The sequence below is a fragment of the Sceloporus occidentalis genome, unplaced genomic scaffold (genome assembly GCF_023333645.1).
Source record: "Sceloporus occidentalis isolate IW3139 unplaced genomic scaffold, rSceOcc1.0.p SCAF_16, whole genome shotgun sequence".
In the NCBI taxonomy this organism is placed as follows: domain Eukaryota; kingdom Metazoa; phylum Chordata; class Lepidosauria; order Squamata; family Phrynosomatidae; genus Sceloporus; species Sceloporus occidentalis.
This window is the reverse complement of record NW_028316996.1, coordinates 10,115,840-10,187,928: the sequence shown is the minus strand read 5'-3', so window position 1 is coordinate 10,187,928 and position 72,089 is coordinate 10,115,840. Positions and strand designations below refer to the sequence as shown.

The following is a 72,089-nucleotide window of genomic DNA, read 5'->3' as shown; positions in this document are numbered from 1 at the left end:
TCTGACAGCCGGGGAAGGTATCCGCGACGGACGCAGACAAACCCCCGCTGCCAACTCCACCTCCTTCTGGCTGCAGTGGAAGGAGACGTCAACCCGCTGCCTCGGCAATACAGCAGGAAATTGGAAGCACCGGTAAGTGTGTGTGTGTGTGTGTGTGTTAAATGGGGGCATAGGGCATTTCTGGAATGCCTTTTACCCCTATTTACCACTCTGGCACTTAGGGGTTTAAAAGGCATATTATGGGGCAGAGTGGCATATAGGGAGGTATAAGGCATTTCAGGAGGCAGAGTGGCGTTAAGGGGGCATTTAATAGAGCACTCTGCCTCCTGAAATGCCTTATACCTCCCTATATGCCACTCTGCCCTATAATATGCCTTTTAACCCCCTAAATGCCAGAGTGGCATATAGGGGTATAAGGCATTTCTGGAGGCAGAGTGCTCTATACAATGCCTTTTAACTCCCTTAATGCCACTCTGCCTCCTGGAATGCCTTATACCTCCCTATATGCCACTCTGCCCCATAATATGCATTTTAACCCCCTAAATGCCAGAATGGGATATAGGGGTAAAAGGCATTTCTGGAGGCAGAGTGGCGCATAGGGGGTCAAAAGGCATGCCATGGGGCACAGTGGCATATAGAGGGTTAAAAGGCATATCATGGGCCACAGTGCCATATTGGTGTGGCAAGCCTGGGGGCAGATGTGCGTAACTGGGGGACAGGTTGGAAAATACAAGGAAATAAAAACAAAAAAAATATTTTTCTCAATCATAGCTTTTATTTAATAAAATAGTTTACATGAATTAACATTTACTGGTAAAACTTTTTTCCTTTAGGTTCGTCTTATATTCAGGCTTTTTCTTTTTTTCCAAAGTTAATATTCAGATTTTGGGGGGTCGTCTTATAATCAGGGTCGTCTTATAATCGAGCAAATACGGTACTGCTAGCTACCTTGTTTTACATATTGCTTAATTATCATTGCTGCTTAGAAGCCTATATAAAATATTGTCAAAGTGGTTTTTATTACATGTTTTATAGTAATAAACAGTGCCGACCAGAGTAAGCTTTTTGACTTACTGTACCCATGTATTAAAATATGAGGTTTAAAGTTCATCATAAAATTCGGAAGCCATGATGGTTCTTAAGTTTAATTTCTCATATACATTTATATAGAGAGAAGAAATCTATATACAATCAATGTGTATTTAACAATTTATAAAGCCAACTCATTAAAAATTATACTGGCTGCATAGCACATTTGACATTATTGCCATTTCATTAAAGAAAGGAAAACAAACGGATTTACAGAATTTGGCCACTCTGGACACCAACTTGTGTGCAGTTATCGGACTTTTCAAAACATATCAAATACTTTTAAGATGAATAAAATTTGAAGGTATACATTTTTAGCACTGTTTCAATACAACACTGATATTTTAAAAATTAAAACAATTCTAATAAAGAATATTAATAAAGTGGAACACTATAGAGCATATGACTGGAATTAGTGTTCCCTTTCCCCATTTTTGTCATCCTGAACAGTCATTCCATCAAAATGTTTTTGTTTTTTTGTGTTAATGAACATACATATTTCTATACTTGAGAAGGCCTGAGTTGTGGGGAAAGGAACAGTCAAAGAAAGCCTGAGAAAGGAAAAAAAATGTTCATTTAATTAATTTACAATAATTTACAGCAGTGTAGTTTGTAAAAAAATTGCATGAAGCGAAAGCCCTATCTCTCCTTGAGAGCGGAAAAAATAATACATAAATTGTGTGGATACAATAAATAGCAAAAATGGAAATTGCGATTGGTAAAAAAAATTGCGCAAAAAGCTTTGGACAGTGGGGTGGGAAAAACCCTGGCCATGAAGGTCATAGAGTGCAGCAAAGTTGGTTAAGTTGAAGCATTCAACTTTTTTGCAGTTTTAGTGAGTTTGTGTACGCAGCTTAGTGCTGGGCGAGATCACCACTATGCATGGACATCAATAACTCACTATGACATCATAGTATCATAAGCTTCTACAGTCATCCCATTTGCTACTTGATTTTTGTGAGAGGGAGCTGTTGCGGTGGCAGACTTGATTAGTTGTGGAAGCTTTTCCCCAGTGCGATGGATTATATAGATCCTGAGTGCTTATCAGTTATTGATCCTGCTTGGGAGGTGCTGGACCCAAACCCCAACCTCCAGGAATTGTTCATGTCACTTAATCACAAGTTTTTCAAGGGAAAGTTGATGTGGGTGGAAGTAAAATGGAGCCACAGGATGACACAAAAAGCCGGGCTTTGTCGCTACAAGATAAATGAAGACCTGTGCACTATTTATATCAGCAAGCCACTACTAAGCTTGAGATCAAGGAAAGATCTTGTTGAGGTCCTTCTCCACGAAATGATTCACGCTTACCTGTGTGTGACACACAAATACAAAGATGAAGGAGACCACGGTCCGGAGTTCTGCAAACACATGGAGCGCATAAACAACATCACTGGCGCCAACATTTCCATCTACCACAATTTCCATGCAGAGGTTGCTAAATGCAGAAAGCACTGGTGGCTCTGTGATGGACCCTGCAGGGCTTGGGGGCCAAGGTTTGGCTTCATAAGGCGGGCAATGAATCGGGCACCCTCTGCTCGGGAACGTTGGTGGTCACACCATCAGCTTACCTGTGGGGGGACATTTATTAAAGTGAATGAGCCCAAAAAATACGTTCAAAAAGGGAGGAAGAGGAGTTTCAGTTCACCAACCGCCACTCCAAATGACAACAGTGGCCATGAACTGCCCAGCAAGAGGGCCAGAATGGACAAATAATTCATTGCTATGTGATAACATCTATACATACTGATCAGCACATGGTTCTCGTGCTACTTAGTTACTTGGAGTTCTTGATTGTATTATATACCAATAAAATTGTTTAAAACCCAAGTGAACATTTCTATTGAATTCCTTACTATAGATATATAGATATATAGATAAGTGCATAAAGACAGGCATCTTTAATAATTTTGGGCTCACCAAACATTCTCAGCGCTAAGGAAAGATGAACAGGTGGTATTGGGTCAATTTAGGTCCAAAAGAGAGACACTTGGGAGGTATGATTTATGTGATACGTTATTTGGCATAAATCATCACATTTCCAAAATTGCACAACATTTTATTTTCAGTTCTGCAAGGGAAACATCTATCTGACAAAATTATATCTACAGGAATAAAACACACTTTCATACCTAAAACCACAGCTCAAACGCAATTGAGCTCGCTGCAAGTCATCACAGCAATGCCGTCTGGGAAGTTCATGCATAGCTGTTTGGGTATCGTTAATTGACAAGCAGCTCTCGTAGCCCAGCAACAAAGTTAATTCGCGTTTCAAAGAAGTTTGTCCCAGCCGCCTTCCTTTAGCTCAAGCCCAGTTTACGGTGCTACATGACCAGAACGGCGCGGTGAGGCTATAAGCAAAGCTGCTGAAGCGAGTTTGCTGGTAAAGGTTGCTCGGTATAGAGCAAGAAGTGGCTGATGGGAATTAAATTAACTTGGCAGACCTCTTATGGCTTCTAGTACGTTGGACAAACTCGTCAATCAATAACCTGTTTTATAATAACGTCAGAATGTCATATCATACGATTAATTTAAGCTGTGTTTGGAGTTGTCATTGAGTCTCCACATACCTCTAAAGAAAAGAGCCATGAACTGTGAGGACCGTATTTACTCGATTATAAGATGACCCCCCAAATTTTAATATTAATTTAGGGGAGGGGGGAAGCCTGAATATAAGACTATCATATAAGAAAAACATTTTAATAGTAAATATTCACATGTAAACCATTTTTTCATATTTAATAAAAACTGATTGAGAAGAATGCATTTCTTGTTTTTCTTTCATTTTATTTGCCAACCTGCCCCCCAGTTATGCACATCTGACTTCAGGCTTGTCACTCTGCCCCCCCCCCCCGATATGCCTTATACCCCCTATATGTCACTCTGCCCCATATATGCATTATAACCACTCCAGATATGCCATAACCCCCCCACATGCCTTAAACCCCCTATATGCCACTCTGCCCTCAGATATGCCTTATACCCCCTATATGCATTATACCCCCCATTATGCCACTGTGACTCCAGATATGCTTTATGACCACCTTATATGCCACTCTGTCCCCAGATGTTCCTTATACCTCCTATATGTCACTCTGCCTCCATATATGTCTTATGCCCCCCCCAGATAACCTACTACCCCTAGATATGCCTTAAACCCCCTATATGCCACTCTGCCCTCAGATATGCCTGTTGACCCCTCAATATGACTTATATCCGCCAATATGTCACTGAGACCCCAGATATGGCTTGTCTGACCACCATGCTTTTAACCTTATGGTGTGAAGAGTGTATACTGAAGGAATAGTTTATTTTACATTCATTTTTATTTTAAACTTGGAAATATATTAATTTGATCATTTAGTGAAGCATGGCACCTTTGAAAATGGTTACGTGAACACAAATCAGTAAACTGTATTGTAGTTACTAGTCTTTGATATGTTTTCAGGGTCCGGGCAAGCCGAATCCCAGTTAGCTTTTATCCCTGTGTTAATAATCCCAAACTGAAAAAGTGAGCTCCATTACAGAAACACTGCACATGGGAGGCTTGTGTGCGGGGCCCTTTGGTAAATTTTGGATAATATGAAATTATCAAATGTTAACAATTCCATGTGTAAAAAAATAAATAAAAAAAAAATTGTAATTTTCAAATAAAGAAAACATTTCCCAATCTAAGATTCGCAGCCAAGTGTAATGAAATCAATAATGCAATCTCTATGCATTAACTGTATTAAAATATATCGGCAATAGTTTGTGGAAAATTCCTAAACTGGGTTAAGATAAAAGAAACAATTACCGGTAATACTATTTAGATTTACTCATTGACAACGTCGGTTTGTATACTCGCACAAATTTAAAACAAAACAGTTGAAAACACTCAGTCTAAAACAGCAGCTGAAAAATCCTGCCCGTTTACTCCATTTCTGTATCGCAAGGGTGTCCAACCTGCGGCCCTCCAGCTGCTGCAGGACTACATCTCCCATACTCCTCTGCCAGCCATTGAGCTGAAAGAGCATTATGGGAGATGTGGCCCTCCAGCTGCTGCAGGGCTACAGGTTAGTGATGGGAAGTTCGGATCATTAAAGTGAATCGGATCATTTCGATTCGTTCACTGAAATGATCCGATTCATGATCCGAATCTTCGGATCACTCAGTGTGACTCACAGGAGTTACCGTTTTCCAGTAACTCCGTGCAGGCACACTAATGATTGGCCCCGCCCCTTTCATTATGAATCCTCCCCCCTGCCTCCAGTGATGTCAATGAAGGCAGAGAGTCGTTCAAAGATTCGGATCTTACAGGGATCCGAATCTTACAGTGATCTTAAGATCCGGATCTTTGAACGACTCTCTGCCTTCATTGGGGTTCGAATCAGTCAGATAATATCACCATACTGTTATAAATAATACATTAATAATCACTGCCCCCAGGATTTACATTCCCCTTTACCTGCAACTGCACCTTAAGCTAACTTTATTAAATTAATTAAATTAACCCTCACCATTAAATTAACCCTAAACACCCCATCAACCATGTCTGCCCCTAAAATTAACCCTTAACACCCCATCAACCATGACTGCCCCGCACCGGTGCGGGGAACTCTGATCTCTGACAGCCGGGGAAGGTATCCGCGACGGACGCAGACAAACCCCCGCTGCCAACTCCACCTCCTTCTGGCTGCAGTGGAAGGAGACGTCAACCCGCTGCCTCGGCAATACAGCAGGAAATTGGAAGCACCGGTAAGTGTGTGTGTGTGTGTGTGTGTTAAATGGGGGCATAGGGCATTTCTGGAATGCCTTTTACCCCTATTTACCACTCTGGCACTTAGGGGTTTAAAAGGCATATTATGGGGCAGAGTGGCATATAGGGAGGTATAAGGCATTTCAGGAGGCAGAGTGGCGTTAAGGGGGCATTTAATAGAGCACTCTGCCTCCTGAAATGCCTTATACCTCCCTATATGCCACTCTGCCCTATAATATGCCTTTTAACCCCCTAAATGCCAGAGTGGCATATAGGGGTATAAGGCATTTCTGGAGGCAGAGTGCTCTATACAATGCCTTTTAACTCCCTTAATGCCACTCTGCCTCCTGGAATGCCTTATACCTCCCTATATGCCACTCTGCCCCATAATATGCATTTTAACCCCCTAAATGCCAGAATGGGATATAGGGGTAAAAGGCATTTCTGGAGGCAGAGTGGCGCATAGGGGGTCAAAAGGCATGCCATGGGGCACAGTGGCATATAGAGGGTTAAAAGGCATATCATGGGCCACAGTGCCATATTGGTGTGGCAAGCCTGGGGGCAGATGTGCGTAACTGGGGGACAGGTTGGAAAATACAAGGAAATAAAAACAAAAAAAATATTTTTCTCAATCATAGCTTTTATTTAATAAAATAGTTTACATGAATTAACATTTACTGGTAAAACTTTTTTCCTTTAGGTTCGTCTTATATTCAGGCTTTTTCTTTTTTTCCAAAGTTAATATTCAGATTTTGGGGGGTCGTCTTATAATCAGGGTCGTCTTATAATCGAGCAAATACGGTACTGCTAGCTACCTTGTTTTACATATTGCTTAATTATCATTGCTGCTTAGAAGCCTATATAAAATATTGTCAAAGTGGTTTTTATTACATGTTTTATAGTAATAAACAGTGCCGACCAGAGTAAGCTTTTTGACTTACTGTACCCATGTATTAAAATATGAGGTTTAAAGTTCATCATAAAATTCGGAAGCCATGATGGTTCTTAAGTTTAATTTCTCATATACATTTATATAGAGAGAAGAAATCTATATACAATCAATGTGTATTTAACAATTTATAAAGCCAACTCATTAAAAATTATACTGGCTGCATAGCACATTTGACATTATTGCCATTTCATTAAAGAAAGGAAAACAAACGGATTTACAGAATTTGGCCACTCTGGACACCAACTTGTGTGCAGTTATCGGACTTTTCAAAACATATCAAATACTTTTAAGATGAATAAAATTTGAAGGTATACATTTTTAGCACTGTTTCAATACAACACTGATATTTTAAAAATTAAAACAATTCTAATAAAGAATATTAATAAAGTGGAACACTATAGAGCATATGACTGGAATTAGTGTTCCCTTTCCCCATTTTTGTCATCCTGAACAGTCATTCCATCAAAATGTTTTTGTTTTTTTGTGTTAATGAACATACATATTTCTATACTTGAGAAGGCCTGAGTTGTGGGGAAAGGAACAGTCAAAGAAAGCCTGAGAAAGGAAAAAAAATGTTCATTTAATTAATTTACAATAATTTACAGCAGTGTAGTTTGTAAAAAAATTGCATGAAGCGAAAGCCCTATCTCTCCTTGAGAGCGGAAAAAATAATATATAAATTGTGTGGATACAATAAATAGCAAAAATGGAAATTGCGATTGGTAAAAAAAATTGCGCAAAAAGCTTTGGACAGTAGGGTGGGAAAAACCCTGGCCATGAAGGTCATAGAGTGCAGCAAAGTTGGTTAAGTTGAAGCATTCAACTTTTTTGCAGTTTTAGTGAGTTTGTGTACGCAGCTTAGTGCTGGGCGAGATCACCACTATGCATGGACATCAATAACTCACTATGACATCATAGTATCATAAGCTTCTACAGTCATCCCATTTGCTACTTGATTTTTGTGAGAGGGAGCTGTTGCGGTGGCAGACTTGATTAGTTGTGGAAGCTTTTCCCCAGTGCGATGGATTATATAGATCCTGAGTGCTTATCAGTTATTGATCCTGCTTGGGAGGTGCTGGACCCAAACCCCAACCTCCAGGAATTGTTCATGTCACTTAATCACAAGTTTTTCAAGGGAAAGTTGATGTGGGTGGAAGTAAAATGGAGCCACAGGATGACACAAAAAGCCGGGCTTTGTCGCTACAAGATAAATGAAGACCTGTGCACTATTTATATCAGCAAGCCACTACTAAGCTTGAGATCAAGGAAAGATCTTGTTGAGGTCCTTCTCCACGAAATGATTCACGCTTACCTGTGTGTGACACACAAATACAAAGATGAAGGAGACCACGGTCCGGAGTTCTGCAAACACATGGAGCGCATAAACAACATCACTGGCGCCAACATTTCCATCTACCACAATTTCCATGCAGAGGTTGCTAAATGCAGAAAGCACTGGTGGCTCTGTGATGGACCCTGCAGGGCTTGGGGGCCAAGGTTTGGCTTCATAAGGCGGGCAATGAATCGGGCACCCTCTGCTCGGGAACGTTGGTGGTCACACCATCAGCTTACCTGTGGGGGGACATTTATTAAAGTGAATGAGCCCAAAAAATACGTTCAAAAAGGGAGGAAGAGGAGTTTCAGTTCACCAACCGCCACTCCAAATGACAACAGTGGCCATGAACTGCCCAGCAAGAGGGCCAGAATGGACAAATAATTCATTGCTATGTGATAACATCTATACATACTGATCAGCACATGGTTCTCGTGCTACTTAGTTACTTGGAGTTCTTGATTGTATTATATACCAATAAAATTGTTTAAAACCCAAGTGAACATTTCTATTGAATTCCTTACTATAGATATATAGATATATAGATAAGTGCATAAAGACAGGCATCTTTAATAATTTTGGGCTCACCAAACATTCTCAGCGCTAAGGAAAGATGAACAGGTGGTATTGGGTCAATTTAGGTCCAAAAGAGAGACACTTGGGAGGTATGATTTATGTGATACGTTATTTGGCATAAATCATCACATTTCCAAAATTGCACAACATTTTATTTTCAGTTCTGCAAGGGAAACATCTATCTGACAAAATTATATCTACAGGAATAAAACACACTTTCATACCTAAAACCACAACTCAAACGCAATTGAGCTCGCTGCAAGTCATCACAGCAATGCCGTCTGGGAAGTTCATGCATAGCTGTTTGGGTATCGTTAATTGACAAGCAGCTCTCGTAGCCCAGCAACAAAGTTAATTCGCGTTTCAAAGAAGTTTGTCCCAGCCGCCTTCCTTTAGCTCAAGCCCAGTTTACGGTGCTACATGACCAGAACGGCGCGGTGAGGCTATAAGCAAAGCTGCTGAAGCGAGTTTGCTGGTAAAGGTTGCTCGGTATAGAGCAAGAAGTGGCTGATGGGAATTAAATTAACTTGGCAGACCTCTTATGGCTTCTAGTACGTTGGACAAACTCGTCAATCAATAACCTGTTTTATAATAACGTCAGAATGTCATATCATACGATTAATTTAAGCTGTGTTTGGAGTTGTCATTGAGTCTCCACATACCTCTAAAGAAAAGAGCCATGAACTGTGAGGACCGTATTTACTCGATTATAAGATGACCCCCCAAATTTTAATATTAATTTAGGGGAGGGGGGAAGCCTGAATATAAGACTATCATATAAGAAAAACATTTTAATAGTAAATATTCACATGTAAACCATTTTTTCATATTTAATAAAAACTGATTGAGAAGAATGCATTTCTTGTTTTTCTTTCATTTTATTTGCCAACCTGCCCCCCAGTTATGCACATCTGACTTCAGGCTTGTCACTCTGCCCCCCCCCCCGATATGCCTTATACCCCCTATATGTCACTCTGCCCCATATATGCATTATAACCACTCCAGATATGCCATAACCCCCCCACATGCCTTAAACCCCCTATATGCATTATACCCCCCATTATGCCACTGTGACTCCAGATATGCTTTATGACCACCTTATATGCCACTCTGTCCCCAGATGTTCCTTATACCTCCTATATGTCACTCTGCCTCCATATATGTCTTATGCCCCCCCCAGATAACCTACTACCCCTAGATATGCCTTAAACCCCCTATATGCCACTCTGCCCTCAGATATGCCTGTTGACCCCTCAATATGACTTATATCCGCCAATATGTCACTGAGACCCCAGATATGGCTTGTCTGACCACCATGCTTTTAACCTTATGGTGTGAACAGTGTATACTGAAGGAATAGTTTATTTTACATTCATTTTTATTTTAAACTTGGAAATATATTAATTTGATCATTTAGTGAAGCATGGCACCTTTGAAAATGGTTACGTGAACACAAATCAGTAAACTGTATTGTAGTTACTAGTCTTTGATATGTTTTCAGGGTCCGGGCAAGCCGAATCCCAGTTAGCTTTTATCCCTGTGTTAATAATCCCAAACTGAAAAAGTGAGCTCCATTACAGAAACACTGCACATGGGAGGCTTGTGTGCGGGGCCCTTTGGTAAATTTTGGATAATATGAAATTATCAAATGTTAACAATTCCATGTGTAAAAAAATAAATAAAAAAAAAATTGTAATTTTCAAATAAAGAAAACATTTCCCAATCTAAGATTCGCAGCCAAGTGTAATGAAATCAATAATGCAATCTCTATGCATTAACTGTATTAAAATATATCGGCAATAGTTTGTGGAAAATTCCTAAACTGGGTCTGGGTTAAGATAAAAGAAACAATTACCGGTAATACTATTTAGATTTACTCATTGACAACGTCGGTTTGTATACTCGCACAAATTTAAAACAAAACAGTTGAAAACACTCAGTCTAAAACAGCAGCTGAAAAATCCTGCCCGTTTACTCCATTTCTGTATCGCAAGGGTGTCCAACCTGCGGCCCTCCAGCTGCTGCAGGACTACATCTCCCATACCCCTCTGCCAGCCATTGAGCTGAAAGAGCATTATGGGAGATGTGGCCCTCCAGCTGCTGCAGGGCTACAGGTTAGTGATGGGAAGTTCGGATCATTAAAGTGAATCGGATCATTTCGATTCGTTCACTGAAATGATCCGATTCATGATCCGAATCTTCGGATCACTCAGTGTGACTCACAGGAGTTACCGTTTTCCAGTAACTCCGTGCAGGCACACTAATGATTGGCCCCGCCCCTTTCATTATGAATCCTCCCCCCTGCCTCCAGTGATGTCAATGAAGGCAGAGAGTCGTTCAAAGATTCGGATCTTACAGGGATCCGAATCTTACAGTGATCTTAAGATCCGGATCTTTGAACGACTCTCTGCCTTCATTGGGGTTCGAATCAGTCAGATAATATCACCATACTGTTATAAATAATATATTAATAATCACTGCCCCCAGGATTTACATTCCCCTTTACCTGCAACTGCACCTTAAGCTAACTTTATTAAATTAATTAAATTAACCCTCACCATTAAATTAACCCTAAACACCCCATCAACCATGTCTGCCCCTAAAATTAACCCTTAACACCCCATCAACCATGACTGCCCCGCACCGGTGCGGGGAACTCTGATCTCTGACAGCCGGGGAAGGTATCCGCGACGGACGCAGACAAACCCCCGCTGCCAACTCCACCTCCTTCTGGCTGCAGTGGAAGGAGACGTCAACCCGCTGCCTCGGCAATACAGCAGGAAATTGGAAGCACCGGTAAGTGTGTGTGTGTGTGTGTGTGTTAAATGGGGGCATAGGGCATTTCTGGAATGCCTTTTACCCCTATTTACCACTCTGGCACTTAGGGGTTTAAAAGGCATATTATGGGGCAGAGTGGCATATAGGGAGGTATAAGGCATTTCAGGAGGCAGAGTGGCGTTAAGGGGGCATTTAATAGAGCACTCTGCCTCCTGAAATGCCTTATACCTCCCTATATGCCACTCTGCCCTATAATATGCCTTTTAACCCCCTAAATGCCAGAGTGGCATATAGGGGTATAAGGCATTTCTGGAGGCAGAGTGCTCTATACAATGCCTTTTAACTCCCTTAATGCCACTCTGCCTCCTGGAATGCCTTATACCTCCCTATATGCCACTCTGCCCCATAATATGCATTTTAACCCCCTAAATGCCAGAATGGGATATAGGGGTAAAAGGCATTTCTGGAGGCAGAGTGGCGCATAGGGGGTCAAAAGGCATGCCATGGGGCACAGTGGCATATAGAGGGTTAAAAGGCATATCATGGGCCACAGTGCCATATTGGTGTGGCAAGCCTGGGGGCAGATGTGCGTAACTGGGGGACAGGTTGGAAAATACAAGGAAATAAAAACAAAAAAAATATTTTTCTCAATCATAGCTTTTATTTAATAAAATAGTTTACATGAATTAACATTTACTGGTAAAACTTTTTTCCTTTAGGTTCGTCTTATATTCAGGCTTTTTCTTTTTTTCCAAAGTTAATATTCAGATTTTGGGGGGTCGTCTTATAATCAGGGTCGTCTTATAATCGAGCAAATACGGTACTGCTAGCTACCTTGTTTTACATATTGCTTAATTATCATTGCTGCTTAGAAGCCTATATAAAATATTGTCAAAGTGGTTTTTATTACATGTTTTATAGTAATAAACAGTGCCGACCAGAGTAAGCTTTTTGACTTACTGTACCCATGTATTAAAATATGAGGTTTAAAGTTCATCATAAAATTCGGAAGCCATGATGGTTCTTAAGTTTAATTTCTCATATACATTTATATAGAGAGAAGAAATCTATATACAATCAATGTGTATTTAACAATTTATAAAGCCAACTCATTAAAAATTATACTGGCTGCATAGCACATTTGACATTATTGCCATTTCATTAAAGAAAGGAAAACAAACGGATTTACAGAATTTGGCCACTCTGGACACCAACTTGTGTGCAGTTATCGGACTTTTCAAAACATATCAAATACTTTTAAGATGAATAAAATTTGAAGGTATACATTTTTAGCACTGTTTCAATACAACACTGATATTTTAAAAATTAAAACAATTCTAATAAAGAATATTAATAAAGTGGAACACTATAGAGCATATGACTGGAATTAGTGTTCCCTTTCCCCATTTTTGTCATCCTGAACAGTCATTCCATCAAAATGTTTTTGTTTTTTTGTGTTAATGAACATACATATTTCTATACTTGAGAAGGCCTGAGTTGTGGGGAAAGGAACAGTCAAAGAAAGCCTGAGAAAGGAAAAAAAATGTTCATTTAATTAATTTACAATAATTTACAGCAGTGTAGTTTGTAAAAAAATTGCATGAAGCGAAAGCCCTATCTCTCCTTGAGAGCGGAAAAAATAATATATAAATTGTGTGGATACAATAAATAGCAAAAATGGAAATTGCGATTGGTAAAAAAAATTGCGCAAAAAGCTTTGGACAGTAGGGTGGGAAAAACCCTGGCCATGAAGGTCATAGAGTGCAGCAAAGTTGGTTAAGTTGAAGCATTCAACTTTTTTGCAGTTTTAGTGAGTTTGTGTACGCAGCTTAGTGCTGGGCGAGATCACCACTATGCATGGACATCAATAACTCACTATGACATCATAGTATCATAAGCTTCTACAGTCATCCCATTTGCTACTTGATTTTTGTGAGAGGGAGCTGTTGCGGTGGCAGACTTGATTAGTTGTGGAAGCTTTTCCCCAGTGCGATGGATTATATAGATCCTGAGTGCTTATCAGTTATTGATCCTGCTTGGGAGGTGCTGGACCCAAACCCCAACCTCCAGGAATTGTTCATGTCACTTAATCACAAGTTTTTCAAGGGAAAGTTGATGTGGGTGGAAGTAAAATGGAGCCACAGGATGACACAAAAAGCCGGGCTTTGTCGCTACAAGATAAATGAAGACCTGTGCACTATTTATATCAGCAAGCCACTACTAAGCTTGAGATCAAGGAAAGATCTTGTTGAGGTCCTTCTCCACGAAATGATTCACGCTTACCTGTGTGTGACACACAAATACAAAGATGAAGGAGACCACGGTCCGGAGTTCTGCAAACACATGGAGCGCATAAACAACATCACTGGCGCCAACATTTCCATCTACCACAATTTCCATGCAGAGGTTGCTAAATGCAGAAAGCACTGGTGGCTCTGTGATGGACCCTGCAGGGCTTGGGGGCCAAGGTTTGGCTTCATAAGGCGGGCAATGAATCGGGCACCCTCTGCTCGGGAACGTTGGTGGTCACACCATCAGCTTACCTGTGGGGGGACATTTATTAAAGTGAATGAGCCCAAAAAATACGTTCAAAAAGGGAGGAAGAGGAGTTTCAGTTCACCAACCGCCACTCCAAATGACAACAGTGGCCATGAACTGCCCAGCAAGAGGGCCAGAATGGACAAATAATTCATTGCTATGTGATAACATCTATACATACTGATCAGCACATGGTTCTCGTGCTACTTAGTTACTTGGAGTTCTTGATTGTATTATATACCAATAAAATTGTTTAAAACCCAAGTGAACATTTCTATTGAATTCCTTACTATAGATATATAGATATATAGATAAGTGCATAAAGACAGGCATCTTTAATAATTTTGGGCTCACCAAACATTCTCAGCGCTAAGGAAAGATGAACAGGTGGTATTGGGTCAATTTAGGTCCAAAAGAGAGACACTTGGGAGGTATGATTTATGTGATACGTTATTTGGCATAAATCATCACATTTCCAAAATTGCACAACATTTTATTTTCAGTTCTGCAAGGGAAACATCTATCTGACAAAATTATATCTACAGGAATAAAACACACTTTCATACCTAAAACCACAACTCAAACGCAATTGAGCTCGCTGCAAGTCATCACAGCAATGCCGTCTGGGAAGTTCATGCATAGCTGTTTGGGTATCGTTAATTGACAAGCAGCTCTCGTAGCCCAGCAACAAAGTTAATTCGCGTTTCAAAGAAGTTTGTCCCAGCCGCCTTCCTTTAGCTCAAGCCCAGTTTACGGTGCTACATGACCAGAACGGCGCGGTGAGGCTATAAGCAAAGCTGCTGAAGCGAGTTTGCTGGTAAAGGTTGCTCGGTATAGAGCAAGAAGTGGCTGATGGGAATTAAATTAACTTGGCAGACCTCTTATGGCTTCTAGTACGTTGGACAAACTCGTCAATCAATAACCTGTTTTATAATAACGTCAGAATGTCATATCATACGATTAATTTAAGCTGTGTTTGGAGTTGTCATTGAGTCTCCACATACCTCTAAAGAAAAGAGCCATGAACTGTGAGGACCGTATTTACTCGATTATAAGATGACCCCCCAAATTTTAATATTAATTTAGGGGAGGGGGGAAGCCTGAATATAAGACTATCATATAAGAAAAACATTTTAATAGTAAATATTCACATGTAAACCATTTTTTCATATTTAATAAAAACTGATTGAGAAGAATGCATTTCTTGTTTTTCTTTCATTTTATTTGCCAACCTGCCCCCCAGTTATGCACATCTGACTTCAGGCTTGTCACTCTGCCCCCCCCCCGATATGCCTTATACCCCCTATATGTCACTCTGCCCCATATATGCATTATAACCACTCCAGATATGCCATAACCCCCCCACATGCCTTAAACCCCCTATATGCCACTCTGCCCTCAGATATGCCTTATACCCCCTATATGCATTATACCCCCCATTATGCCACTGTGACTCCAGATATGCTTTATGACCACCTTATATGCCACTCTGTCCCCAGATGTTCCTTATACCTCCTATATGTCACTCTGCCTCCATATATGTCTTATGCCCCCCCCAGATAACCTACTACCCCTAGATATGCCTTAAACCCCCTATATGCCACTCTGCCCTCAGATATGCCTGTTGACCCCTCAATATGACTTATATCCGCCAATATGTCACTGAGACCCCAGATATGGCTTGTCTGACCACCATGCTTTTAACCTTATGGTGTGAACAGTGTATACTGAAGGAATAGTTTATTTTACATTCATTTTTATTTTAAACTTGGAAATATATTAATTTGATCATTTAGTGAAGCATGGCACCTTTGAAAATGGTTACGTGAACACAAATCAGTAAACTGTATTGTAGTTACTAGTCTTTGATATGTTTTCAGGGTCCGGGCAAGCCGAATCCCAGTTAGCTTTTATCCCTGTGTTAATAATCCCAAACTGAAAAAGTGAGCTCCATTACAGAAACACTGCACATGGGAGGCTTGTGTGCGGGGCCCTTTGGTAAATTTTGGATAATATGAAATTATCAAATGTTAACAATTCCATGTGTAAAAAAATAAATAAAAAAAAAATTGTAATTTTCAAATAAAGAAAACATTTCCCAATCTAAGATTCGCAGCCAAGTGTAATGAAATCAATAATGCAATCTCTATGCATTAACTGTATTAAAATATATCGGCAATAGTTTGTGGAAAATTCCTAAACTGGGTCTGGGTTAAGATAAAAGAAACAATTACCGGTAATACTATTTAGATTTACTCATTGACAACGTCGGTTTGTATACTCGCACAAATTTAAAACAAAACAGTTGAAAACACTCAGTCTAAAACAGCAGCTGAAAAATCCTGCCCGTTTACTCCATTTCTGTATCGCAAGGGTGTCCAACCTGCGGCCCTCCAGCTGCTGCAGGACTACATCTCCCATACTCCTCTGCCAGCCATTGAGCTGAAAGAGCATTATGGGAGATGTGGCCCTCCAGCTGCTGCAGGGCTACAGGTTAGTGATGGGAAGTTCGGATCATTAAAGTGAATCGGATCATTTCGATTCGTTCACTGAAATGATCCGATTCATGATCCGAATCTTCGGATCACTCAGTGTGACTCACAGGAGTTACCGTTTTCCAGTAACTCCGTGCAGGCACACTAATGATTGGCCCCGCCCCTTTCATTATGAATCCTCCCCCCTGCCTCCAGTGATGTCAATGAAGGCAGAGAGTCGTTCAAAGATTCGGATCTTACAGGGATCCGAATCTTACAGTGATCTTAAGATCCGGATCTTTGAACGACTCTCTGCCTTCATTGGGGTTCGAATCAGTCAGATAATATCACCATACTGTTATAAATAATATATTAATAATCACTGCCCCCAGGATTTACATTCCCCTTTACCTGCAACTGCACCTTAAGCTAACTTTATTAAATTAATTAAATTAACCCTCACCATTAAATTAACCCTAAACACCCCATCAACCATGTCTGCCCCTAAAATTAACCCTTAACACCCCATCAACCATGACTGCCCCGCACCGGTGCGGGGAACTCTGATCTCTGACAGCCGGGGAAGGTATCCGCGACGGACGCAGACAAACCCCCGCTGCCAACTCCACCTCCTTCTGGCTGCAGTGGAAGGAGACGTCAACCCGCTGCCTCGGCAATACAGCAGGAAATTGGAAGCACCGGTAAGTGTGTGTGTGTGTGTGTGTGTTAAATGGGGGCATAGGGCATTTCTGGAATGCCTTTTACCCCTATTTACCACTCTGGCACTTAGGGGTTTAAAAGGCATATTATGGGGCAGAGTGGCATATAGGGAGGTATAAGGCATTTCAGGAGGCAGAGTGGCGTTAAGGGGGCATTTAATAGAGCACTCTGCCTCCTGAAATGCCTTATACCTCCCTATATGCCACTCTGCCCTATAATATGCCTTTTAACCCCCTAAATGCCAGAGTGGCATATAGGGGTATAAGGCATTTCTGGAGGCAGAGTGCTCTATACAATGCCTTTTAACTCCCTTAATGCCACTCTGCCTCCTGGAATGCCTTATACCTCCCTATATGCCACTCTGCCCCATAATATGCATTTTAACCCCCTAAATGCCAGAATGGGATATAGGGGTAAAAGGCATTTCTGGAGGCAGAGTGGCGCATAGGGGGTCAAAAGGCATGCCATGGGGCACAGTGGCATATAGAGGGTTAAAAGGCATATCATGGGCCACAGTGCCATATTGGTGTGGCAAGCCTGGGGGCAGATGTGCGTAACTGGGGGACAGGTTGGAAAATACAAGGAAATAAAAACAAAAAAAATATTTTTCTCAATCATAGCTTTTATTTAATAAAATAGTTTACATGAATTAACATTTACTGGTAAAACTTTTTTCCTTTAGGTTCGTCTTATATTCAGGCTTTTTCTTTTTTTCCAAAGTTAATATTCAGATTTTGGGGGGTCGTCTTATAATCAGGGTCGTCTTATAATCGAGCAAATACGGTACTGCTAGCTACCTTGTTTTACATATTGCTTAATTATCATTGCTGCTTAGAAGCCTATATAAAATATTGTCAAAGTGGTTTTTATTACATGTTTTATAGTAATAAACAGTGCCGACCAGAGTAAGCTTTTTGACTTACTGTACCCATGTATTAAAATATGAGGTTTAAAGTTCATCATAAAATTCGGAAGCCATGATGGTTCTTAAGTTTAATTTCTCATATACATTTATATAGAGAGAAGAAATCTATATACAATCAATGTGTATTTAACAATTTATAAAGCCAACTCATTAAAAATTATACTGGCTGCATAGCACATTTGACATTATTGCCATTTCATTAAAGAAAGGAAAACAAACGGATTTACAGAATTTGGCCACTCTGGACACCAACTTGTGTGCAGTTATCGGACTTTTCAAAACATATCAAATACTTTTAAGATGAATAAAATTTGAAGGTATACATTTTTAGCACTGTTTCAATACAACACTGATATTTTAAAAATTAAAACAATTCTAATAAAGAATATTAATAAAGTGGAACACTATAGAGCATATGACTGGAATTAGTGTTCCCTTTCCCCATTTTTGTCATCCTGAACAGTCATTCCATCAAAATGTTTTTGTTTTTTTGTGTTAATGAACATACATATTTCTATACTTGAGAAGGCCTGAGTTGTGGGGAAAGGAACAGTCAAAGAAAGCCTGAGAAAGGAAAAAAAATGTTCATTTAATTAATTTACAATAATTTACAGCAGTGTAGTTTGTAAAAAAATTGCATGAAGCGAAAGCCCTATCTCTCCTTGAGAGCGGAAAAAATAATATATAAATTGTGTGGATACAATAAATAGCAAAAATGGAAATTGCGATTGGTAAAAAAAATTGCGCAAAAAGCTTTGGACAGTAGGGTGGGAAAAACCCTGGCCATGAAGGTCATAGAGTGCAGCAAAGTTGGTTAAGTTGAAGCATTCAACTTTTTTGCAGTTTTAGTGAGTTTGTGTACGCAGCTTAGTGCTGGGCGAGATCACCACTATGCATGGACATCAATAACTCACTATGACATCATAGTATCATAAGCTTCTACAGTCATCCCATTTGCTACTTGATTTTTGTGAGAGGGAGCTGTTGCGGTGGCAGACTTGATTAGTTGTGGAAGCTTTTCCCCAGTGCGATGGATTATATAGATCCTGAGTGCTTATCAGTTATTGATCCTGCTTGGGAGGTGCTGGACCCAAACCCCAACCTCCAGGAATTGTTCATGTCACTTAATCACAAGTTTTTCAAGGGAAAGTTGATGTGGGTGGAAGTAAAATGGAGCCACAGGATGACACAAAAAGCCGGGCTTTGTCGCTACAAGATAAATGAAGACCTGTGCACTATTTATATCAGCAAGCCACTACTAAGCTTGAGATCAAGGAAAGATCTTGTTGAGGTCCTTCTCCACGAAATGATTCACGCTTACCTGTGTGTGACACACAAATACAAAGATGAAGGAGACCACGGTCCGGAGTTCTGCAAACACATGGAGCGCATAAACAACATCACTGGCGCCAACATTTCCATCTACCACAATTTCCATGCAGAGGTTGCTAAATGCAGAAAGCACTGGTGGCTCTGTGATGGACCCTGCAGGGCTTGGGGGCCAAGGTTTGGCTTCATAAGGCGGGCAATGAATCGGGCACCCTCTGCTCGGGAACGTTGGTGGTCACACCATCAGCTTACCTGTGGGGGGACATTTATTAAAGTGAATGAGCCCAAAAAATACGTTCAAAAAGGGAGGAAGAGGAGTTTCAGTTCACCAACCGCCACTCCAAATGACAACAGTGGCCATGAACTGCCCAGCAAGAGGGCCAGAATGGACAAATAATTCATTGCTATGTGATAACATCTATACATACTGATCAGCACATGGTTCTCGTGCTACTTAGTTACTTGGAGTTCTTGATTGTATTATATACCAATAAAATTGTTTAAAACCCAAGTGAACATTTCTATTGAATTCCTTACTATAGATATATAGATATATAGATAAGTGCATAAAGACAGGCATCTTTAATAATTTTGGGCTCACCAAACATTCTCAGCGCTAAGGAAAGATGAACAGGTGGTATTGGGTCAATTTAGGTCCAAAAGAGAGACACTTGGGAGGTATGATTTATGTGATACGTTATTTGGCATAAATCATCACATTTCCAAAATTGCACAACATTTTATTTTCAGTTCTGCAAGGGAAACATCTATCTGACAAAATTATATCTACAGGAATAAAACACACTTTCATACCTAAAACCACAACTCAAACGCAATTGAGCTCGCTGCAAGTCATCACAGCAATGCCGTCTGGGAAGTTCATGCATAGCTGTTGGGGTATCGTTAATTGACAAGCAGCTCTCGTAGCCCAGCAACAAAGTTAATTCGCGTTTCAAAGAAGTTTGTCCCAGCCGCCTTCCTTTAGCTCAAGCCCAGTTTACGGTGCTACATGACCAGAACGGCGCGGTGAGGCTATAAGCAAAGCTGCTGAAGCGAGTTTGCTGGTAAAGGTTGCTCGGTATAGAGCAAGAAGTGGCTGATGGGAATTAAATTAACTTGGCAGACCTCTTATGGCTTCTAGTACGTTGGACAAACTCGTCAATCAATAACCTGTTTTATAATAACGTCAGAATGTCATATCATACGATTAATTTAAGCTGTGTTTGGAGTTGTCATTGAGTCTCCACATACCTCTAAAGAAAAGAGCCATGAACTGTGAGGACCGTATTTACTCGATTATAAGATGACCCCCCAAATTTTAATATTAATTTAGGGGAGGGGGGAAGCCTGAATATAAGACTATCATATAAGAAAAACATTTTAATAGTAAATATTCACATGTAAACCATTTTTTCATATTTAATAAAAACTGATTGAGAAGAATGCATTTCTTGTTTTTCTTTCATTTTATTTGCCAACCTGCCCCCCAGTTATGCACATCTGACTTCAGGCTTGTCACTCTGCCCCCCCCCCCCCCGATATGCCTTATACCCCCTATATGTCACTCTGCCCCATATATGCATTATAACCACTCCAGATATGCCATAACCCCCCCACATGCCTTAAACCCCCTATATGCCACTCTGCCCTCAGATATGCCTTATACCCCCTATATGCATTATACCCCCCATTATGCCACTGTGACTCCAGATATGCTTTATGACCACCTTATATGCCACTCTGTCCCCAGATGTTCCTTATACCTCCTATATGTCACTCTGCCTCCATATATGTCTTATGCCCCCCCAGATAACCTACTACCCCTAGATATGCCTTAAACCCCCTATATGCCACTCTGCCCTCAGATATGCCTGTTGACCCCTCAATATGACTTATATCCGCCAATATGTCACTGAGACCCCAGATATGGCTTGTCTGACCACCATGCTTTTAACCTTATGGTGTGAACAGTGTATACTGAAGGAATAGTTTATTTTACATTCATTTTTATTTTAAACTTGGAAATATATTAATTTGATCATTTAGTGAAGCATGGCACCTTTGAAAATGGTTACGTGAACACAAATCAGTAAACTGTATTGTAGTTACTAGTCTTTGATATGTTTTCAGGGTCCGGGCAAGCCGAATCCCAGTTAGCTTTTATCCCTGTGTTAATAATCCCAAACTGAAAAAGTGAGCTCCATTACAGAAACACTGCACATGGGAGGCTTGTGTGCGGGGCCCTTTGGTAAATTTTGGATAATATGAAATTATCAAATGTTAACAATTCCATGTGTAAAAAAATAAATTAAAAAAAAATTGTAATTTTCAAATAAAGAAAACATTTCCCAATCTAAGATTCGCAGCCAAGTGTAATGAAATCAATAATGCAATCTCTATGCATTAACTGTATTAAAATATATCGGCAATAGTTTGTGGAAAATTCCTAAACTGGGTCTGGGTTAAGATAAAAGAAACAATTACCGGTAATACTATTTAGATTTACTCATTGACAACGTCGGTTTGTATACTCGCACAAATTTAAAACAAAACAGTTGAAAACACTCAGTCTAAAACAGCAGCTGAAAAATCCTGCCCGTTTACTCCATTTCTGTATCGCAAGGGTGTCCAACCTGCGGCCCTCCAGCTGCTGCAGGACTACATCTCCCATACTCCTCTGCCAGCCATTGAGCTGAAAGAGCATTATGGGAGATGTGGCCCTCCAGCTGCTGCAGGGCTACAGGTTAGTGATGGGAAGTTCGGATCATTAAAGTGAATCGGATCATTTCGATTCGTTCACTGAAATGATCCGATTCATGATCCGAATCTTCGGATCACTCAGTGTGACTCACAGGAGTTACCGTTTTCCAGTAACTCCGTGCAGGCACACTAATGATTGGCCCCGCCCCTTTCATTATGAATCCTCCCCCCTGCCTCCAGTGATGTCAATGAAGGCAGAGAGTCGTTCAAAGATTCGGATCTTACAGGGATCCGAATCTTACAGTGATCTTAAGATCCGGATCTTTGAACGACTCTCTGCCTTCATTGGGGTTCGAATCAGTCAGATAATATCACCATACTGTTATAAATAATACATTAATAATCACTGCCCCCAGGATTTACATTCCCCTTTACCTGCAACTGCACCTTAAGCTAACTTTATTAAATTAATTAAATTAACCCTCACCATTAAATTAACCCTAAACACCCCATCAACCATGTCTGCCCCTAAAATTAACCCTTAACACCCCATCAACCATGACTGCCCCGCACCGGTGCGGGGAACTCTGATCTCTGACAGCCGGGGAAGGTATCCGCGACGGACGCAGACAAACCCCCGCTGCCAACTCCACCTCCTTCTGGCTGCAGTGGAAGGAGACGTCAACCCGCTGCCTCGGCAATACAGCAGGAAATTGGAAGCACCGGTAAGTGTGTGTGTGTGTGTGTGTGTTAAATGGGGGCATAGGGCATTTCTGGAATGCCTTTTACCCCTATTTACCACTCTGGCACTTAGGGGTTTAAAAGGCATATTATGGGGCAGAGTGGCATATAGGGAGGTATAAGGCATTTCAGGAGGCAGAGTGGCGTTAAGGGGGCATTTAATAGAGCACTCTGCCTCCTGAAATGCCTTATACCTCCCTATATGCCACTCTGCCCTATAATATGCCTTTTAACCCCCTAAATGCCAGAGTGGCATATAGGGGTATAAGGCATTTCTGGAGGCAGAGTGCTCTATACAATGCCTTTTAACTCCCTTAATGCCACTCTGCCTCCTGGAATGCCTTATACCTCCCTATATGCCACTCTGCCCCATAATATGCATTTTAACCCCCTAAATGCCAGAATGGGATATAGGGGTAAAAGGCATTTCTGGAGGCAGAGTGGCGCATAGGGGGTCAAAAGGCATGCCATGGGGCACAGTGGCATATAGAGGGTTAAAAGGCATATCATGGGCCACAGTGCCATATTGGTGTGGCAAGCCTGGGGGCAGATGTGCGTAACTGGGGGACAGGTTGGAAAATACAAGGAAATAAAAACAAAAAAAATATTTTTCTCAATCATAGCTTTTATTTAATAAAATAGTTTACATGAATTAACATTTACTGGTAAAACTTTTTTCCTTTAGGTTCGTCTTATATTCAGGCTTTTTCTTTTTTTCCAAAGTTAATATTCAGATTTTGGGGGGTCGTCTTATAATCAGGGTCGTCTTATAATCGAGCAAATACGGTACTGCTAGCTACCTTGTTTTACATATTGCTTAATTATCATTGCTGCTTAGAAGCCTATATAAAATATTGTCAAAGTGGTTTTTATTACATGTTTTATAGTAATAAACAGTGCCGACCAGAGTAAGCTTTTTGACTTACTGTACCCATGTATTAAAATATGAGGTTTAAAGTTCATCATAAAATTCGGAAGCCATGATGGTTCTTAAGTTTAATTTCTCATATACATTTATATAGAGAGAAGAAATCTATATACAATCAATGTGTATTTAACAATTTATAAAGCCAACTCATTAAAAATTATACTGGCTGCATAGCACATTTGACATTATTGCCATTTCATTAAAGAAAGGAAAACAAACGGATTTACAGAATTTGGCCACTCTGGACACCAACTTGTGTGCAGTTATCGGACTTTTCAAAACATATCAAATACTTTTAAGATGAATAAAATTTGAAGGTATACATTTTTAGCACTGTTTCAATACAACACTGATATTTTAAAAATTAAAACAATTCTAATAAAGAATATTAATAAAGTGGAACACTATAGAGCATATGACTGGAATTAGTGTTCCCTTTCCCCATTTTTGTCATCCTGAACAGTCATTCCATCAAAATGTTTTTGTTTTTTTGTGTTAATGAACATACATATTTCTATACTTGAGAAGGCCTGAGTTGTGGGGAAAGGAACAGTCAAAGAAAGCCTGAGAAAGGAAAAAAAATGTTCATTTAATTAATTTACAATAATTTACAGCAGTGTAGTTTGTAAAAAAATTGCATGAAGCGAAAGCCCTATCTCTCCTTGAGAGCGGAAAAAATAATATATAAATTGTGTGGATACAATAAATAGCAAAAATGGAAATTGCGATTGGTAAAAAAAATTGCGCAAAAAGCTTTGGACAGTAGGGTGGGAAAAACCCTGGCCGTGAAGGTCATAGAGTGCAGCAAAGTTGGTTAAGTTGAAGCATTCAACTTTTTTGCAGTTTTAGTGAGTTTGTGTACGCAGCTTAGTGCTGGGCGAGATCACCACTATGCATGGACATCAATAACTCACTATGACATCATAGTATCATAAGCTTCTACAGTCATCCCATTTGCTACTTGATTTTTGTGAGAGGGAGCTGTTGCGGTGGCAGACTTGATTAGTTGTGGAAGCTTTTCCCCAGTGCGATGGATTATATAGATCCTGAGTGCTTATCAGTTATTGATCCTGCTTGGGAGGTGCTGGACCCAAACCCCAACCTCCAGGAATTGTTCATGTCACTTAATCACAAGTTTTTCAAGGGAAAGTTGATGTGGGTGGAAGTAAAATGGAGCCACAGGATGACACAAAAAGCCGGGCTTTGTCGCTACAAGATAAATGAAGACCTGTGCACTATTTATATCAGCAAGCCACTACTAAGCTTGAGATCAAGGAAAGATCTTGTTGAGGTCCTTCTCCACGAAATGATTCACGCTTACCTGTGTGTGACACACAAATACAAAGATGAAGGAGACCACGGTCCGGAGTTCTGCAAACACATGGAGCGCATAAACAACATCACTGGCGCCAACATTTCCATCTACCACAATTTCCATGCAGAGGTTGCTAAATGCAGAAAGCACTGGTGGCTCTGTGATGGACCCTGCAGGGCTTGGGGGCCAAGGTTTGGCTTCATAAGGCGGGCAATGAATCGGGCACCCTCTGCTCGGGAACGTTGGTGGTCACACCATCAGCTTACCTGTGGGGGGACATTTATTAAAGTGAATGAGCCCAAAAAATACGTTCAAAAAGGGAGGAAGAGGAGTTTCAGTTCACCAACCGCCACTCCAAATGACAACAGTGGCCATGAACTGCCCAGCAAGAGGGCCAGAATGGACAAATAATTCATTGCTATGTGATAACATCTATACATACTGATCAGCACATGGTTCTCGTGCTACTTAGTTACTTGGAGTTCTTGATTGTATTATATACCAATAAAATTGTTTAAAACCCAAGTGAACATTTCTATTGAATTCCTTACTATAGATATATAGATATATAGATAAGTGCATAAAGACAGGCATCTTTAATAATTTTGGGCTCACCAAACATTCTCAGCGCTAAGGAAAGATGAACAGGTGGTATTGGGTCAATTTAGGTCCAAAAGAGAGACACTTGGGAGGTATGATTTATGTGATACGTTATTTGGCATAAATCATCACATTTCCAAAATTGCACAACATTTTATTTTCAGTTCTGCAAGGGAAACATCTATCTGACAAAATTATATCTACAGGAATAAAACACACTTTCATACCTAAAACCACAACTCAAACGCAATTGAGCTCGCTGCAAGTCATCACAGCAATGCCGTCTGGGAAGTTCATGCATAGCTGTTTGGGTATCGTTAATTGACAAGCAGCTCTCGTAGCCCAGCAACAAAGTTAATTCGCGTTTCAAAGAAGTTTGTCCCAGCCGCCTTCCTTTAGCTCAAGCCCAGTTTACGGTGCTACATGACCAGAACGGCGCGGTGAGGCTATAAGCAAAGCTGCTGAAGCGAGTTTGCTGGTAAAGGTTGCTCGGTATAGAGCAAGAAGTGGCTGATGGGAATTAAATTAACTTGGCAGACCTCTTATGGCTTCTAGTACGTTGGACAAACTCGTCAATCAATAACCTGTTTTATAATAACGTCAGAATGTCATATCATACGATTAATTTAAGCTGTGTTTGGAGTTGTCATTGAGTCTCCACATACCTCTAAAGAAAAGAGCCATGAACTGTGAGGACCGTATTTACTCGATTATAAGATGACCCCCCAAATTTTAATATTAATTTAGGGGAGGGGGGAAGCCTGAATATAAGACTATCATATAAGAAAAACATTTTAATAGTAAATATTCACATGTAAACCATTTTTTCATATTTAATAAAAACTGATTGAGAAGAATGCATTTCTTGTTTTTCTTTCATTTTATTTGCCAACCTGCCCCCCAGTTATGCACATCTGACTTCAGGCTTGTCACTCTGCCCCCCCCCCGATATGCCTTATACCCCCTATATGTCACTCTGCCCCATATATGCATTATAACCACTCCAGATATGCCATAACCCCCCCACATGCCTTAAACCCCCTATATGCCACTCTGCCCTCAGATATGCCTTATACCCCCTATATGCATTATACCCCCCATTATGCCACTGTGACTCCAGATATGCTTTATGACCACCTTATATGCCACTCTGTCCCCAGATGTTCCTTATACCTCCTATATGTCACTCTGCCTCCATATATGTCTTATGCCCCCCCCCAGATAACCTACTACCCCTAGATATGCCTTAAACCCCCTATATGCCACTCTGCCCTCAGATATGCCTGTTGACCCCTCAATATGACTTATATCCGCCAATATGTCACTGAGACCCCAGATATGGCTTGTCTGACCACCATGCTTTTAACCTTATGGTGTGAACAGTGTATACTGAAGGAATAGTTTATTTTACATTCATTTTTATTTTAAACTTGGAAATATATTAATTTGATCATTTAGTGAAGCATGGCACCTTTGAAAATGGTTACGTGAACACAAATCAGTAAACTGTATTGTAGTTACTAGTCTTTGATATGTTTTCAGGGTCCGGGCAAGCCGAATCCCAGTTAGCTTTTATCCCTGTGTTAATAATCCCAAACTGAAAAAGTGAGCTCCATTACAGAAACACTGCACATGGGAGGCTTGTGTGCGGGGCCCTTTGGTAAATTTTGGATAATATGAAATTATCAAATGTTAACAATTCCATGTGTAAAAAAAAAAATAAAAAAAAAATTGTAATTTTCAAATAAAGAAAACATTTCCCAATCTAAGATTCGCAGCCAAGTGTAATGAAATCAATAATGCAATCTCTATGCATTAACTGTATTAAAATATATCGGCAATAGTTTGTGGAAAATTCCTAAACTGGGTTAAGATAAAAGAAACAATTACCGGTAATACTATTTAGATTTACTCATTGACAACGTCGGTTTGTATACTCGCACAAATTTAAAACAAAACAGTTGAAAACACTCAGTCTAAAACAGCAGCTGAAAAATCCTGCCCGTTTACTCCATTTCTGTATCGCAAGGGTGTCCAACCTGCGGCCCTCCAGCTGCTGCAGGACTACATCTCCCATACTCCTCTGCCAGCCATTGAGCTGAAAGAGCATTATGGGAGATGTGGCCCTCCAGCTGCTGCAGGGCTACAGGTTAGTGATGGGAAGTTCGGATCATTAAAGTGAATCGGATCATTTCGATTCGTTCACTGAAATGATCCGATTCATGATCCGAATCTTCGGATCACTCAGTGTGACTCACAGGAGTTACCGTTTTCCAGTAACTCCGTGCAGGCACACTAATGATTGGCCCCGCCCCTTTCATTATGAATCCTCCCCCCTGCCTCCAGTGATGTCAATGAAGGCAGAGAGTCGTTCAAAGATTCGGATCTTACAGGGATCCGAATCTTACAGTGATCTTAAGATCCGGATCTTTGAACGACTCTCTGCCTTCATTGGGGTTCGAATCAGTCAGATAATATCACCATACTGTTATAAATAATACATTAATAATCACTGCCCCCAGGATTTACATTCCCCTTTACCTGCAACTGCACCTTAAGCTAACTTTATTAAATTAATTAAATTAACCCTCACCATTAAATTAACCCTAAACACCCCATCAACCATGTCTGCCCCTAAAATTAACCCTTAACACCCCATCAACCATGACTGCCCCGCACCGGTGCGGGGAACTCTGATCTCTGACAGCCGGGGAAGGTATCCGCGACGGACGCAGACAAACCCCCGCTGCCAACTCCACCTCCTTCTGGCTGCAGTGGAAGGAGACGTCAACCCGCTGCCTCGGCAATACAGCAGGAAATTGGAAGCACCGGTAAGTGTGTGTGTGTGTGTGTGTGTTAAATGGGGGCATAGGGCATTTCTGGAATGCCTTTTACCCCTATTTACCACTCTGGCACTTAGGGGTTTAAAAGGCATATTATGGGGCAGAGTGGCATATAGGGAGGTATAAGGCATTTCAGGAGGCAGAGTGGCGTTAAGGGGGCATTTAATAGAGCACTCTGCCTCCTGAAATGCCTTATACCTCCCTATATGCCACTCTGCCCTATAATATGCCTTTTAACCCCCTAAATGCCAGAGTGGCATATAGGGGTATAAGGCATTTCTGGAGGCAGAGTGCTCTATACAATGCCTTTTAACTCCCTTAATGCCACTCTGCCTCCTGGAATGCCTTATACCTCCCTATATGCCACTCTGCCCCATAATATGCATTTTAACCCCCTAAATGCCAGAATGGGATATAGGGGTAAAAGGCATTTCTGGAGGCAGAGTGGCGCATAGGGGGTCAAAAGGCATGCCATGGGGCACAGTGGCATATAGAGGGTTAAAAGGCATATCATGGGCCACAGTGCCATATTGGTGTGGCAAGCCTGGGGGCAGATGTGCGTAACTGGGGGACAGGTTGGAAAATACAAGGAAATAAAAACAAAAAAAATATTTTTCTCAATCATAGCTTTTATTTAATAAAATAGTTTACATGAATTAACATTTACTGGTAAAACTTTTTTCCTTTAGGTTCGTCTTATATTCAGGCTTTTTCTTTTTTTCCAAAGTTAATATTCAGATTTTGGGGGGTCGTCTTATAATCAGGGTCGTCTTATAATCGAGCAAATACGGTACTGCTAGCTACCTTGTTTTACATATTGCTTAATTATCATTGCTGCTTAGAAGCCTATATAAAATATTGTCAAAGTGGTTTTTATTACATGTTTTATAGTAATAAACAGTGCCGACCAGAGTAAGCTTTTTGACTTACTGTACCCATGTATTAAAATATGAGGTTTAAAGTTCATCATAAAATTCGGAAGCCATGATGGTTCTTAAGTTTAATTTCTCATATACATTTATATAGAGAGAAGAAATCTATATACAATCAATGTGTATTTAACAATTTATAAAGCCAACTCATTAAAAATTATACTGGCTGCATAGCACATTTGACATTATTGCCATTTCATTAAAGAAAGGAAAACAAACGGATTTACAGAATTTGGCCACTCTGGACACCAACTTGTGTGCAGTTATCGGACTTTTCAAAACATATCAAATACTTTTAAGATGAATAAAATTTGAAGGTATACATTTTTAGCACTGTTTCAATACAACACTGATATTTTAAAAATTAAAACAATTCTAATAAAGAATATTAATAAAGTGGAACACTATAGAGCATATGACTGGAATTAGTGTTCCCTTTCCCCATTTTTGTCATCCTGAACAGTCATTCCATCAAAATGTTTTTGTTTTTTTGTGTTAATGAACATACATATTTCTATACTTGAGAAGGCCTGAGTTGTGGGGAAAGGAACAGTCAAAGAAAGCCTGAGAAAGGAAAAAAAATGTTCATTTAATTAATTTACAATAATTTACAGCAGTGTAGTTTGTAAAAAAATTGCATGAAGCGAAAGCCCTATCTCTCCTTGAGAGCGGAAAAAATAATATATAAATTGTGTGGATACAATAAATAGCAAAAATGGAAATTGCGATTGGTAAAAAAAATTGCGCAAAAAGCTTTGGACAGTAGGGTGGGAAAAACCCTGGCCGTGAAGGTCATAGAGTGCAGCAAAGTTGGTTAAGTTGAAGCATTCAACTTTTTTGCAGTTTTAGTGAGTTTGTGTACGCAGCTTAGTGCTGGGCGAGATCACCACTATGCATGGACATCAATAACTCACTATGACATCATAGTATCATAAGCTTCTACAGTCATCCCATTTGCTACTTGATTTTTGTGAGAGGGAGCTGTTGCGGTGGCAGACTTGATTAGTTGTGGAAGCTTTTCCCCAGTGCGATGGATTATATAGATCCTGAGTGCTTATCAGTTATTGATCCTGCTTGGGAGGTGCTGGACCCAAACCCCAACCTCCAGGAATTGTTCATGTCACTTAATCACAAGTTTTTCAAGGGAAAGTTGATGTGGGTGGAAGTAAAATGGAGCCACAGGATGACACAAAAAGCCGGGCTTTGTCGCTACAAGATAAATGAAGACCTGTGCACTATTTATATCAGCAAGCCACTACTAAGCTTGAGATCAAGGAAAGATCTTGTTGAGGTCCTTCTCCACGAAATGATTCACGCTTACCTGTGTGTGACACACAAATACAAAGATGAAGGAGACCACGGTCCGGAGTTCTGCAAACACATGGAGCGCATAAACAACATCACTGGCGCCAACATTTCCATCTACCACAATTTCCATGCAGAGGTTGCTAAATGCAGAAAGCACTGGTGGCTCTGTGATGGACCCTGCAGGGCTTGGGGGCCAAGGTTTGGCTTCATAAGGCGGGCAATGAATCGGGCACCCTCTGCTCGGGAACGTTGGTGGTCACACCATCAGCTTACCTGTGGGGGGACATTTATTAAAGTGAATGAGCCCAAAAAATACGTTCAAAAAGGGAGGAAGAGGAGTTTCAGTTCACCAACCGCCACTCTAAATGACAACAGTGGCCATGAACTGCCCAGCAAGAGGGCCAGAATGGACAAATAATTCATTGCTATGTGATAACATCTATACATACTGATCAGCACATGGTTCTCGTGCTACTTAGTTACTTGGAGTTCTTGATTGTATTATATACCAATAAAATTGTTTAAAACCCAAGTGAACATTTCTATTGAATTCCTTACTATAGATATATAGATATATAGATAAGTGCATAAAGACAGGCATCTTTAATAATTTTGGGCTCACCAAACATTCTCAGCGCTAAGGAAAGATGAACAGGTGGTATTGGGTCAATTTAGGTCCAAAAGAGAGACACTTGGGAGGTATGATTTATGTGATACGTTATTTGGCATAAATCATCACATTTCCAAAATTGCACAACATTTTATTTTCAGTTCTGCAAGGGAAACATCTATCTGACAAAATTATATCTACAGGAATAAAACACACTTTCATACCTAAAACCACAACTCAAACGCAATTGAGCTCGCTGCAAGTCATCACAGCAATGCCGTCTGGGAAGTTCATGCATAGCTGTTTGGGTATCGTTAATTGACAAGCAGCTCTCGTAGCCCAGCAACAAAGTTAATTCGCGTTTCAAAGAAGTTTGTCCCAGCCGCCTTCCTTTAGCTCAAGCCCAGTTTACGGTGCTACATGACCAGAACGGCGCGGTGAGGCTATAAGCAAAGCTGCTGAAGCGAGTTTGCTGGTAAAGGTTGCTCGGTATAGAGCAAGAAGTGGCTGATGGGAATTAAATTAACTTGGCAGACCTCTTATGGCTTCTAGTACGTTGGACAAACTCGTCAATCAATAACCTGTTTTATAATAACGTCAGAATGTCATATCATACGATTAATTTAAGCTGTGTTTGGAGTTGTCATTGAGTCTCCACATACCTCTAAAGAAAAGAGCCATGAACTGTGAGGACCGTATTTACTCGATTATAAGATGACCCCCCAAATTTTAATATTAATTTAGGGGAGGGGGGAAGCCTGAATATAAGACTATCATATAAGAAAAACATTTTAATAGTAAATATTCACATGTAAACCATTTTTTCATATTTAATAAAAACTGATTGAGAAGAATGCATTTCTTGTTTTTCTTTCATTTTATTTGCCAACCTGCCCCCCAGTTATGCACATCTGACTTCAGGCTTGTCACTCTGCCCCCCCCCCCCCGATATGCCTTATACCCCCTATATGTCACTCTGCCCCATATATGCATTATAACCACTCCAGATATGCCATAACCCCCCCACATGCCTTAAACCCCCTATATGCCACTCTGCCCTCAGATATGCCTTATACCCCCTATATGCATTATACCCCCCATTATGCCACTGTGACTCCAGATATGCTTTATGACCACCTTATATGCCACTCTGTCCCCAGATGTTCCTTATACCTCCTATATGTCACTCTGCCTCCATATATGTCTTATGCCCCCCCCAGATAACCTACTACCCCTAGATATGCCTTAAACCCCCTATATGCCACTCTGCCCTCAGATATGCCTGTTGACCCCTCAATATGACTTATATCCGCCAATATGTCACTGAGACCCCAGATATGGCTTGTCTGACCACCATGCTTTTAACCTTATGGTGTGAACAGTGTATACTGAAGGAATAGTTTATTTTACATTCATTTTTATTTTAAACTTGGAAATATATTAATTTGATCATTTAGTGAAGCATGGCACCTTTGAAAATGGTTACGTGAACACAAATCAGTAAACTGTATTGTAGTTACTAGTCTTTGATATGTTTTCAGGGTCCGGGCAAGCCGAATCCCAGTTAGCTTTTACCCCTGTGTTAATAATCCCAAACTGAAAAAGTGAGCTCCATTACAGAAACACTGCACATGGGAGGCTTGTGTGCGGGGCCCTTTGGTAAATTTTGGATAATATGAAATTATCAAATGTTAACAATTCCATGTGTAAAAAAATAAATAAAAAAAAAATTGTAATTTTCAAATAAAGAAAACATTTCCCAATCTAAGATTCGCAGCCAAGTGTAATGAAATCAATAATGCAATCTCTATGCATTAACTGTATTAAAATATATCGGCAATAGTTTGTGGAAAATTCCTAAACTGGGTTAAGATAAAAGAAACAATTACCGGTAATACTATTTAGATTTACTCATTGACAACGTCGGTTTGTATACTCGCACAAATTTAAAACAAAACAGTTGAAAACACTCAGTCTAAAACAGCAGCTGAAAAATCCTGCCCGTTTACTCCATTTCTGTATCGCAAGGGTGTCCAACCTGCGGCCCTCCAGCTGCTGCAGGACTACATCTCCCATACTCCTCTGCCAGCCATTGAGCTGAAAGAGCATTATGGGAGATGTGGCCCTCCAGCTGCTGCAGGGCTACAGGTTAGTGATGGGAAGTTCGGATCATTAAAGTGAATCGGATCATTTCGATTCGTTCACTGAAATGATCCGATTCATGATCCGAATCTTCGGATCACTCAGTGTGACTCACAGGAGTTACCGTTTTCCAGTAACTCCGTGCAGGCACACTAATGATTGGCCCCGCCCCTTTCATTATGAATCCTCCCCCCTGCCTCCAGTGATGTCAATGAAGGCAGAGAGTCGTTCAAAGATTCGGATCTTACAGGGATCCGAATCTTACAGTGATCTTAAGATCCGGATCTTTGAACGACTCTCTGCCTTCATTGGGGTTCGAATCAGTCAGATAATATCACCATACTGTTATAAATAATACATTAATAATCACTGCCCCCAGGATTTACATTCCCCTTTACCTGCAACTGCACCTTAAGCTAACTTTATTAAATTAATTAAATTAACCCTCACCATTAAATTAACCCTAAACACCCCATCAACCATGTCTGCCCCTAAAATTAACCCTTAACACCCCATCAACCATGACTGCCCCGCACCGGTGCGGGGAACTCTGATCTCTGACAGCCGGGGAAGGTATCCGCGACGGACGCAGACAAACCCCCGCTGCCAACTCCACCTCCTTCTGGCTGCAGTGGAAGGAGACGTCAACCCGCTGCCTCGGCAATACAGCAGGAAATTGGAAGCACCGGTAAGTGTGTGTGTGTGTGTGTGTGTTAAATGGGGGCATAGGGCATTTCTGGAATGCCTTTTACCCCTATTTACCACTCTGGCACTTAGGGGTTTAAAAGGCATATTATGGGGCAGAGTGGCATATAGGGAGGTATAAGGCATTTCAGGAGGCAGAGTGGCGTTAAGGGGGCATTTAATAGAGCACTCTGCCTCCTGAAATGCCTTATACCTCCCTATATGCCACTCTGCCCTATAATATGCCTTTTAACCCCCTAAATGCCAGAGTGGCATATAGGGGTATAAGGCATTTCTGGAGGCAGAGTGCTCTATACAATGCCTTTTAACTCCCTTAATGCCACTCTGCCTCCTGGAATGCCTTATACCTCCCTATATGCCACTCTGCCCCATAATATGCATTTTAACCCCCTAAATGCCAGAATGGGATATAGGGGTAAAAGGCATTTCTGGAGGCAGAGTGGCGCATAGGGGGTCAAAAGGCATGCCATGGGGCACAGTGGCATATAGAGGGTTAAAAGGCATATCATGGGCCACAGTGCCATATTGGTGTGGCAAGCCTGGGGGCAGATGTGCGTAACTGGGGGACAGGTTGGAAAATACAAGGAAATAAAAACAAAAAAAATATTTTTCTCAATCATAGCTTTTATTTAATAAAATAGTTTACATGAATTAACATTTACTGGTAAAACTTTTTTCCTTTAGGTTCGTCTTATATTCAGGCTTTTTCTTTTTTTCCAAAGTTAATATTCAGATTTTGGGGGGTCGTCTTATAATCAGGGTCGTCTTATAATCGAGCAAATACGGTACTGCTAGCTACCTTGTTTTACATATTGCTTAATTATCATTGCTGCTTAGAAGCCTATATAAAATATTGTCAAAGTGGTTTTTATTACATGTTTTATAGTAATAAACAGTGCCGACCAGAGTAAGCTTTTTGACTTACTGTACCCATGTATTAAAATATGAGGTTTAAAGTTCATCATAAAATTCGGAAGCCATGATGGTTCTTAAGTTTAATTTCTCATATACATTTATATAGAGAGAAGAAATCTATATACAATCAATGTGTATTTAACAATTTATAAAGCCAACTCATTAAAAATTATACTGGCTGCATAGCACATTTGACATTATTGCCATTTCATTAAAGAAAGGAAAACAAACGGATTTACAGAATTTGGCCACTCTGGACACCAACTTGTGTGCAGTTATCGGACTTTTCAAAACATATCAAATACTTTTAAGATGAATAAAATTTGAAGGTATACATTTTTAGCACTGTTTCAATACAACACTGATATTTTAAAAATTAAAACAATTCTAATAAAGAATATTAATAAAGTGGAACACTATAGAGCATATGACTGGAATTAGTGTTCCCTTTCCCCATTTTTGTCATCCTGAACAGTCATTCCATCAAAATGTTTTTGTTTTTTTGTGTTAATGAACATACATATTTCTATACTTGAGAAGGCCTGAGTTGTGGGGAAAGGAACAGTCAAAGAAAGCCTGAGAAAGGAAAAAAAATGTTCATTTAATTAATTTACAATAATTTACAGCAGTGTAGTTTGTAAAAAAATTGCATGAAGCGAAAGCCCTATCTCTCCTTGAGAGCGGAAAAAATAATATATAAATTGTGTGGATACAATAAATAGCAAAAATGGAAATTGCGATTGGTAAAAAAAATTGCGCAAAAAGCTTTGGACAGTAGGGTGGGAAAAACCCTGGCCGTGAAGGTCATAGAGTGCAGCAAAGTTGGTTAAGTTGAAGCATTCAACTTTTTTGCAGTTTTAGTGAGTTTGTGTACGCAGCTTAGTGCTGGGCGAGATCACCACTATGCATGGACATCAATAACTCACTATGACATCATAGTATCATAAGCTTCTACAGTCATCCCATTTGCTACTTGATTTTTGTGAGAGGGAGCTGTTGCGGTGGCAGACTTGATTAGTTGTGGAAGCTTTTCCCCAGTGCGATGGATTATATAGATCCTGAGTGCTTATCAGTTATTGATCCTGCTTGGGAGGTGCTGGACCCAAACCCCAACCTCCAGGAATTGTTCATGTCACTTAATCACAAGTTTTTCAAGGGAAAGTTGATGTGGGTGGAAGTAAAATGGAGCCACAGGATGACACAAAAAGCCGGGCTTTGTCGCTACAAGATAAATGAAGACCTGTGCACTATTTATATCAGCAAGCCACTACTAAGCTTGAGATCAAGGAAAGATCTTGTTGAGGTCCTTCTCCACGAAATGATTCACGCTTACCTGTGTGTGACACACAAATACAAAGATGAAGGAGACCACGGTCCGGAGTTCTGCAAACACATGGAGCGCATAAACAACATCACTGGCGCCAACATTTCCATCTACCACAATTTCCATGCAGAGGTTGCTAAATGCAGAAAGCACTGGTGGCTCTGTGATGGACCCTGCAGGGCTTGGGGGCCAAGGTTTGGCTTCATAAGGCGGGCAATGAATCGGGCACCCTCTGCTCGGGAACGTTGGTGGTCACACCATCAGCTTACCTGTGGGGGGACATTTATTAAAGTGAATGAGCCCAAAAAATACGTTCAAAAAGGGAGGAAGAGGAGTTTCAGTTCACCAACCGCCACTCCAAATGACAACAGTGGCCATGAACTGCCCAGCAAGAGGGCCAGAATGGACAAATAATTCATTGCTATGTGATAACATCTATACATACTGATCAGCACATGGTTCTCGTGCTACTTAGTTACTTGGAGTTCTTGATTGTATTATATACCAATAAAATTGTTTAAAACCCAAGTGAACATTTCTATTGAATTCCTTACTATAGATATATAGATATATAGATAAGTGCATAAAGACAGGCATCTTTAATAATTTTGGGCTCACCAAACATTCTCAGCGCTAAGGAAAGATGAACAGGTGGTATTGGGTCAATTTAGGTCCAAAAGAGAGACACTTGGGAGGTATGATTTATGTGATACGTTATTTGGCATAAATCATCACATTTCCAAAATTGCACAACATTTTATTTTCAGTTCTGCAAGGGAAACATCTATCTGACAAAATTATATCTACAGGAATAAAACACACTTTCATACCTAAAACCACAACTCAAACGCAATTGAGCTCGCTGCAAGTCATCACAGCAATGCCGTCTGGGAAGTTCATGCATAGCTGTTTGGGTATCGTTAATTGACAAGCAGCTCTCGTAGCCCAGCAACAAAGTTAATTCGCGTTTCAAAGAAGTTTGTCCCAGCCGCCTTCCTTTAGCTCAAGCCCAGTTTACGGTGCTACATGACCAGAACGGCGCGGTGAGGCTATAAGCAAAGCTGCTGAAGCGAGTTTGCTGGTAAAGGTTGCTCGGTATAGAGCAAGAAGTGGCTGATGGGAATTAAATTAACTTGGCAGACCTCTTATGGCTTCTAGTACGTTGGACAAACTCGTCAATCAATAACCTGTTTTATAATAACGTCAGAATGTCATATCATACGATTAATTTAAGCTGTGTTTGGAGTTGTCATTGAGTCTCCACATACCTCTAAAGAAAAGAGCCATGAACTGTGAGGACCGTATTTACTCGATTATAAGATGACCCCCCAAATTTTAATATTAATTTAGGGGAGGGGGGAAGCCTGAATATAAGACTATCATATAAGAAAAACATTTTAATAGTAAATATTCACATGTAAACCATTTTTTCATATTTAATAAAAACTGATTGAGAAGAATGCATTTCTTGTTTTTCTTTCATTTTATTTGCCAACCTGCCCCCCAGTTATGCACATCTGACTTCAGGCTTGTCACTCTGCCCCCCCCCCCCCCCCCGATATGCCTTATACCCCCTATATGTCACTCTGCCCCATATATGCATTATAACCACTCCAGATATGCCATAACCCCCCCACATGCCTTAAACCCCCTATATGCCACTCTGCCCTCAGATATGCCTTATACCCCCTATATGCATTATACCCCCCATTATGCCACTGTGACTCCAGATATGCTTTATGACCACCTTATATGCCACTCTGTCCCCAGATGTTCCTTATACCTCCTATATGTCACTCTGCCTCCATATATGTCTTATGCCCCCCCCAGATAACCTACTACCCCTAGATATGCCTTAAACCCCCTATATGCCACTCTGCCCTCAGATATGCCTGTTGACCCCTCAATATGACTTATATCCGCCAATATGTCACTGAGACCCCAGATATGGCTTGTCTGACCACCATGCTTTTAACCTTATGGTGTGAACAGTGTATACTGAAGGAATAGTTTATTTTACATTCATTTTTATTTTAAACTTGGAAATATATTAATTTGATCATTTAGTGAAGCATGGCACCTTTGAAAATGGTTACGTGAACACAAATCAGTAAACTGTATTGTAGTTACTAGTCTTTGATATGTTTTCAGGGTCCGGGCAAGCCGAATCCCAGTTAGCTTTTACCCCTGTGTTAATAATCCCAAACTGAAAAAGTGAGCTCCATTACAGAAACACTGCACATGGGAGGCTTGTGTGCGGGGCCCTTTGGTAAATTTTGGATAATATGAAATTATCAAATGTTAACAATTCCATGTGTAAAAAAAAAAATAAAAAAAAAATTGTAATTTTCAAATAAAGAAAACATTTCCCAATCTAAGATTCGCAGCCAAGTGTAATGAAATCAATAATGCAATCTCTATGCATTAACTGTATTAAAATATATCGGCAATAGTTTGTGGAAAATTCCTAAACTGGGTCTGGGTTAAGATAAAAGAAACAATTACCGGTAATACTATTTAGATTTACTCATTGACAACGTCGGTTTGTATACTCGCACAAATTTAAAACAAAACAGTTGAAAACACTCAGTCTAAAACAGCAGCTGAAAAATCCTGCCCGTTTACTCCATTTCTGTATCGCAAGGGTGTCCAACCTGCGGCCCTCCAGCTGCTGCAGGACTACATCTCCCATACTCCTCTGCCAGCCATTGAGCTGAAAGAGCATTATGGGAGATGTGGCCCTCCAGCTGCTGCAGGGCTACAGGTTAGTGATGGGAAGTTCGGATCATTAAAGTGAATCGGATCATTTCGATTCGTTCACTGAAATGATCCGATTCATGATCCGAATCTTCGGATCACTCAGTGTGACTCACAGGAGTTACCGTTTTCCAGTAACTCCGTGCAGGCACACTAATGATTGGCCCCGCCCCTTTCATTATGAATCCTCCCCCCTGCCTCCAGTGATGTCAATGAAGGCAGAGAGTCGTTCAAAGATTCGGATCTTACAGGGATCCGAATCTTACAGTGATCTTAAGATCCGGATCTTTGAACGACTCTCTGCCTTCATTGGGGTTCGAATCAGTCAGATAATATCACCATACTGTTATAAATAATATATTAATAATCACTGCCCCCAGGATTTACATTCCCCTTTACCTGCAACTGCACCTTAAGCTAACTTTATTAAATTAATTAAATTAACCCTCACCATTAAATTAACCCTAAACACCCCATCAACCATGTCTGCCCCTAAAATTAACCCTTAACACCCCATCAACCATGACTGCCCCGCACCGGTGCGGGGAACTCTGATCTCTGACAGCCGGGGAAGGTATCCGCGACGGACGCAGACAAACCCCCGCTGCCAACTCCACCTCCTTCTGGCTGCAGTGGAAGGAGACGTCAACCCGCTGCCTCGGCAATACAGCAGGAAATTGGAAGCACCGGTAAGTGTGTGTGTGTGTGTGTGTGTTAAATGGGGGCATAGGGCATTTCTGGAATGCCTTTTACCCCTATTTACCACTCTGGCACTTAGGGGTTTAAAAGGCATATTATGGGGCAGAGTGGCATATAGGGAGGTATAAGGCATTTCAGGAGGCAGAGTGGCGTTAAGGGGGCATTTAATAGAGCACTCTGCCTCCTGAAATGCCTTATACCTCCCTATATGCCACTCTGCCCTATAATATGCCTTTTAACCCCCTAAATGCCAGAGTGGCATATAGGGGTATAAGGCATTTCTGGAGGCAGAGTGCTCTATACAATGCCTTTTAACTCCCTTAATGCCACTCTGCCTCCTGGAATGCCTTATACCTCCCTATATGCCACTCTGCCCCATAATATGCATTTTAACCCCCTAAATGCCAGAATGGGATATAGGGGTAAAAGGCATTTCTGGAGGCAGAGTGGCGCATAGGGGGTCAAAAGGCATGCCATGGGGCACAGTGGCATATAGAGGGTTAAAAGGCATATCATGGGCCACAGTGCCATATTGGTGTGGCAAGCCTGGGGGCAGATGTGCGTAACTGGGGGACAGGTTGGAAAATACAAGGAAATAAAAACAAAAAAAATATTTTTCTCAATCATAGCTTTTATTTAATAAAATAGTTTACATGAATTAACATTTACTGGTAAAACTTTTTTCCTTTAGGTTCGTCTTATATTCAGGCTTTTTCTTTTTTTCCAAAGTTAATATTCAGATTTTGGGGGGTCGTCTTATAATCAGGGTCGTCTTATAATCGAGCAAATACGGTACTGCTAGCTACCTTGTTTTACATATTGCTTAATTATCATTGCTGCTTAGAAGCCTATATAAAATATTGTCAAAGTGGTTTTTATTACATGTTTTATAGTAATAAACAGTGCCGACCAGAGTAAGCTTTTTGACTTACTGTACCCATGTATTAAAATATGAGGTTTAAAGTTCATCATAAAATTCGGAAGCCATGATGGTTCTTAAGTTTAATTTCTCATATACATTTATATAGAGAGAAGAAATCTATATACAATCAATGTGTATTTAACAATTTATAAAGCCAACTCATTAAAAATTATACTGGCTGCATAGCACATTTGACATTATTGCCATTTCATTAAAGAAAGGAAAACAAACGGATTTACAGAATTTGGCCACTCTGGACACCAACTTGTGTGCAGTTATCGGACTTTTCAAAACATATCAAATACTTTTAAGATGAATAAAATTTGAAGGTATACATTTTTAGCACTGTTTCAATACAACACTGATATTTTAAAAATTAAAACAATTCTAATAAAGAATATTAATAAAGTGGAACACTATAGAGCATATGACTGGAATTAGTGTTCCCTTTCCCCATTTTTGTCATCCTGAACAGTCATTCCATCAAAATGTTTTTGTTTTTTTGTGTTAATGAACATACATATTTCTATACTTGAGAAGGCCTGAGTTGTGGGGAAAGGAACAGTCAAAGAAAGCCTGAGAAAGGAAAAAAAATGTTCATTTAATTAATTTACAATAATTTACAGCAGTGTAGTTTGTAAAAAAATTGCATGAAGCGAAAGCCCTATCTCTCCTTGAGAGCGGAAAAAATAATATATAAATTGTGTGGATACAATAAATAGCAAAAATGGAAATTGCGATTGGTAAAAAAAATTGCGCAAAAAGCTTTGGACAGTAGGGTGGGAAAAACCCTGGCCGTGAAGGTCATAGAGTGCAGCAAAGTTGGTTAAGTTGAAGCATTCAACTTTTTTGCAGTTTTAGTGAGTTTGTGTACGCAGCTTAGTGCTGGGCGAGATCACCACTATGCATGGACATCAATAACTCACTATGACATCATAGTATCATAAGCTTCTACAGTCATCCCATTTGCTACTTGATTTTTGTGAGAGGGAGCTGTTGCGGTGGCAGACTTGATTAGTTGTGGAAGCTTTTCCCCAGTGCGATGGATTATATAGATCCTGAGTGCTTATCAGTTATTGATCCTGCTTGGGAGGTGCTGGACCCAAACCCCAACCTCCAGGAATTGTTCATGTCACTTAATCACAAGTTTTTCAAGGGAAAGTTGATGTGGGTGGAAGTAAAATGGAGCCACAGGATGACACAAAAAGCCGGGCTTTGTCGCTACAAGATAAATGAAGACCTGTGCACTATTTATATCAGCAAGCCACTACTAAGCTTGAGATCAAGGAAAGATCTTGTTGAGGTCCTTCTCCACGAAATGATTCACGCTTACCTGTGTGTGACACACAAATACAAAGATGAAGGAGACCACGGTCCGGAGTTCTGCAAACACATGGAGCGCATAAACAACATCACTGGCGCCAACATTTCCATCTACCACAATTTCCATGCAGAGGTTGCTAAATGCAGAAAGCACTGGTGGCTCTGTGATGGACCCTGCAGGGCTTGGGGGCCAAGGTTTGGCTTCATAAGGCGGGCAATGAATCGGGCACCCTCTGCTCGGGAACGTTGGTGGTCACACCATCAGCTTACCTGTGGGGGGACATTTATTAAAGTGAATGAGCCCAAAAAATACGTTCAAAAAGGGAGGAAGAGGAGTTTCAGTTCACCAACCGCCACTCCAAATGACAACAGTGGCCATGAACTGCCCAGCAAGAGGGCCAGAATGGACAAATAATTCATTGCTATGTGATAACATCTATACATACTGATCAGCACATGGTTCTCGTGCTACTTAGTTACTTGGAGTTCTTGATTGTATTATATACCAATAAAATTGTTTAAAACCCAAGTGAACATTTCTATTGAATTCCTTACTATAGATATATAGATATATAGATAAGTGCATAAAGACAGGCATCTTTAATAATTTTGGGCTCACCAAACATTCTCAGCGCTAAGGAAAGATGAACAGGTGGTATTGGGTCAATTTAGGTCCAAAAGAGAGACACTTGGGAGGTATGATTTATGTGATACGTTATTTGGCATAAATCATCACATTTCCAAAATTGCACAACATTTTATTTTCAGTTCTGCAAGGGAAACATCTATCTGACAAAATTATATCTACAGGAATAAAACACACTTTCATACCTAAAACCACAACTCAAACGCAATTGAGCTCGCTGCAAGTCATCACAGCAATGCCGTCTGGGAAGTTCATGCATAGCTGTTGGGGTATCGTTAATTGACAAGCAGCTCTCGTAGCCCAGCAACAAAGTTAATTCGCGTTTCAAAGAAGTTTGTCCCAGCCGCCTTCCTTTAGCTCAAGCCCAGTTTACGGTGCTACATGACCAGAACGGCGCGGTGAGGCTATAAGCAAAGCTGCTGAAGCGAGTTTGCTGGTAAAGGTTGCTCGGTATAGAGCAAGAAGTGGCTGATGGGAATTAAATTAACTTGGCAGACCTCTTATGGCTTCTAGTACGTTGGACAAACTCGTCAATCAATAACCTGTTTTATAATAACGTCAGAATGTCATATCATACGATTAATTTAAGCTGTGTTTGGAGTTGTCATTGAGTCTCCACATACCTCTAAAGAAAAGAGCCATGAACTGTGAGGACCGTATTTACTCGATTATAAGATGACCCCCCAAATTTTAATATTAATTTAGGGGAGGGGGGAAGCCTGAATATAAGACTATCATATAAGAAAAACATTTTAATAGTAAATATTCACATGTAAACCATTTTTTCATATTTAATAAAAACTGATTGAGAAGAATGCATTTCTTGTTTTTCTTTCATTTTATTTGCCAACCTGCCCCCCAGTTATGCACATCTGACTTCAGGCTTGTCACTCTGCCCCCCCCCCCCCGATATGCCTTATACCCCCTATATGTCACTCTGCCCCATATATGCATTATAACCACTCCAGATATGCCATAACCCCCCCACATGCCTTAAACCCCCTATATGCCACTCTGCCCTCAGATATGCCTTATACCCCCTATATGCATTATACCCCCCATTATGCCACTGTGACTCCAGATATGCTTTATGACCACCTTATATGCCACTCTGTCCCCAGATGTTCCTTATACCTCCTATATGTCACTCTGCCTCCATATATGTCTTATGCCCCCCCAGATAACCTACTACCCCTAGATATGCCTTAAACCCCCTATATGCCACTCTGCCCTCAGATATGCCTGTTGACCCCTCAATATGACTTATATCCGCCAATATGTCACTGAGACCCCAGATATGGCTTGTCTGACCACCATGCTTTTAACCTTATGGTGTGAACAGTGTATACTGAAGGAATAGTTTATTTTACATTCATTTTTATTTTAAACTTGGAAATATATTAATTTGATCATTTAGTGAAGCATGGCACCTTTGAAAATGGTTACGTGAACACAAATCAGTAAACTGTATTGTAGTTACTAGTCTTTGATATGTTTTCAGGGTCCGGGCAAGCCGAATCCCAGTTAGCTTTTATCCCTGTGTTAATAATCCCAAACTGAAAAAGTGAGCTCCATTACAGAAACACTGCACATGGGAGGCTTGTGTGCGGGGCCCTTTGGTAAATTTTGGATAATATGAAATTATCAAATGTTAACAATTCCATGTGTAAAAAAATAAATTAAAAAAAAATTGTAATTTTCAAATAAAGAAAACATTTCCCAATCTAAGATTCGCAGCCAAGTGTAATGAAATCAATAATGCAATCTCTATGCATTAACTGTATTAAAATATATCGGCAATAGTTTGTGGAAAATTCCTAAACTGGGTCTGGGTTAAGATAAAAGAAACAATTACCGGTAATACTATTTAGATTTACTCATTGACAACGTCGGTTTGTATACTCGCACAAATTTAAAACAAAACAGTTGAAAACACTCAGTCTAAAACAGCAGCTGAAAAATCCTGCCCGTTTACTCCATTTCTGTATCGCAAGGGTGTCCAACCTGCGGCCCTCCAGCTGCTGCAGGACTACATCTCCCATACTCCTCTGCCAGCCATTGAGCTGAAAGAGCATTATGGGAGATGTGGCCCTCCAGCTGCTGCAGGGCTACAGGTTAGTGATGGGAAGTTCGGATCATTAAAGTGAATCGGATCATTTCGATTCGTTCACTGAAATGATCCGATTCATGATCCGAATCTTCGGATCACTCAGTGTGACTCACAGGAGTTACCGTTTTCCAGTAACTCCGTGCAGGCACACTAATGATTGGCCCCGCCCCTTTCATTATGAATCCTCCCCCCTGCCTCCAGTGATGTCAATGAAGGCAGAGAGTCGTTCAAAGATTCGGATCTTACAGGGATCCGAATCTTACAGTGATCTTAAGATCCGGATCTTTGAACGACTCTCTGCCTTCATTGGGGTTCGAATCAGTCAGATAATATCACCATACTGTTATAAATAATACATTAATAATCACTGCCCCCAGGATTTACATTCCCCTTTACCTGCAACTGCACCTTAAGCTAACTTTATTAAATTAATTAAATTAACCCTCACCATTAAATTAACCCTAAACACCCCATCAACCATGTCTGCCCCTAAAATTAACCCTTAACACCCCATCAACCATGACTGCCCCGCACCGGTGCGGGGAACTCTGATCTCTGACAGCCGGGGAAGGTATCCGCGACGGACGCAGACAAACCCCCGCTGCCAACTCCACCTCCTTCTGGCTGCAGTGGAAGGAGACGTCAACCCGCTGCCTCGGCAATACAGCAGGAAATTGGAAGCACCGGTAAGTGTGTGTGTGTGTGTGTGTGTTAAATGGGGGCATAGGGCATTTCTGGAATGCCTTTTACCCCTATTTACCACTCTGGCACTTAGGGGTTTAAAAGGCATATTATGGGGCAGAGTGGCATATAGGGAGGTATAAGGCATTTCAGGAGGCAGAGTGGCGTTAAGGGGGCATTTAATAGAGCACTCTGCCTCCTGAAATGCCTTATACCTCCCTATATGCCACTCTGCCCTATAATATGCCTTTTAACCCCCTAAATGCCAGAGTGGCATATAGGGGTATAAGGCATTTCTGGAGGCAGAGTGCTCTATACAATGCCTTTTAACTCCCTTAATGCCACTCTGCCTCCTGGAATGCCTTATACCTCCCTATATGCCACTCTGCCCCATAATATGCATTTTAACCCCCTAAATGCCAGAATGGGATATAGGGGTAAAAGGCATTTCTGGAGGCAGAGTGGCGCATAGGGGGTCAAAAGGCATGCCATGGGGCACAGTGGCATATAGAGGGTTAAAAGGCATATCATGGGCCACAGTGCCATATTGGTGTGGCAAGCCTGGGGGCAGATGTGCGTAACTGGGGGACAGGTTGGAAAATACAAGGAAATAAAAACAAAAAAAATATTTTTCTCAATCATAGCTTTTATTTAATAAAATAGTTTACATGAATTAACATTTACTGGTAAAACTTTTTTCCTTTAGGTTCGTCTTATATTCAGGCTTTTTCTTTTTTTCCAAAGTTAATATTCAGATTTTGGGGGGTCGTCTTATAATCAGGGTCGTCTTATAATCGAGCAAATACGGTACTGCTAGCTACCTTGTTTTACATATTGCTTAATTATCATTGCTGCTTAGAAGCCTATATAAAATATTGTCAAAGTGGTTTTTATTACATGTTTTATAGTAATAAACAGTGCCGACCAGAGTAAGCTTTTTGACTTACTGTACCCATGTATTAAAATATGAGGTTTAAAGTTCATCATAAAATTCGGAAGCCATGATGGTTCTTAAGTTTAATTTCTCATATACATTTATATAGAGAGAAGAAATCTATATACAATCAATGTGTATTTAACAATTTATAAAGCCAACTCATTAAAAATTATACTGGCTGCATAGCACATTTGACATTATTGCCATTTCATTAAAGAAAGGAAAACAAACGGATTTACAGAATTTGGCCACTCTGGACACCAACTTGTGTGCAGTTATCGGACTTTTCAAAACATATCAAATACTTTTAAGATGAATAAAATTTGAAGGTATACATTTTTAGCACTGTTTCAATACAACACTGATATTTTAAAAATTAAAACAATTCTAATAAAGAATATTAATAAAGTGGAACACTATAGAGCATATGACTGGAATTAGTGTTCCCTTTCCCCATTTTTGTCATCCTGAACAGTCATTCCATCAAAATGTTTTTGTTTTTTTGTGTTAATGAACATACATATTTCTATACTTGAGAAGGCCTGAGTTGTGGGGAAAGGAACAGTCAAAGAAAGCCTGAGAAAGGAAAAAAAATGTTCATTTAATTAATTTACAATAATTTACAGCAGTGTAGTTTGTAAAAAAATTGCATGAAGCGAAAGCCCTATCTCTCCTTGAGAGCGGAAAAAATAATATATAAATTGTGTGGATACAATAAATAGCAAAAATGGAAATTGCGATTGGTAAAAAAAATTGCGCAAAAAGCTTTGGACAGTAGGGTGGGAAAAACCCTGGCCGTGAAGGTCATAGAGTGCAGCAAAGTTGGTTAAGTTGAAGCATTCAACTTTTTTGCAGTTTTAGTGAGTTTGTGTACGCAGCTTAGTGCTGGGCGAGATCACCACTATGCATGGACATCAATAACTCACTATGACATCATAGTATCATAAGCTTCTACAGTCATCCCATTTGCTACTTGATTTTTGTGAGAGGGAGCTGTTGCGGTGGCAGACTTGATTAGTTGTGGAAGCTTTTCCCCAGTGCGATGGATTATATAGATCCTGAGTGCTTATCAGTTATTGATCCTGCTTGGGAGGTGCTGGACCCAAACCCCAACCTCCAGGAATTGTTCATGTCACTTAATCACAAGTTTTTCAAGGGAAAGTTGATGTGGGTGGAAGTAAAATGGAGCCACAGGATGACACAAAAAGCCGGGCTTTGTCGCTACAAGATAAATGAAGACCTGTGCACTATTTATATCAGCAAGCCACTACTAAGCTTGAGATCAAGGAAAGATCTTGTTGAGGTCCTTCTCCACGAAATGATTCACGCTTACCTGTGTGTGACACACAAATACAAAGATGAAGGAGACCACGGTCCGGAGTTCTGCAAACACATGGAGCGCATAAACAACATCACTGGCGCCAACATTTCCATCTACCACAATTTCCATGCAGAGGTTGCTAAATGCAGAAAGCACTGGTGGCTCTGTGATGGACCCTGCAGGGCTTGGGGGCCAAGGTTTGGCTTCATAAGGCGGGCAATGAATCGGGCACCCTCTGCTCGGGAACGTTGGTGGTCACACCATCAGCTTACCTGTGGGGGGACATTTATTAAAGTGAATGAGCCCAAAAAATACGTTCAAAAAGGGAGGAAGAGGAGTTTCAGTTCACCAACCGCCACTCCAAATGACAACAGTGGCCATGAACTGCCCAGCAAGAGGGCCAGAATGGACAAATAATTCATTGCTATGTGATAACATCTATACATACTGATCAGCACATGGTTCTCGTGCTACTTAGTTACTTGGAGTTCTTGATTGTATTATATACCAATAAAATTGTTTAAAACCCAAGTGAACATTTCTATTGAATTCCTTACTATAGATATATAGATATATAGATAAGTGCATAAAGACAGGCATCTTTAATAATTTTGGGCTCACCAAACATTCTCAGCGCTAAGGAAAGATGAACAGGTGGTATTGGGTCAATTTAGGTCCAAAAGAGAGACACTTGGGAGGTATGATTTATGTGATACGTTATTTGGCATAAATCATCACATTTCCAAAATTGCACAACATTTTATTTTCAGTTCTGCAAGGGAAACATCTATCTGACAAAATTATATCTACAGGAATAAAACACACTTTCATACCTAAAACCACAACTCAAACGCAATTGAGCTCGCTGCAAGTCATCACAGCAATGCCGTCTGGGAAGTTCATGCATAGCTGTTTGGGTATCGTTAATTGACAAGCAGCTCTCGTAGCCCAGCAACAAAGTTAATTCGCGTTTCAAAGAAGTTTGTCCCAGCCGCCTTCCTTTAGCTCAAGCCCAGTTTACGGTGCTACATGACCAGAACGGCGCGGTGAGGCTATAAGCAAAGCTGCTGAAGCGAGTTTGCTGGTAAAGGTTGCTCGGTATAGAGCAAGAAGTGGCTGATGGGAATTAAATTAACTTGGCAGACCTCTTATGGCTTCTAGTACGTTGGACAAACTCGTCAATCAATAACCTGTTTTATAATAACGTCAGAATGTCATATCATACGATTAATTTAAGCTGTGTTTGGAGTTGTCATTGAGTCTCCACATACCTCTAAAGAAAAGAGCCATGAACTGTGAGGACCGTATTTACTCGATTATAAGATGACCCCCCAAATTTTAATATTAATTTAGGGGAGGGGGGAAGCCTGAATATAAGACTATCATATAAGAAAAACATTTTAATAGTAAATATTCACATGTAAACCATTTTTTCATATTTAATAAAAACTGATTGAGAAGAATGCATTTCTTGTTTTTCTTTCATTTTATTTGCCAACCTGCCCCCCAGTTATGCACATCTGACTTCAGGCTTGTCACTCTGCCCCCCCCCCGATATGCCTTATACCCCCTATATGTCACTCTGCCCCATATATGCATTATAACCACTCCAGATATGCCATAACCCCCCCACATGCCTTAAACCCCCTATATGCCACTCTGCCCTCAGATATGCCTTATACCCCCTATATGCATTATACCCCCCATTATGCCACTGTGACTCCAGATATGCTTTATGACCACCTTATATGCCACTCTGTCCCCAGATGTTCCTTATACCTCCTATATGTCACTCTGCCTCCATATATGTCTTATGCCCCCCCCCAGATAACCTACTACCCCTAGATATGCCTTAAACCCCCTATATGCCACTCTGCCCTCAGATATGCCTGTTGACCCCTCAATATGACTTATATCCGCCAATATGTCACTGAGACCCCAGATATGGCTTGTCTGACCACCATGCTTTTAACCTTATGGTGTGAACAGTGTATACTGAAGGAATAGTTTATTTTACATTCATTTTTATTTTAAACTTGGAAATATATTAATTTGATCATTTAGTGAAGCATGGCACCTTTGAAAATGGTTACGTGAACACAAATCAGTAAACTGTATTGTAGTTACTAGTCTTTGATATGTTTTCAGGGTCCGGGCAAGCCGAATCCCAGTTAGCTTTTATCCCTGTGTTAATAATCCCAAACTGAAAAAGTGAGCTCCATTACAGAAACACTGCACATGGGAGGCTTGTGTGCGGGGCCCTTTGGTAAATTTTGGATAATATGAAATTATCAAATGTTAACAATTCCATGTGTAAAAAAAAAAATAAAAAAAAAATTGTAATTTTCAAATAAAGAAAACATTTCCCAATCTAAGATTCGCAGCCAAGTGTAATGAAATCAATAATGCAATCTCTATGCATTAACTGTATTAAAATATATCGGCAATAGTTTGTGGAAAATTCCTAAACTGGGTTAAGATAAAAGAAACAATTACCGGTAATACTATTTAGATTTACTCATTGACAACGTCGGTTTGTATACTCGCACAAATTTAAAACAAAACAGTTGAAAACACTCAGTCTAAAACAGCAGCTGAAAAATCCTGCCCGTTTACTCCATTTCTGTATCGCAAGGGTGTCCAACCTGCGGCCCTCCAGCTGCTGCAGGACTACATCTCCCATACTCCTCTGCCAGCCATTGAGCTGAAAGAGCATTATGGGAGATGTGGCCCTCCAGCTGCTGCAGGGCTACAGGTTAGTGATGGGAAGTTCGGATCATTAAAGTGAATCGGATCATTTCGATTCGTTCACTGAAATGATCCGATTCATGATCCGAATCTTCGGATCACTCAGTGTGACTCACAGGAGTTACCGTTTTCCAGTAACTCCGTGCAGGCACACTAATGATTGGCCCCGCCCCTTTCATTATGAATCCTCCCCCCTGCCTCCAGTGATGTCAATGAAGGCAGAGAGTCGTTCAAAGATTCGGATCTTACAGGGATCCGAATCTTACAGTGATCTTAAGATCCGGATCTTTGAACGACTCTCTGCCTTCATTGGGGTTCGAATCAGTCAGATAATATCACCATACTGTTATAAATAATACATTAATAATCACTGCCCCCAGGATTTACATTCCCCTTTACCTGCAACTGCACCTTAAGCTAACTTTATTAAATTAATTAAATTAACCCTCACCATTAAATTAACCCTAAACACCCCATCAACCATGTCTGCCCCTAAAATTAACCCTTAACACCCCATCAACCATGACTGCCCCGCACCGGTGCGGGGAACTCTGATCTCTGACAGCCGGGGAAGGTATCCGCGACGGACGCAGACAAACCCCCGCTGCCAACTCCACCTCCTTCTGGCTGCAGTGGAAGGAGACGTCAACCCGCTGCCTCGGCAATACAGCAGGAAATTGGAAGCACCGGTAAGTGTGTGTGTGTGTGTGTGTGTTAAATGGGGGCATAGGGCATTTCTGGAATGCCTTTTACCCCTATTTACCACTCTGGCACTTAGGGGTTTAAAAGGCATATTATGGGGCAGAGTGGCATATAGGGAGGTATAAGGCATTTCAGGAGGCAGAGTGGCGTTAAGGGGGCATTTAATAGAGCACTCTGCCTCCTGAAATGCCTTATACCTCCCTATATGCCACTCTGCCCTATAATATGCCTTTTAACCCCCTAAATGCCAGAGTGGCATATAGGGGTATAAGGCATTTCTGGAGGCAGAGTGCTCTATACAATGCCTTTTAACTCCCTTAATGCCACTCTGCCTCCTGGAATGCCTTATACCTCCCTATATGCCACTCTGCCCCATAATATGCATTTTAACCCCCTAAATGCCAGAATGGGATATAGGGGTAAAAGGCATTTCTGGAGGCAGAGTGGCGCATAGGGGGTCAAAAGGCATGCCATGGGGCACAGTGGCATATAGAGGGTTAAAAGGCATATCATGGGCCACAGTGCCATATTGGTGTGGCAAGCCTGGGGGCAGATGTGCGTAACTGGGGGACAGGTTGGAAAATACAAGGAAATAAAAACAAAAAAAATATTTTTCTCAATCATAGCTTTTATTTAATAAAATAGTTTACATGAATTAACATTTACTGGTAAAACTTTTTTCCTTTAGGTTCGTCTTATATTCAGGCTTTTTCTTTTTTTCCAAAGTTAATATTCAGATTTTGGGGGGTCGTCTTATAATCAGGGTCGTCTTATAATCGAGCAAATACGGTACTGCTAGCTACCTTGTTTTACATATTGCTTAATTATCATTGCTGCTTAGAAGCCTATATAAAATATTGTCAAAGTGGTTTTTATTACATGTTTTATAGTAATAAACAGTGCCGACCAGAGTAAGCTTTTTGACTTACTGTACCCATGTATTAAAATATGAGGTTTAAAGTTCATCATAAAATTCGGAAGCCATGATGGTTCTTAAGTTTAATTTCTCATATACATTTATATAGAGAGAAGAAATCTATATACAATCAATGTGTATTTAACAATTTATAAAGCCAACTCATTAAAAATTATACTGGCTGCATAGCACATTTGACATTATTGCCATTTCATTAAAGAAAGGAAAACAAACGGATTTACAGAATTTGGCCACTCTGGACACCAACTTGTGTGCAGTTATCGGACTTTTCAAAACATATCAAATACTTTTAAGATGAATAAAATTTGAAGGTATACATTTTTAGCACTGTTTCAATACAACACTGATATTTTAAAAATTAAAACAATTCTAATAAAGAATATTAATAAAGTGGAACACTATAGAGCATATGACTGGAATTAGTGTTCCCTTTCCCCATTTTTGTCATCCTGAACAGTCATTCCATCAAAATGTTTTTGTTTTTTTGTGTTAATGAACATACATATTTCTATACTTGAGAAGGCCTGAGTTGTGGGGAAAGGAACAGTCAAAGAAAGCCTGAGAAAGGAAAAAAAATGTTCATTTAATTAATTTACAATAATTTACAGCAGTGTAGTTTGTAAAAAAATTGCATGAAGCGAAAGCCCTATCTCTCCTTGAGAGCGGAAAAAATAATATATAAATTGTGTGGATACAATAAATAGCAAAAATGGAAATTGCGATTGGTAAAAAAAATTGCGCAAAAAGCTTTGGACAGTAGGGTGGGAAAAACCCTGGCCGTGAAGGTCATAGAGTGCAGCAAAGTTGGTTAAGTTGAAGCATTCAACTTTTTTGCAGTTTTAGTGAGTTTGTGTACGCAGCTTAGTGCTGGGCGAGATCACCACTATGCATGGACATCAATAACTCACTATGACATCATAGTATCATAAGCTTCTACAGTCATCCCATTTGCTACTTGATTTTTGTGAGAGGGAGCTGTTGCGGTGGCAGACTTGATTAGTTGTGGAAGCTTTTCCCCAGTGCGATGGATTATATAGATCCTGAGTGCTTATCAGTTATTGATCCTGCTTGGGAGGTGCTGGACCCAAACCCCAACCTCCAGGAATTGTTCATGTCACTTAATCACAAGTTTTTCAAGGGAAAGTTGATGTGGGTGGAAGTAAAATGGAGCCACAGGATGACACAAAAAGCCGGGCTTTGTCGCTACAAGATAAATGAAGACCTGTGCACTATTTATATCAGCAAGCCACTACTAAGCTTGAGATCAAGGAAAGATCTTGTTGAGGTCCTTCTCCACGAAATGATTCACGCTTACCTGTGTGTGACACACAAATACAAAGATGAAGGAGACCACGGTCCGGAGTTCTGCAAACACATGGAGCGCATAAACAACATCACTGGCGCCAACATTTCCATCTACCACAATTTCCATGCAGAGGTTGCTAAATGCAGAAAGCACTGGTGGCTCTGTGATGGACCCTGCAGGGCTTGGGGGCCAAGGTTTGGCTTCATAAGGCGGGCAATGAATCGGGCACCCTCTGCTCGGGAACGTTGGTGGTCACACCATCAGCTTACCTGTGGGGGGACATTTATTAAAGTGAATGAGCCCAAAAAATACGTTCAAAAAGGGAGGAAGAGGAGTTTCAGTTCACCAACCGCCACTCCAAATGACAACAGTGGCCATGAACTGCCCAGCAAGAGGGCCAGAATGGACAAATAATTCATTGCTATGTGATAACATCTATACATACTGATCAGCACATGGTTCTCGTGCTACTTAGTTACTTGGAGTTCTTGATTGTATTATATACCAATAAAATTGTTTAAAACCCAAGTGAACATTTCTATTGAATTCCTTACTATAGATATATAGATATATAGATAAGTGCATAAAGACAGGCATCTTTAATAATTTTGGGCTCACCAAACATTCTCAGCGCTAAGGAAAGATGAACAGGTGGTATTGGGTCAATTTAGGTCCAAAAGAGAGACACTTGGGAGGTATGATTTATGTGATACGTTATTTGGCATAAATCATCACATTTCCAAAATTGCACAACATTTTATTTTCAGTTCTGCAAGGGAAACATCTATCTGACAAAATTATATCTACAGGAATAAAACACACTTTCATACCTAAAACCACAACTCAAACGCAATTGAGCTCGCTGCAAGTCATCACAGCAATGCCGTCTGGGAAGTTCATGCATAGCTGTTTGGGTATCGTTAATTGACAAGCAGCTCTCGTAGCCCAGCAACAAAGTTAATTCGCGTTTCAAAGAAGTTTGTCCCAGCCGCCTTCCTTTAGCTCAAGCCCAGTTTACGGTGCTACATGACCAGAACGGCGCGGTGAGGCTATAAGCAAAGCTGCTGAAGCGAGTTTGCTGGTAAAGGTTGCTCGGTATAGAGCAAGAAGTGGCTGATGGGAATTAAATTAACTTGGCAGACCTCTTATGGCTTCTAGTACGTTGGACAAACTCGTCAATCAATAACCTGTTTTATAATAACGTCAGAATGTCATATCATACGATTAATTTAAGCTGTGTTTGGAGTTGTCATTGAGTCTCCACATACCTCTAAAGAAAAGAGCCATGAACTGTGAGGACCGTATTTACTCGATTATAAGATGACCCCCCAAATTTTAATATTAATTTAGGGGAGGGGGGAAGCCTGAATATAAGACTATCATATAAGAAAAACATTTTAATAGTAAATATTCACATGTAAACCATTTTTTCATATTTAATAAAAACTGATTGAGAAGAATGCATTTCTTGTTTTTCTTTCATTTTATTTGCCAACCTGCCCCCCAGTTATGCACATCTGACTTCAGGCTTGTCACTCTGCCCCCCCCCCCCCCCGATATGCCTTATACCCCCTATATGTCACTCTGCCCCATATATGCATTATAACCACTCCAGATATGCCATAACCCCCCCACATGCCTTAAACCCCCTATATGCCACTCTGCCCTCAGATATGCCTTATACCCCCTATATGCATTATACCCCCCATTATGCCACTGTGACTCCAGATATGCTTTATGACCACCTTATATGCCACTCTGTCCCCAGATGTTCCTTATACCTCCTATATGTCACTCTGCCTCCATATATGTCTTATGCCCCCCCCAGATAACCTACTACCCCTAGATATGCCTTAAACCCCCTATATGCCACTCTGCCCTCAGATATGCCTGTTGACCCCTCAATATGACTTATATCCGCCAATATGTCACTGAGACCCCAGATATGGCTTGTCTGACCACCATGCTTTTAACCTTATGGTGTGAACAGTGTATACTGAAGGAATAGTTTATTTTACATTCATTTTTATTTTAAACTTGGAAATATATTAATTTGATCATTTAGTGAAGCATGGCACCTTTGAAAATGGTTACGTGAACACAAATCAGTAAACTGTATTGTAGTTACTAGTCTTTGATATGTTTTCAGGGTCCGGGCAAGCCGAATCCCAGTTAGCTTTTATCCCTGTGTTAATAATCCCAAACTGAAAAAGTGAGCTCCATTACAGAAACACTGCACATGGGAGGCTTGTGTGCGGGGCCCTTTGGTAAATTTTGGATAATATGAAATTATCAAATGTTAACAATTCCATGTGTAAAAAAATAAATAAAAAAAAAATTGTAATTTTCAAATAAAGAAAACATTTCCCAATCTAAGATTCGCAGCCAAGTGTAATGAAATCAATAATGCAATCTCTATGCATTAACTGTATTAAAATATATCGGCAATAGTTTGTGGAAAATTCCTAAACTGGGTTAAGATAAAAGAAACAATTACCGGTAATACTATTTAGATTTACTCATTGACAACGTCGGTTTGTATACTCGCACAAATTTAAAACAAAACAGTTGAAAACACTCAGTCTAAAACAGCAGCTGAAAAATCCTGCCCGTTTACTCCATTTCTGTATCGCAAGGGTGTCCAACCTGCGGCCCTCCAGCTGCTGCAGGACTACATCTCCCATACTCCTCTGCCAGCCATTGAGCTGAAAGAGCATTATGGGAGATGTGGCCCTCCAGCTGCTGCAGGGCTACAGGTTAGTGATGGGAAGTTCGGATCATTAAAGTGAATCGGATCATTTCGATTCGTTCACTGAAATGATCCGATTCATGATCCGAATCTTCGGATCACTCAGTGTGACTCACAGGAGTTACCGTTTTCCAGTAACTCCGTGCAGGCACACTAATGATTGGCCCCGCCCCTTTCATTATGAATCCTCCCCCCTGCCTCCAGTGATGTCAATGAAGGCAGAGAGTCGTTCAAAGATTCGGATCTTACAGGGATCCGAATCTTACAGTGATCTTAAGATCCGGATCTTTGAACGACTCTCTGCCTTCATTGGGGTTCGAATCAGTCAGATAATATCACCATACTGTTATAAATAATACATTAATAATCACTGCCCCCAGGATTTACATTCCCCTTTACCTGCAACTGCACCTTAAGCTAACTTTATTAAATTAATTAAATTAACCCTCACCATTAAATTAACCCTAAACACCCCATCAACCATGTCTGCCCCTAAAATTAACCCTTAACACCCCATCAACCATGACTGCCCCGCACCGGTGCGGGGAACTCTGATCTCTGACAGCCGGGGAAGGTATCCGCGACGGACGCAGACAAACCCCCGCTGCCAACTCCACCTCCTTCTGGCTGCAGTGGAAGGAGACGTCAACCCGCTGCCTCGGCAATACAGCAGGAAATTGGAAGCACCGGTAAGTGTGTGTGTGTGTGTGTGTGTTAAATGGGGGCATAGGGCATTTCTGGAATGCCTTTTACCCCTATTTACCACTCTGGCACTTAGGGGTTTAAAAGGCATATTATGGGGCAGAGTGGCATATAGGGAGGTATAAGGCATTTCAGGAGGCAGAGTGGCGTTAAGGGGGCATTTAATAGAGCACTCTGCCTCCTGAAATGCCTTATACCTCCCTATATGCCACTCTGCCCTATAATATGCCTTTTAACCCCCTAAATGCCAGAGTGGCATATAGGGGTATAAGGCATTTCTGGAGGCAGAGTGCTCTATACAATGCCTTTTAACTCCCTTAATGCCACTCTGCCTCCTGGAATGCCTTATACCTCCCTATATGCCACTCTGCCCCATAATATGCATTTTAACCCCCTAAATGCCAGAATGGGATATAGGGGTAAAAGGCATTTCTGGAGGCAGAGTGGCGCATAGGGGGTCAAAAGGCATGCCATGGGGCACAGTGGCATATAGAGGGTTAAAAGGCATATCATGGGCCACAGTGCCATATTGGTGTGGCAAGCCTGGGGGCAGATGTGCGTAACTGGGGGACAGGTTGGAAAATACAAGGAAATAAAAACAAAAAAAATATTTTTCTCAATCATAGCTTTTATTTAATAAAATAGTTTACATGAATTAACATTTACTGGTAAAACTTTTTTCCTTTAGGTTCGTCTTATATTCAGGCTTTTTCTTTTTTTCCAAAGTTAATATTCAGATTTTGGGGGGTCGTCTTATAATCAGGGTCGTCTTATAATCGAGCAAATACGGTACTGCTAGCTACCTTGTTTTACATATTGCTTAATTATCATTGCTGCTTAGAAGCCTATATAAAATATTGTCAAAGTGGTTTTTATTACATGTTTTATAGTAATAAACAGTGCCGACCAGAGTAAGCTTTTTGACTTACTGTACCCATGTATTAAAATATGAGGTTTAAAGTTCATCATAAAATTCGGAAGCCATGATGGTTCTTAAGTTTAATTTCTCATATACATTTATATAGAGAGAAGAAATCTATATACAATCAATGTGTATTTAACAATTTATAAAGCCAACTCATTAAAAATTATACTGGCTGCATAGCACATTTGACATTATTGCCATTTCATTAAAGAAAGGAAAACAAACGGATTTACAGAATTTGGCCACTCTGGACACCAACTTGTGTGCAGTTATCGGACTTTTCAAAACATATCAAATACTTTTAAGATGAATAAAATTTGAAGGTATACATTTTTAGCACTGTTTCAATACAACACTGATATTTTAAAAATTAAAACAATTCTAATAAAGAATATTAATAAAGTGGAACACTATAGAGCATATGACTGGAATTAGTGTTCCCTTTCCCCATTTTTGTCATCCTGAACAGTCATTCCATCAAAATGTTTTTGTTTTTTTGTGTTAATGAACATACATATTTCTATACTTGAGAAGGCCTGAGTTGTGGGGAAAGGAACAGTCAAAGAAAGCCTGAGAAAGGAAAAAAAATGTTCATTTAATTAATTTACAATAATTTACAGCAGTGTAGTTTGTAAAAAAATTGCATGAAGCGAAAGCCCTATCTCTCCTTGAGAGCGGAAAAAATAATATATAAATTGTGTGGATACAATAAATAGCAAAAATGGAAATTGCGATTGGTAAAAAAAATTGCGCAAAAAGCTTTGGACAGTAGGGTGGGAAAAACCCTGGCCATGAAGGTCATAGAGTGCAGCAAAGTTGGTTAAGTTGAAGCATTCAACTTTTTTGCAGTTTTAGTGAGTTTGTGTACGCAGCTTAGTGCTGGGCGAGATCACCACTATGCATGGACATCAATAACTCACTATGACATCATAGTATCATAAGCTTCTACAGTCATCCCATTTGCTACTTGATTTTTGTGAGAGGGAGCTGTTGCGGTGGCAGACTTGATTAGTTGTGGAAGCTTTTCCCCAGTGCGATGGATTATATAGATCCTGAGTGCTTATCAGTTATTGATCCTGCTTGGGAGGTGCTGGACCCAAACCCCAACCTCCAGGAATTGTTCATGTCACTTAATCACAAGTTTTTCAAGGGAAAGTTGATGTGGGTGGAAGTAAAATGGAGCCACAGGATGACACAAAAAGCCGGGCTTTGTCGCTACAAGATAAATGAAGACCTGTGCACTATTTATATCAGCAAGCCACTACTAAGCTTGAGATCAAGGAAAGATCTTGTTGAGGTCCTTCTCCACGAAATGATTCACGCTTACCTGTGTGTGACACACAAATACAAAGATGAAGGAGACCACGGTCCGGAGTTCTGCAAACACATGGAGCGCATAAACAACATCACTGGCGCCAACATTTCCATCTACCACAATTTCCATGCAGAGGTTGCTAAATGCAGAAAGCACTGGTGGCTCTGTGATGGACCCTGCAGGGCTTGGGGGCCAAGGTTTGGCTTCATAAGGCGGGCAATGAATCGGGCACCCTCTGCTCGGGAACGTTGGTGGTCACACCATCAGCTTACCTGTGGGGGGACATTTATTAAAGTGAATGAGCCCAAAAAATACGTTCAAAAAGGGAGGAAGAGGAGTTTCAGTTCACCAACCGCCACTCCAAATGACAACAGTGGCCATGAACTGCCCAGCAAGAGGGCCAGAATGGACAAATAATTCATTGCTATGTGATAACATCTATACATACTGATCAGCACATGGTTCTCGTGCTACTTAGTTACTTGGAGTTCTTGATTGTATTATATACCAATAAAATTGTTTAAAACCCAAGTGAACATTTCTATTGAATTCCTTACTATAGATATATAGATATATAGATAAGTGCATAAAGACAGGCATCTTTAATAATTTTGGGCTCACCAAACATTCTCAGCGCTAAGGAAAGATGAACAGGTGGTATTGGGTCAATTTAGGTCCAAAAGAGAGACACTTGGGAGGTATGATTTATGTGATACGTTATTTGGCATAAATCATCACATTTCCAAAATTGCACAACATTTTATTTTCAGTTCTGCAAGGGAAACATCTATCTGACAAAATTATATCTACAGGAATAAAACACACTTTCATACCTAAAACCACAGCTCAAACGCAATTGAGCTCGCTGCAAGTCATCACAGCAATGCCGTCTGGGAAGTACATGCATAGCTGTTTGGGTATCGTTAATTGACAAGCAGCTCTCGTAGCCCAGCAACAAAGTTAATTCGCGTTTCAAAGAAGTTTGTCCCAGCCGCCTTCCTTTAGCTCAAGCCCAGTTTACGGTGCTACATGACCAGAACGGCGCGGTGAGGCTATAAGCAAAGCTGCTGAAGCGAGTTTGCTGGTAAAGGTTGCTCGGTATAGAGCAAGAAGTGGCTGATGGGAATTAAATTAACTTGGCAGACCTCTTATGGCTTCTAGTACGTTGGACAAACTCGTCAATCAATAACCTGTTTTATAATAACGTCAGAATGTCATATCATACGATTAATTTAAGCTGTGTTTGGAGTTGTCATTGAGTCTCCACATACCTCTAAAGAAAAGAGCCATGAACTGTGAGGACCGTATTTACTCGATTATAAGATGACCCCCCAAATTTTAATATTAATTTAGGGGAGGGGGGAAGCCTGAATATAAGACTATCATATAAGAAAAACATTTTAATAGTAAATATTCACATGTAAACCATTTTTTCATATTTAATAAAAACTGATTGAGAAGAATGCATTTCTTGTTTTTCTTTCATTTTATTTGCCAACCTGCCCCCCAGTTATGCACATCTGACTTCAGGCTTGTCACTCTGCCCCCCCCCCCGATATGCCTTATACCCCCTATATGTCACTCTGCCCCATATATGCATTATAACCACTCCAGATATGCCATAACCCCCCCACATGCCTTAAACCCCCTATATGCCACTCTGCCCTCAGATATGCCTTATACCCCCTATATGCATTATACCCCCCATTATGCCACTGTGACTCCAGATATGCTTTATGACCACCTTATATGCCACTCTGTCCCCAGATGTTCCTTATACCTCCTATATGTCACTCTGCCTCCATATATGTCTTATGCCCCCCCCAGATAACCTACTACCCCTAGATATGCCTTAAACCCCCTATATGCCACTCTGCCCTCAGATATGCCTGTTGACCCCTCAATATGACTTATATCCGCCAATATGTCACTGAGACCCCAGATATGGCTTGTCTGACCACCATGCTTTTAACCTTATGGTGTGAACAGTGTATACTGAAGGAATAGTTTATTTTACATTCATTTTTATTTTAAACTTGGAAATATATTAATTTGATCATTTAGTGAAGCATGGCACCTTTGAAAATGGTTACGTGAACACAAATCAGTAAACTGTATTGTAGTTACTAGTCTTTGATATGTTTTCAGGGTCCGGGCAAGCCGAATCCCAGTTAGCTTTTATCCCTGTGTTAATAATCCCAAACTGAAAAAGTGAGCTCCATTACAGAAACACTGCACATGGGAGGCTTGTGTGCGGGGCCCTTTGGTAAATTTTGGATAATATGAAATTATCAAATGTTAACAATTCCATGTGTAAAAAAATAAATAAAAAAAAAATTGTAATTTTCAAATAAAGAAAACATTTCCCAATCTAAGATTCGCAGCCAAGTGTAATGAAATCAATAATGCAATCTCTATGCATTAACTGTATTAAAATATATCGGCAATAGTTTGTGGAAAATTCCTAAACTGGGTTAAGATAAAAGAAACAATTACCGGTAATACTATTTAGATTTACTCATTGACAACGTCGGTTTGTATACTCGCACAAATTTAAAACAAAACAGTTGAAAACACTCAGTCTAAAACAGCAGCTGAAAAATCCTGCCCGTTTACTCCATTTCTGTATCGCAAGGGTGTCCAACCTGCGGCCCTCCAGCTGCTGCAGGACTACATCTCCCATACTCCTCTGCCAGCCATTGAGCTGAAAGAGCATTATGGGAGATGTGGCCCTCCAGCTGCTGCAGGGCTACAGGTTAGTGATGGGAAGTTCGGATCATTAAAGTGAATCGGATCATTTCGATTCGTTCACTGAAATGATCCGATTCATGATCCGAATCTTCGGATCACTCAGTGTGACTCACAGGAGTTACCGTTTTCCAGTAACTCCGTGCAGGCACACTAATGATTGGCCCCGCCCCTTTCATTATGAATCCTCCCCCCTGCCTCCAGTGATGTCAATGAAGGCAGAGAGTCGTTCAAAGATTCGGATCTTACAGGGATCCGAATCTTACAGTGATCTTAAGATCCGGATCTTTGAACGACTCTCTGCCTTCATTGGGGTTCGAATCAGTCAGATAATATCATCATACTGTTATAAATAATACATTAATAATCACTGCCCCCAGGATTTACATTCCCCTTTACCTGCAACTGCACCTTAAGCTAACTTTATTAAATTAATTAAATTAACCCTCACCATTAAATTAACCCTAAACACCCCATCAACCATGTCTGCCCCTAAAATTAACCCTTAACACCCCATCAACCATGACTGCCCCGCACCGGTGCGGGGAACTCTGATCTCTGACAGCCGGGGAAGGTATCCGCGACGGACGCAGACAAACCCCCGCTGCCAACTCCACCTCCTTCTGGCTGCAGTGGAAGGAGACGTCAACCCGCTGCCTCGGCAATACAGCAGGAAATTGGAAGCACCGGTAAGTGTGTGTGTGTGTGTGTGTGTTAAATGGGGGCATAGGGCATTTCTGGAATGCCTTTTACCCCTATTTACCACTCTGGCACTTAGGGGTTTAAAAGGCATATTATGGGGCAGAGTGGCATATAGGGAGGTATAAGGCATTTCAGGAGGCAGAGTGGCGTTAAGGGGGCATTTAATAGAGCACTCTGCCTCCTGAAATGCCTTATACCTCCCTATATGCCACTCTGCCCTATAATATGCCTTTTAACCCCCTAAATGCCAGAGTGGCATATAGGGGTATAAGGCATTTCTGGAGGCAGAGTGCTCTATACAATGCCTTTTAACTCCCTTAATGCCACTCTGCCTCCTGGAATGCCTTATACCTCCCTATATGCCACTCTGCCCCATAATATGCATTTTAACCCCCTAAATGCCAGAATGGGATATAGGGGTAAAAGGCATTTCTGGAGGCAGAGTGGCGCATAGGGGGTCAAAAGGCATGCCATGGGGCACAGTGGCATATAGAGGGTTAAAAGGCATATCATGGGCCACAGTGCCATATTGGTGTGGCAAGCCTGGGGGCAGATGTGCGTAACTGGGGGACAGGTTGGAAAATACAAGGAAATAAAAACAAAAAAAATATTTTTCTCAATCATAGCTTTTATTTAATAAAATAGTTTACATGAATTAACATTTACTGGTAAAACTTTTTTCCTTTAGGTTCGTCTTATATTCAGGCTTTTTCTTTTTTTCCAAAGTTAATATTCAGATTTTGGGGGGTCGTCTTATAATCAGGGTCGTCTTATAATCGAGCAAATACGGTACTGCTAGCTACCTTGTTTTACATATTGCTTAATTATCATTGCTGCTTAGAAGCCTATATAAAATATTGTCAAAGTGGTTTTTATTACATGTTTTATAGTAATAAACAGTGCCGACCAGAGTAAGCTTTTTGACTTACTGTACCCATGTATTAAAATATGAGGTTTAAAGTTCATCATAAAATTCGGAAGCCATGATGGTTCTTAAGTTTAATTTCTCATATACATTTATATAGAGAGAAGAAATCTATATACAATCAATGTGTATTTAACAATTTATAAAGCCAACTCAAAAAAAAATTATACTGGCTGCATAGCACATTTGACATTATTGCCATTTCATTAAAGAAAGGAAAACAAACAGATTTACAGAATTTGGCCACTCTGGACACCAACTTGTGTGCAGTTATCGGACTTTTCAAAACATATCAAATACTTTTAAGATGAATAAAATTTGAAGGTATACATTTTTAGCACTGTTTCAATACAACACTGATATTTTAAAAATTAAAACAATTCTAATAAAGAATATTAATAAAGTGGAACACTATAGAGCATATGACTGGAATTAGTGTTCCCTTTCCCCATTTTTGTCATCCTGAACAGTCATTCCATCAAAATGTTTTTGTTTTTTTGTGTTAATGAACATACATATTTCTATACTTGAGAAGGCCTGAGTTGTGGGGAAAGGAACAGTCAAAGAAAGCCTGAGAAAGGAAAAAAAATGTTCATTTAATTAATTTACAATAATTTACAGCAGTGTAGTTTGTAAAAAAATTGCATGAAGCGAAAGCCCTATCTCTCCTTGAGAGCGGAAAAAATAATATATAAATTGTGTGGATACAATAAATAGCAAAAATGGAAATTGCGATTGGTAAAAAAAATTGCGCAAAAAGCTTTGGACAGTAGGGTGGGAAAAACCCTGGCCATGAAGGTCATAGAGTGCAGCAAAGTTGGTTAAGTTGAAGCATTCAACTTTTTTGCAGTTTTAGTGAGTTTGTGTACGCAGCTTAGTGCTGGGCGAGATCACCACTATGCATGGACATCAATAACTCACTATGACATCATAGTATCATAAGCTTCTACAGTCATCCCATTTGCTACTTGATTTTTGTGAGAGGGAGCTGTTGCGGTGGCAGACTTGATTAGTTGTGGAAGCTTTTCCCCAGTGCGATGGATTATATAGATCCTGAGTGCTTATCAGTTATTGATCCTGCTTGGGAGGTGCTGGACCCAAACCCCAACCTCCAGGAATTGTTCATGTCACTTAATCACAAGTTTTTCAAGGGAAAGTTGATGTGGGTGGAAGTAAAATGGAGCCACAGGATGACACAAAAAGCCGGGCTTTGTCGCTACAAGATAAATGAAGACCTGTGCACTATTTATATCAGCAAGCCACTACTAAGCTTGAGATCAAGGAAAGATCTTGTTGAGGTCCTTCTCCACGAAATGATTCACGCTTACCTGTGTGTGACACACAAATACAAAGATGAAGGAGACCACGGTCCGGAGTTCTGCAAACACATGGAGCGCATAAACAACATCACTGGCGCCAACATTTCCATCTACCACAATTTCCATGCAGAGGTTGCTAAATGCAGAAAGCACTGGTGGCTCTGTGATGGACCCTGCAGGGCTTGGGGGCCAAGGTTTGGCTTCATAAGGCGGGCAATGAATCGGGCACCCTCTGCTCGGGAACGTTGGTGGTCACACCATCAGCTTACCTGTGGGGGGACATTTATTAAAGTGAATGAGCCCAAAAAATACGTTCAAAAAGGGAGGAAGAGGAGTTTCAGTTCACCAACCGCCACTCCAAATGACAACAGTGGCCATGAACTGCCCAGCAAGAGGGCCAGAATGGACAAATAATTCATTGCTATGTGATAACATCTATACATACTGATCAGCACATGGTTCTCGTGCTACTTAGTTACTTGGAGTTCTTGATTGTATTATATACCAATAAAATTGTTTAAAACCCAAGTGAACATTTCTATTGAATTCCTTACTATAGATATATAGATATATAGATAAGTGCATAAAGACAGGCATCTTTAATAATTTTGGGCTCACCAAACATTCTCAGCGCTAAGGAAAGATGAACAGGTGGTATTGGGTCAATTTAGGTCCAAAAGAGAGACACTTGGGAGGTATGATTTATGTGATACGTTATTTGGTATAAATCATCACATTTCCAAAATTGCACAACATTTTATTTTCAGTTCTGCAAGGGAAACATCTATCTGACAAAATTATATCTACAGGAATAAAACACACTTTCATACCTAAAACCACAACTCAAACGCAATTGAGCTCGCTGCAAGTCATCACAGCAATGCCGTCTGGGAAGTTCATGCATAGCTGTTTGGGTATCGTTAATTGACAAGCAGCTCTCGTAGCCCAGCAACAAAGTTAATTCGCGTTTCAAAGAAGTTTGTCCCAGCCGCCTTCCTTTAGCTCAAGCCCAGTTTACGGTGCTACATGACCAGAACGGCGCGGTGAGGCTATAAGCAAAGCTGCTGAAGCGAGTTTGCTGGTAAAGGTTGCTCGGTATAGAGCAAGAAGTGGCTGATGGGAATTAAATTAACTTGGCAGACCTCTTATGGCTTCTAGTACGTTGGACAAACTCGTCAATCAATAACCTGTTTTATAATAACGTCAGAATGTCATATCATACGATTAATTTAAGCTGTGTTTGGAGTTGTCATTGAGTCTCCACATACCTCTAAAGAAAAGAGCCATGAACTGTGAGGACCGTATTTACTCGATTATAAGATGACCCCCCAAATTTTAATATTAATTTAGGGGAGGGGGGAAGCCTGAATATAAGACTATCATATAAGAAAAACATTTTAATAGTAAATATTCACATGTAAACCATTTTTTCATATTTAATAAAAACTGATTGAGAAGAATGCATTTCTTGTTTTTCTTTCATTTTATTTGCCAACCTGCCCCCCAGTTATGCACATCTGACTTCAGGCTTGTCACTCTGCCCCCCCCCCCGATATGCCTTATACCCCCTATATGTCACTCTGCCCCATATATGCATTATAACCACTCCAGATATGCCATAACCCCCCCACATGCCTTAAACCCCCTATATGCCACTCTGCCCTCAGATATGCCTTATACCCCCTATATGCATTATACCCCCCATTATGCCACTGTGACTCCAGATATGCTTTATGACCACCTTATATGCCACTCTGTCCCCAGATGTTCCTTATACCTCCTATATGTCACTCTGCCTCCATATATGTCTTATGCCCCCCCCAGATAACCTACTACCCCTAGATATGCCTTAAACCCCCTATATGCCACTCTGCCCTCAGATATGCCTGTTGACCCCTCAATATGACTTATATCCGCCAATATGTCACTGAGACCCCAGATATGGCTTGTCTGACCACCATGCTTTTAACCTTATGGTGTGAAGAGTGTATACTGAAGGAATAGTTTATTTTACATTCATTTTTATTTTAAACTTGGAAATATATTAATTTGATCATTTAGTGAAGCATGGCACCTTTGAAAATGGTTACGTGAACACAAATCAGTAAACTGTATTGTAGTTACTAGTCTTTGATATGTTTTCAGGGTCCGGGCAAGCCGAATCCCAGTTAGCTTTTATCCCTGTGTTAATAATCCCAAACTGAAAAAGTGAGCTCCATTACAGAAACACTGCACATGGGAGGCTTGTGTGCGGGGCCCTTTGGTAAATTTTGGATAATATGAAATTATCAAATGTTAACAATTCCATGTGTAAAAAAATAAATAAAAAAAAAATTGTAATTTTCAAATAAAGAAAACATTTCCCAATCTAAGATTCGCAGCCAAGTGTAATGAAATCAATAATGCAATCTCTATGCATTAACTGTATTAAAATATATCGGCAATAGTTTGTGGAAAATTCCTAAACTGGGTTAAGATAAAAGAAACAATTACCGGTAATACTATTTAGATTTACTCATTGACAACGTCGGTTTGTATACTCGCACAAATTTAAAACAAAACAGTTGAAAACACTCAGTCTAAAACAGCAGCTGAAAAATCCTGCCCGTTTACTCCATTTCTGTATCGCAAGGGTGTCCAACCTGCGGCCCTCCAGCTGCTGCAGGACTACATCTCCCATACTCCTCTGCCAGCCATTGAGCTGAAAGAGCATTATGGGAGATGTGGCCCTCCAGCTGCTGCAGGGCTACAGGTTAGTGATGGGAAGTTCGGATCATTAAAGTGAATCGGATCATTTCGATTCGTTCACTGAAATGATCCGATTCATGATCCGAATCTTCGGATCACTCAGTGTGACTCACAGGAGTTACCGTTTTCCAGTAACTCCGTGCAGGCACACTAATGATTGGCCCCGCCCCTTTCATTATGAATCCTCCCCCCTGCCTCCAGTGATGTCAATGAAGGCAGAGAGTCGTTCAAAGATTCGGATCTTACAGGGATCCGAATCTTACAGTGATCTTAAGATCCGGATCTTTGAACGACTCTCTGCCTTCATTGGGGTTCGAATCAGTCAGATAATATCATCATACTGTTATAAATAATACATTAATAATCACTGCCCCCAGGATTTACATTCCCCTTTACCTGCAACTGCACCTTAAGCTAACTTTATTAAATTAATTAAATTAACCCTCACCATTAAATTAACCCTAAACACCCCATCAACCATGTCTGCCCCTAAAATTAACCCTTAACACCCCATCAACCATGACTGCCCCGCACCGGTGCGGGGAACTCTGATCTCTGACAGCCGGGGAAGGTATCCGCGACGGACGCAGACAAACCCCCGCTGCCAACTCCACCTCCTTCTGGCTGCAGTGGAAGGAGACGTCAACCCGCTGCCTCGGCAATACAGCAGGAAATTGGAAGCACCGGTAAGTGTGTGTGTGTGTGTGTGTGTTAAATGGGGGCATAGGGCATTTCTGGAATGCCTTTTACCCCTATTTACCACTCTGGCACTTAGGGGTTTAAAAGGCATATTATGGGGCAGAGTGGCATATAGGGAGGTATAAGGCATTTCAGGAGGCAGAGTGGCGTTAAGGGGGCATTTAATAGAGCACTCTGCCTCCTGAAATGCCTTATACCTCCCTATATGCCACTCTGCCCTATAATATGCCTTTTAACCCCCTAAATGCCAGAGTGGCATATAGGGGTATAAGGCATTTCTGGAGGCAGAGTGCTCTATACAATGCCTTTTAACTCCCTTAATGCCACTCTGCCTCCTGGAATGCCTTATACCTCCCTATATGCCACTCTGCCCCATAATATGCATTTTAACCCCCTAAATGCCAGAATGGGATATAGGGGTAAAAGGCATTTCTGGAGGCAGAGTGGCGCATAGGGGGTCAAAAGGCATGCCATGGGGCACAGTGGCATATAGAGGGTTAAAAGGCATATCATGGGCCACAGTGCCATATTGGTGTGGCAAGCCTGGGGGCAGATGTGCGTAACTGGGGGACAGGTTGGAAAATACAAGGAAATAAAAACAAAAAAAATATTTTTCTCAATCATAGCTTTTATTTAATAAAATAGTTTACATGAATTAACATTTACTGGTAAAACTTTTTTCCTTTAGGTTCGTCTTATATTCAGGCTTTTTCTTTTTTTCCAAAGTTAATATTCAGATTTTGGGGGGTCGTCTTATAATCAGGGTCGTCTTATAATCGAGCAAATACGGTACTGCTAGCTACCTTGTTTTACATATTGCTTAATTATCATTGCTGCTTAGAAGCCTATATAAAATATTGTCAAAGTGGTTTTTATTACATGTTTTATAGTAATAAACAGTGCCGACCAGAGTAAGCTTTTTGACTTACTGTACCCATGTATTAAAATATGAGGTTTAAAGTTCATCATAAAATTCGGAAGCCATGATGGTTCTTAAGTTTAATTTCTCATATACATTTATATAGAGAGAAGAAATCTATATACAATCAATGTGTATTTAACAATTTATAAAGCCAACTCATTAAAAATTATACTGGCTGCATAGCACATTTGACATTATTGCCATTTCATTAAAGAAAGGAAAACAAACGGATTTACAGAATTTGGCCACTCTGGACACCAACTTGTGTGCAGTTATCGGACTTTTCAAAACATATCAAATACTTTTAAGATGAATAAAATTTGAAGGTATACATTTTTAGCACTGTTTCAATACAACACTGATATTTTAAAAATTAAAACAATTCTAATAAAGAATATTAATAAAGTGGAACACTATAGAGCATATGACTGGAATTAGTGTTCCCTTTCCCCATTTTTGTCATCCTGAACAGTCATTCCATCAAAATGTTTTTGTTTTTTTGTGTTAATGAACATACATATTTCTATACTTGAGAAGGCCTGAGTTGTGGGGAAAGGAACAGTCAAAGAAAGCCTGAGAAAGGAAAAAAAATGTTCATTTAATTAATTTACAATAATTTACAGCAGTGTAGTTTGTAAAAAAATTGCATGAAGCGAAAGCCCTATCTCTCCTTGAGAGCGGAAAAAATAATATATAAATTGTGTGGATACAATAAATAGCAAAAATGGAAATTGCGATTGGTAAAAAAAATTGCGCAAAAAGCTTTGGACAGTAGGGTGGGAAAAACCCTGGCCATGAAGGTCATAGAGTGCAGCAAAGTTGGTTAAGTTGAAGCATTCAACTTTTTTGCAGTTTTAGTGAGTTTGTGTACGCAGCTTAGTGCTGGGCGAGATCACCACTATGCATGGACATCAATAACTCACTATGACATCATAGTATCATAAGCTTCTACAGTCATCCCATTTGCTACTTGATTTTTGTGAGAGGGAGCTGTTGCGGTGGCAGACTTGATTAGTTGTGGAAGCTTTTCCCCAGTGCGATGGATTATATAGATCCTGAGTGCTTATCAGTTATTGATCCTGCTTGGGAGGTGCTGGACCCAAACCCCAACCTCCAGGAATTGTTCATGTCACTTAATCACAAGTTTTTCAAGGGAAAGTTGATGTGGGTGGAAGTAAAATGGAGCCACAGGATGACACAAAAAGCCGGGCTTTGTCGCTACAAGATAAATGAAGACCTGTGCACTATTTATATCAGCAAGCCACTACTAAGCTTGAGATCAAGGAAAGATCTTGTTGAGGTCCTTCTCCACGAAATGATTCACGCTTACCTGTGTGTGACACACAAATACAAAGATGAAGGAGACCACGGTCCGGAGTTCTGCAAACACATGGAGCGCATAAACAACATCACTGGCGCCAACATTTCCATCTACCACAATTTCCATGCAGAGGTTGCTAAATGCAGAAAGCACTGGTGGCTCTGTGATGGACCCTGCAGGGCTTGGGGGCCAAGGTTTGGCTTCATAAGGCGGGCAATGAATCGGGCACCCTCTGCTCGGGAACGTTGGTGGTCACACCATCAGCTTACCTGTGGGGGGACATTTATTAAAGTGAATGAGCCCAAAAAATACGTTCAAAAAGGGAGGAAGAGGAGTTTCAGTTCACCAACCGCCACTCCAAATGACAACAGTGGCCATGAACTGCCCAGCAAGAGGGCCAGAATGGACAAATAATTCATTGCTATGTGATAACATCTATACATACTGATCAGCACATGGTTCTCGTGCTACTTAGTTACTTGGAGTTCTTGATTGTATTATATACCAATAAAATTGTTTAAAACCCAAGTGAACATTTCTATTGAATTCCTTACTATAGATATATAGATATATAGATAAGTGCATAAAGACAGGCATCTTTAATAATTTTGGGCTCACCAAACATTCTCAGCGCTAAGGAAAGATGAACAGGTGGTATTGGGTCAATTTAGGTCCAAAAGAGAGACACTTGGGAGGTATGATTTATGTGATACGTTATTTGGCATAAATCATCACATTTCCAAAATTGCACAACATTTTATTTTCAGTTCTGCAAGGGAAACATCTATCTGACAAAATTATATCTACAGGAATAAAACACACTTTCATACCTAAAACCACAACTCAAACGCAATTGAGCTCGCTGCAAGTCATCACAGCAATGCCGTCTGGGAAGTTCATGCATAGCTGTTTGGGTATCGTTAATTGACAAGCAGCTCTCGTAGCCCAGCAACAAAGTTAATTCGCGTTTCAAAGAAGTTTGTCCCAGCCGCCTTCCTTTAGCTCAAGCCCAGTTTACGGTGCTACATGACCAGAACGGCGCGGTGAGGCTATAAGCAAAGCTGCTGAAGCGAGTTTGCTGGTAAAGGTTGCTCGGTATAGAGCAAGAAGTGGCTGATGGGAATTAAATTAACTTGGCAGACCTCTTATGGCTTCTAGTACGTTGGACAAACTCGTCAATCAATAACCTGTTTTATAATAACGTCAGAATGTCATATCATACGATTAATTTAAGCTGTGTTTGGAGTTGTCATTGAGTCTCCACATACCTCTAAAGAAAAGAGCCATGAACTGTGAGGACCGTATTTACTCGATTATAAGATGACCCCCCAAATTTTAATATTAATTTAGGGGAGGGGGGAAGCCTGAATATAAGACTATCATATAAGAAAAACATTTTAATAGTAAATATTC

The 72,089-nt window shown here is 40.4% G+C and overlaps 13 pseudogenes; all 13 read left to right on the top strand.

The window, feature by feature from the left end:
- The first annotated feature begins 2,106 nt into the window (after positions 1-2,106).
- LOC149303014 (DNA-dependent metalloprotease SPRTN pseudogene) lies at positions 2,107-2,802 on the top strand (annotated as a pseudogene).
- Positions 2,803-7,797: 4,995 nt separating this feature from the next.
- Positions 7,798-8,493, top strand: LOC149303013 (DNA-dependent metalloprotease SPRTN pseudogene; annotated as a pseudogene).
- Positions 8,494-13,455: 4,962 nt separating this feature from the next.
- On the top strand, positions 13,456-14,151 carry LOC149303012 (DNA-dependent metalloprotease SPRTN pseudogene; annotated as a pseudogene).
- Positions 14,152-19,150: 4,999 nt separating this feature from the next.
- LOC149303011 (DNA-dependent metalloprotease SPRTN pseudogene) lies at positions 19,151-19,846 on the top strand (annotated as a pseudogene).
- A 5,002-nt stretch (positions 19,847-24,848) lies between these two features.
- On the top strand, positions 24,849-25,544 carry LOC149303010 (DNA-dependent metalloprotease SPRTN pseudogene; annotated as a pseudogene).
- A 4,994-nt stretch (positions 25,545-30,538) lies between these two features.
- LOC149303009 (DNA-dependent metalloprotease SPRTN pseudogene) lies at positions 30,539-31,234 on the top strand (annotated as a pseudogene).
- A 4,996-nt stretch (positions 31,235-36,230) lies between these two features.
- LOC149303008 (DNA-dependent metalloprotease SPRTN pseudogene) lies at positions 36,231-36,926 on the top strand (annotated as a pseudogene).
- Positions 36,927-41,932: 5,006 nt separating this feature from the next.
- Positions 41,933-42,628, top strand: LOC149303007 (DNA-dependent metalloprotease SPRTN pseudogene; annotated as a pseudogene).
- A 5,001-nt stretch (positions 42,629-47,629) lies between these two features.
- LOC149303006 (DNA-dependent metalloprotease SPRTN pseudogene) lies at positions 47,630-48,325 on the top strand (annotated as a pseudogene).
- A 4,994-nt stretch (positions 48,326-53,319) lies between these two features.
- Positions 53,320-54,015, top strand: LOC149303005 (DNA-dependent metalloprotease SPRTN pseudogene; annotated as a pseudogene).
- Positions 54,016-59,013: 4,998 nt separating this feature from the next.
- LOC149303004 (DNA-dependent metalloprotease SPRTN pseudogene) lies at positions 59,014-59,709 on the top strand (annotated as a pseudogene).
- A 4,995-nt stretch (positions 59,710-64,704) lies between these two features.
- On the top strand, positions 64,705-65,400 carry LOC149303003 (DNA-dependent metalloprotease SPRTN pseudogene; annotated as a pseudogene).
- A 4,994-nt stretch (positions 65,401-70,394) lies between these two features.
- On the top strand, positions 70,395-71,090 carry LOC149303002 (DNA-dependent metalloprotease SPRTN pseudogene; annotated as a pseudogene).
- Positions 71,091-72,089: the final 999 nt, after the last annotated feature.